This window comes from Chiloscyllium punctatum, chromosome 26 (genome assembly GCF_047496795.1).
Source record: "Chiloscyllium punctatum isolate Juve2018m chromosome 26, sChiPun1.3, whole genome shotgun sequence".
Classification (NCBI taxonomy): domain Eukaryota; kingdom Metazoa; phylum Chordata; class Chondrichthyes; order Orectolobiformes; family Hemiscylliidae; genus Chiloscyllium; species Chiloscyllium punctatum.
Window position 1 is genome coordinate 75,726,766 of NC_092764.1, and position 72,089 is coordinate 75,798,854.

The 72,089-nt window shown below is 42.0% G+C and overlaps 1 protein-coding gene across 1 annotated transcript; it reads left to right on the plus strand.

Annotated features, from left to right (window-relative positions):
• The first annotated feature begins 23,243 nt into the window (after positions 1 to 23,243).
• Positions 23,244 to 29,517, plus strand: LOC140453185 (glutathione S-transferase A-like). Its single transcript, XM_072547681.1, has 6 exons — positions 23,244 to 23,488; positions 23,616 to 23,681; positions 23,864 to 23,969; positions 25,226 to 25,344; positions 26,164 to 26,252; positions 29,197 to 29,517. The coding sequence occupies exons 1-6, from the start codon at positions 23,321 to 23,323 to the stop codon at positions 29,327 to 29,329; spliced, it is 681 nt and encodes a 226-aa protein (XP_072403782.1). The 5' UTR covers positions 23,244 to 23,320; the 3' UTR covers positions 29,330 to 29,517.
• The last annotated feature ends 42,572 nt before the right edge of the window (positions 29,518 to 72,089 follow it).

The following is a 72,089-nucleotide window of genomic DNA, read 5'->3' on the forward strand; positions in this document are numbered from 1 at the left end:
TAAATGGTCTCATGGTCATTTGAATGAAATACATCTTGCTGTGAGTCCTCTGATGAATCCTTTCTCTGACATACTGGTAGGATTGATCTCACTTAAACAACCTACTTACCCAATTGTCAGCAATGGTACCAGTGCAAACAGTAGTATAGAACAGGATGGAATTGCTTTGGGAGTCCTCAGCATTAATTCCAGACCTGATGGTCTGGCCAAACACAGGCAAGGAAACCTCCTGCTGCCCTCAGCTGATGAATGAGTGTTCCACCAGGTTGAACACCACTTCCAGGAAGCACTAAGGATGGTAACGACACATGAATGTACTCTAGTGTGATAGAAGGTGTGTGATTTATGTGTACTGGATTTAACCTGGTAACAAATGGGTGAAAGTTTATTTTGGTGAAATGTTCAGGAGTTAATTAGGCCAGTCTTTCCAGAATCATGAGCTTATAACCAGAGTATGTCAGAGAGCAGGTGACTGCAAGGACCCCTGGAGTTTGTTTATATTGTGGGAGTTTATCATAGAAGTGAGAAAACATTAATCCATTAGATTTAGCAAAGTCTAAGAGCTAAGGAAAGGTTGAGAGTTGATTTCCAGGAATTCACATTCATGAGGGGTCTGGACACAGCAGAAGGAGAGGAACTGTTCTCATTTGTGGAAGGATCAAAAATCAATGGGGCACAGATTCATGGCAATTGGTTTGTGGAAAGCTTCTCTCCACAGTGAGTGGTTAGAGTCTAGAATGCACTGTGGGTATGTGGGGTAGACAAGTTCAATCAAAGCTTTCAGAAGGAAATTGGGACATTATCTGAAAAATAAAGGGTGGTACAGTGGCTCAATGGTTAGCATTGCTGTTTCACTGTGCTAGAGACCTGGGTTCGATTCCAACCTTGGGTGACTGACTGTGTGAAATTTACACATTCTCCCATGTCTGTATGGGTTTGCTTCCACAGTTCAGAGTTGAGCAAGTTAAGTGGATTGGCCATGCTAAATTGCCCATAGTGTCCAGGGATGTTCAGGCTAGGTGGATTAGCCATGGGAAATGCAGGGTTATAGGGTAGGGATCTAGGTGGAATGCTGTTTGGAAGGTTGATGTGGACTCGATAGGCTGAATGGCCTACTTTCATGCTGTAGGGATTCTACAAAAAGAAAGTTTTGCAGGACTATATGGAAAAGTGAGGGAGGAGCATGAGGTGAGTTGTTTCCACAGAAGGCTAGTATGGACATGACGGACTGAACAGCATTCAGTCGTGTTGTTAATCAATCAGTGATTCTATCATTTTCTTTTGATTACTTTGGATGCTTTCGAATGAACATTCTTATAGAGCAGTGCTAGATCTAAATGTATTCCCCTGAGACTTTATAAGATTTTCAAGTATTACATCTGACAACATTGTGAAAAATGTTTATAGATCAAGGGTGTTTGCTCTGAAGTTTGGTTTCTATACGGTTACAATGCATGTCATACTATGTGCAACATCAAGAACTGTGGTATCATATCTTGATACAACTGGCAGAATTTTGATAAAATAATGTAACACTCTGCAGAGTAACTGGAATTCAAGGACGTGCTGTATCTGTGCCAAGTGGAAAATTTGGGTCACTCTTTGTTCGATCCACATGAAAATGTAATCTTTGTCACACTGGCAGCTTCCACGATAACATTTTCTTTGAAAGCAGTCCTTTGTCTGACAACACTTCTTGTGGGGCCTATTTTTGATGATTTTAGAAGATTTACACAATTTGCAACCATATCAATGGACCTTTGGCTGAACAAGACTGAAGAAAGACAAAGTAAAACCACTTCTGCAGTTGCCAAACGATGTAGAAGATCTTACTGGCAAGATCATTAGATTAATTCTCCAACTGGTCAATACAAAAATCCTCTTCACATGTACTTAGACTGTAATGTCCAGTATACCTTCATTTATCCTGGCCTCAACATAAATTCAACTACTGTGTATTGTATTCAATTGTAAGAATTTAGTGTAAACAAATCTAAGCAAACTCTCAAAGTATTTGAAATTACGTTCTACGAAATTTGATAGCCTGCAAATTTGTTGCATGATTAGTATTTTTGTTCAGGTGCTTTATATTGAATGATAGTATTTTGTTATTTCTATTCATTCCTGTAATCCTGTATCAAGATATGATACCACAGTTCTTGTTGTTGCACATAGTATGACATGCATTTCCACTGATGGCAGGAATGAAGTTTCAGAGCAGAAGCCCAGAGAGAGAAGGAACCCAGAAAGAGGAGGAATTGGGAGAGATGAGGAACTAGGAGAGATCAGGAATTCAGAAAAAGCAGTAACCTACAAGAACCAGTGAGAGCAGGAACCAAGACAGAGCATGAACTATGAGAGAGAAGGAACCAGGAGAGAGCAGGAATCTAGAGAGAGAAAGAAGTCTGAGAGAGCTGAACCTAGAGGAAGTTGGAACCTGGAAAATTTATGCGTAGTGTTATTGTCACTGGGCAAGTAATGGGGACAAGGAGTGGTGCTCTGTGGACATGGGTGTGAATACCACCATGGCAGATAGTGAGGCTGGCAGCCTTTCAGAACTGAAATGTATCCATTAACTCCTTGTGTTGGTTCAAAACATGCCTCTATAGTAATTTGCACTATGTCTCATGTGGCTGTCTCCGCCAATCCATTTTCCTATTTGCCTGGATTCGGAGATGCCGGTGTTGGACTGGAGTGTACAAAGTTAAAAATCACACAACACCGGGTTATAGTCCAACAGGTTTATTTGGAAGCACTAGCTTTTGGAGTGCTGCTCCTTCATCAGGTGGTTGTGGAGCATAAGATCATAAGACATAGAATTTATAGCAAAAGTTTCCAGTGTGGTGTAACTGAAATCATATATTGAAAAAAGACTTGGATTGATTGTTAAGTCTCTCATCAGTTCTTTCATATGTAAATCGCAGAGCTTTTTTAAAGTTACATTCTCAAGTGAACTTTTAATAATTGGTGTCATGCCGGCCCAGATAATGCATTGAAGGTGTGAGTTGCCCTGTATGAGACTGTCTGTGCAACAATGTTCATACTGATTCTAATCTAAAAAGCAGGTTTACAGAATCTGACATGGATTCATGCAGCTTTTAAACAAAATAAAATGTAATTCTTCAAGTATAAATTCACTCTTGTGTGTCTGTGCGTGTGTGGGTGGGAGGAGGATTATGACTGTCTGTGAGAAAGTGTGTGTGTGTGTTTCTGTAGGAGTGTGTCTGTGTGAGGGTGTTTCTGCGTGTGTGCATGTCTGTGTGAGTGGGTGTGGGTGTGTGTGTGTGTGTGTGTTGAGGGGAGGTGTGGGGTGCAATGGGGTCACTTGTAGTGTGACATAAACCCAAGGTCCTAGATGAGGCCATCCCCGTGGGTACCAAACTTGGCTATCAGCCTCTGCTCGGCAACTTTGCATTTTTTAGATTACTTTACTTTACAGTGTGGAAACAGGCCCTTCGGCCCAACAAGTCCACACCGACCCACCGAAGCGCAAACCACCCATACCCCTACATTTTACCCCTTACCTAACACTACGGACAATTTAGCATGGCCAATTCACCTGACCTGCACATCTTTGGACTGTGGGAGGAAATCGGAGCACCCGGAGGAAACCCATGCAGACACAGGGAGAATGTGCAAACTCCACACAGTCAGTCGCCTGAGGCGAGAATTGAACCCGGATCTCTGGCGCTGTGAGGCAGCAGTGCTAACCACTGTGCCACCATGCCGCATTGTTCCCTGTCCCAAAGTCCGCCTTGGAGGATGGTCACCTGAAGGTCCGAGATTGAATGTTCTAGACCGCTGAAGTGTTCTCTGATTGGGAGGGAACACTACTGTCTGTTGATTGTTTTGCGGTGTCCAGTCATCAGTCTCGCCAATGTGCCATGCCTAAGGGCATCCTTGCCTGCACCATATGAGATAGACAACGTTGGCCGAGTTGCATGAGTATCTGCCACACGTAATGATGGTATCCATGTCGACACTCTGACATGTCTTACAGTGTTTACCGTGAATGTTTGTATGGTGTTGTCCTGAAAGCTGGGCAGTTTGCTACGAACAATGACTTGTTTGCGGTTTGGTGCTTTTTTAAAGATGAGAAGTGGAAATGTAGGTAAGGTTTTGGAGAGGGTCCTAATCCTCATTGATAATGTATTGCAGGCTGCTAAGAACATGGTGTAGTTTTTTGGCTCCTGGGAAATAAAGGACAATGAAGAGTACCCTGTCGGTTGCAGCTCATGCTTGTCTCCTGAGGAGGTCATTACGGTTTCTTGCTGTGGCATGTCAGAACTGGCTGTCGATGAGTTGAGCATCATACCCCCTTCTTATGAGGGCATCCTTGAGTACTTCCAGGTGCCTGTAGCATTCCTCATCTGAACAGATCCTGTGTTTGCATTGGGCTTGTCCAAAGAGGATGGCTGTTTTAATGTGTTTCAGGTGGAAGCTGGAGAAGTGTAGCATCGTGATGTTATCTGTGGGTTTGTGGTGGAGTAAGGTGCTGAGGTGCCCATCCTTGATAGCGATACATGTGTTCAAGAATGAGACAGATAGCAGAGAGTAGTCCATGGTGAGTTTGATTGTGGGATGAAACTCCATGATATCACCATGGACTACTCTTTGCTATCTGTCTCATTCTTGGACACATGAATTTCCAACAAGGATGGGCGCCTCAGCACCTCACTCTACCGCCAATCCACAAATAACCTCACGATGCTACACTTCTCCAGCTTCCACCCGAAACACATTAAAACAGCCATCCCTTATGGACAAGCCCTACACATACACAGGATATGTTTAAATGAGGAGGAATGTGTTGGGCACCTGGAAGTACTCAGGGATGCCCTCATAAGAATGGGGCACGATGCTCAATTCATTGACTGCCAGTTCTGACATGCCACAGCAAGAAACTGTAATGACCTCCTCAGGAGACAGGCATGAGCTTTGACCGACAGGGGACCCTTCGTTGTCCAGTACTTCCCAGGAGCCGAAAAACTATGCCCTGTTCTTCACAGCCTGTGACACATTATCGATGAGGATGAGCACCTTGCCAAGACCTTCCCCACGTCTCCACTTCTCATCTTTAAACAACAACCAAACTGCAAACAGGTGATTGTTCGTAACAAACTGCCCAGCTTTCAGGACGACACCACACAACCTTGTCATGGTAGATACTGCAAGACATGTCAGAGTGTCGACACGGATACTACCGTTACGCTTGGGGACACCTCCCACCATGTACGTGGCAGGTGATCATGCGACTCAGCCAACGTTGTCTATCTCATACACTGCAGGCAAGGATGCCCTGAGGCATGGTACTTTGGTGAGACCAAGCAGAGGCTATGGCAACGGATGAATGGGCACCGCACAACAATCAACAGACAGTAGTGTTCCTTCCCAGTCAGAGAACACTTCAGCAGTCTGGGACATTCAACCTCGGACCTTCAACTGACCGTCCTCCCAAGACGGACTTCAGGACAGGCAACAACGCAAAGTAGCTAAGCAGAGGCTGGTACGGCCTCAACTGGGACCTTGGGTTCATGTCACACTACAGGTGACCCCACTACACTACATACAAACACAGACACACACACAGACAGGCAAAAGTAAGGACTGCAGATGCTGGAGATTAGAGACGAGAGATGAAGAGCCTTTGTCTGAAACATTGATTTTACTGCTTGTCGGATGCTGCCTGACCTGCTATGCTTTTCCAGCATCACACTCTCGCACACTGACAGACCTACCTACACACAGACACTCCTACACGCACAAACTCCTACACACACACACACACACTCCTATAGGCACACACACTCATTCAGACCCCCTCTTGGACACAGGCAGTCTGTCATACATTCATACACACACACACGCATCCTCTAACAGACTTATACCCTTTTACACACACACATACACACATACACACACACACACACACACACACACGTACATTTGTGGGGTGAATTTGTATTTGCAGATTTACATTTTATTTTGCTTGAAAACTGCACAAATCCATGTCAGATTCTGTAAATCCGTTTTTTAGATTAGAATCAGTCTGAGCATTGTGGTACAGACAGTCTCACACGGGGTACTTCACACCTTCAATGCATTATCTGGGCCAACATGACACCAATTGTTAAAAGTTCACTTGAGAATGTAACTTTAAAAAGTTAAAAATCACACAACACCAGGTTATAATCCAACAGGTTTAATTGGAAGCACTAGCTTTCGGAGCGACGCTCCTTCATTAGGTGGTTGTTGGACTATAACCCGGTGTTGTGTGATTTTTAACTTTGTACACCCCAGTCTAACACTGGCATCTCCAAATCATAACTTTAAAAAAGTTCTGCGATTTACATATGAATGAACTGAAACCAACATGTTCATTCTAAAAGATGAGACTTAACAATCAATCCAAGTCTTTTTCAATATAGGATTTCAGTTACATCACACTGTAAACTTTTGCTATAAATTCTGTGTCTTATGATCTTATACTCCACAACCACCTGATGAAGGAGCAGCACTCTGAAAGCTAGTGCTTCCAAATAAACCTGTTGGACTGTAACCTGGTATTGTGAGATTTTTAACCTATTTGCCTTGTTTTCTTATTCATTCGTGGGATGTGGGCATTGCTGACCAGCATTTATTGCTCTTTCCTGGTTGCCCTTGAGGAGGTAGTAGTGAGCTGCCTTCATGAACTACTGCAGTCATGTAACAATATTTGTAATTTGAGAGCTAAGGAACTGAATAGGTTGTTGTTTGGAGAAGTGGATGAATCATACCTGCCTACTTCGCCCCCTTAGAACATAGAACATAGAAAAATACAGCGCAGTACAGGCTCTTCGGCCCTCGATGTTGCGCCGACCGAAGCCTACCGAACCTACACTAGCCCAATAACCTCCATATGCTTATCCAATGCCCGCTTGAATGACCATAAAGAGGGAGAGTCCACCACTGATACTGGCAGGGCATTCCATGAACTCACAATCCGCTGAGTAAAGAATCTACCCCTAACATCTGTCCTATACCAACCTCCCCTTAATTTAAAGCTGTGTCCCCTAGTAACAGCTGACTCCATACGCGGAAAAAGGTTCTCACTGTCAACCCTATCTAAACCCCTAATCATCTTGTACACCTATATCAAATCTCCCCTAAACCTTCTTTTCTCCAATGAGAACAGCCCCAAGTGCCTCAGCCTTTCCTCATATGATCTTCCTACCATGCCAGGCAACATCCTGGTAAACATCCTCTGCACCCGTTCCAGTCCCTCCACATCCTTCCTATAGTATGGCGACCAAAACTGTACACAATACTCCAGATAAGACCGCACCAGAGTCTTATACAACTGCAACATGACCTCAGGACTCCAGAACTCAATTCCTCTACCAATAAAGCCCAGTATGCCATATGCCTTCTTCACAGCACTATTTACCTGGGTGGCAACTTTCAGAGATCTGTGTACATGGACACCAAGATCCCTCTGCTCATCCACACTACCAAGTAGCCTACCATCAGCCCAGTACTCCATGTTCTTGTTACTCCTACCAAAGTGAATGACTTCACACTTAGCTACATTGAACTCCATTTGCCACCTTACTGCCCAGCTCTGCAACTTATCTATATCCCGCTGTAACCTGCCACATCCTTCTTCGCTGTCCACCACTCCACCGACTTTCGTATCATCCGCAAACTTGCTCACCCAGCCTTCAAGCCCCTCCTCCAGGTCATTTATAAAAATGACAAACAGCAATGGTCCCAAAACAGATCCTTGTGGAACACCGCTAGTAACTGCAGTCCAAGATGAACCTTTACCATCAACTACTACCCTCTGTCTCCTTCCAGCCAGCCAATTCCTAATCCAAACCTCTAATGCACCCTCAATGCCATACCTCCGTAATTTTTGCAGTAGCCTACCATGGGATACCTTATCGAACACCTTGCTAAAATCCATATACACCACATCTACTGCTTTACCCTCGTCCATTTCCTTAGTCATCTTCTCAAAGAACTCAGTAAGGTTTGTGAGGCAGGACCTGCCCTTCACAAAACCATGCTGACTATCCTTGATCACATTATTCCTATCCAGATGTTCATAAATCCTATCCCTTACAATTCTCTCTAAGACTTTGCCCACAACAGAAGTGAGACTCACTGGCCTATAGTTACTAGGGCTGTCCCTACTCCCCTTCTTGAACAAGGGGACCACATTCGCTATCCTTGTCTTTGCTGTGGGGAATTCTGGCAGTATGTCCAGGGATCTGCTTGGAAGTTCACCTCTGGACAACAATGAATTCAATGAAACTCTCTTCCTTGGTCTCCTAATACACTGAAACCGAAAGGCCTAATATTAACAAGCTGAAGTCACTGAGGCCTTGAAACCATTCTCTGATAGAGCTGGTCCCGGAACTGTCACTTGTACTCATTCATGGCCATTGATGTAGTGTTGTAACACTGAAAAGACTATGCTGCTTAAGAGGCTTAAATATATAATAGAAACTGCATAGATCCAATTCCCAGTACTTCAACTGAGGGAGGATACCAGGAGGCTATTAACAATATTACAGAAGGAGAAGAAAGTTAAGTCTCCTTGAGGTTACGACACTGATTACTTAGGTTAAAACTGATCTGTACCTTTACTTCATTCTTCTGTCCTGGTGGTACGAATGTCCACTGCCATTTGGGAAAGAGAGTTCAATTTTTCCATTGTGTGAAAAAGAATGATGCTTCTTGATTTTGCTCCAAAGTGGCCTGGCTGTAATTTCAATTTATCTTTTATTCAGTCATGGACCACGGGTGTCATTGGCTGGGGCAGTATTTATTGCCTGTATGTCGTTGCCCTCGAGAAGGTGATGGCTGCCTTCTTGAACTACTACAGACCACTTGTTGCAGGAAGACCCAAAATGTCGTTAAGGGAGGTGTTCCAGGATTCTGATCCGGTGTCACTGGAGGGATGACGATATATTTCCAAATCAGGATGGTGAGTGGCTTGGAAGGGAATTTGCAGGTGATTGATGGAAGTGGTTGTGATTTTGGACGCTGCTGTCTAAGGAGTCTCTAAAGATTCTGACCTCAGATGTTAACCGGGAGCAAAATCAGGAGATCCAGTTCTTTAATTTAAAAATGCTATCAATTTTGCTTGAGGTGAATCTATTCTGCACGCATATGCATCAGTCACCTCTGAGGAAATAAACATCTTAAGGACTGTTTAATGAGTGCCTAGACCTAGTTTAGAGTTCTGCCTGCTCAAAGTATATATTAAGGATTTACACCACAGTGGCTCAGTGATTAGTACTGCTGTCTCACAATGCCAGTGTCCTGGCTTCAATTCCACTCTGTTTGTATGGAGTTTGCACTATCTTCCTGTATCTGCAAGGGTTCCCTCCAGATTCTCCGGTTTCGTCTCACATTCCAAAGATGTGCAGGTTAGGTGGATTGTCTATCCTAAATTGCCCATTGTATCAAGGGATATGCAGGTTGGGTGGATTGGCAATGGGAAATACAGGGAAAGGTTCAGTGTAGACTCAATGGGCTGAATAGCCTGCTTCTACACTGTAGGGATTCTATCTCTCAACCCTTGTCCATTAGCTCAGGAGATATGGTCAAATAACTGGCTCCTGTTTTCCAATTGTTAATTTTGTACACTACATTTTACAGGGAAAAATTAAGAAAATATTGAAAATTTATTACACATATCTATATTATATTTCTGCATCTATTTGCAGATTTAGAGGGAAACAGCAGGGGAGTGAAATGTTTTTTTCAACAGCTGCTATGAACATGATGGACTGAATCCTTTATGGGTCTATAATTCTACCTCTACCGCATTTTTTTAATTAACAAACTGTTATGTACATAGTTTACAAGCTTTGTTGGAAGTATTTTCCTTTCTTATGTCCATAATGCTCCCATCCCATTTCCATCTGTCATGCTGCCAATTTTAGAAAATCTCCAGATTGAAGTTTTTGAAAAAATGTATCTCTTTTAATTCATTTGTGCAGCAGCCTTCCAATACAATGACCTTGCCATAATTAAAAGATTGATTCTGTCAGAAGAGGATTGGTCAGGACAATTGGGTGGTGCAGTGTATTCCATCCCAGCTTTTGCCTCTGACGTTTCTGCTTGAATAAGGCCCATGCTGAGTAATTAGCTCTTGGCTGCAAGGATTTGGTGGGCTAGGGCAATAGTTACAGGTCTACACCTCTGATCTTCTGCCTACTCACAATTTGGTTCTGACTCTTGCGATTTTATTTTATGTTTTTCACAATTCATGTGTGAAGTTAAAAAGCAAGAGTTTTATATGTTTGTCTCTCCAAGAAAGCTTTTTTTAGTGGGTAACTGATGATGTCACAAGAGTAGAAACAAAGGTTGGCTTTAAGATGTCTAACAAATGGAACATAGTGATCTATCACCACATCTCTCCATTACAGAGAGACAACTGGTTATCTGTAACTTGAGGGTCACCATTACAGGGTGATTCGGAAGTAAGGCTTTTAGCACAGTCACTAACTGCACAGGGATTCATCTTATGCTGTTGGTTTTATCGTACACCCCACTTTAATCATCTGGCCAACTGAACAAGCCAAACTCCATGTCGGAGATAATTATAAGAATTTAAGTTTCAAGGCTATTGCAATCTGTAATTTTGTCAACATAAACTAATTTCAACATTATTGGGATCTCCACTGAAGATGCAGCTCCTCTCTGATCAATAAGGTTTGAATAATGAACAGTATAACATACTGATAATGAATATGTTAGATAAATGTGAGATGCTGCATTTTGGAAAGGCAAATCAGGGCAGGACTTATGCATTTAATGATAAGGTCCTGGGGACTGTTGCTGAACAAAGAGACCTTGGAATACAGGTTCATAGTTCCTTGAAAGTGAGGTTGCAGGTAGTTAGGATAGTGAAGAAGGCATTTGGTATGCTTTACTTTATTGGACAGAGCATTGAGTATAGGAGTTGGGAGGTCCTGTTGTGGCTGTACAGGACATTGGTTAGGCCACTTTTGGTTTATTGTGTGCAATTCTGGCTTCCCTTCTATCCGAAGGAAACTTGAAAGGGTTCTGAAAAGGCTTACAAGGATGTTGCCAGGGTTGGAGGGTTTGAGCCATAAGGAGAGGCTGAATAAGCTGGAGCTATTTTCCCTGGAGCATCGGAGGCTGAGGGGTGACCTTACAGAGGTTTATAAAATCATGAGGGGCAGGGTTAGGGTAAATAGCCAAGGTCTTTTCCCTGGGGTGAGGGAGTCCAAAACTAGAAAGGATAGGTTTAATGTGAGAGGGGAAAGATTTGAAAGGGACCTGAGGCGCAACCATACAGAGGGTGGTGCATGTATGGAATGAGCTGCCAGAGGGAGTGGTGGAGTCTGGTACAATTATAACATTTATAAGGCATCTGGATGGGTATATGAATTGTATGGGCGTAGAGGGGTATGGGCTAAATGCTGGCAAATGGTACTAGATTAAATATCTGGTTGGCATGAATGAATTGGACTTGTTAGCCAGGCTGCTGTGCAGAGGGAGACAGGGGTACCAGTCGGTGACATACTCCTGAAAATGATATGTTAGTCAGGAGGCTGCAGAGAGACAGAGGTACCAATCACTGATAGGGGCTAGGAATTTCCAGTGTTAAAAAAAACTGTTGACACACAGGGGAAAGCAGCTTGTGAATTGAGATGATCAGAGTCAAGGTAGCATTTGGCACCAACAATATTCTGCAGAAAAAAATAAGAAAGATGAGGTAATGCAGAAGTCTTAGTTGGATGAGGGGGCAATAATGTAATGCTACCCTAGGTCCCTGGTACAGAGCCAATAAGGTAAAGACAAGCAATGAGTGGATGTGCCGGAGCTAGCAGGAAAAAGACACCATGACTTGAGACAGATAAGGGAAAAGGATAAAAGATGACCCTTGGGGCTTGCAGGCAGTGCAATCTCCAGAGACCAACATGGCAGAAGCAGACTCTATATCCAGGACATGGTGACATCGAGAGAGAGAGAGAGAGAGCAGCAGCATCTGGCTAACGTCAACCTTCCTCAGCAGCAGCAAAACAGTTATCCAGATCGGGTATTACCTATTATATTCTGTGACTACTCGGGAGTGTCAGAGGACACGAGTGGGTGTATAAATAGATTTTAGTTCAGTTTGTGGGAAAATATATAAACTCTAGTATGTGATAAAACATATAAGAAAATGTGCATTGTTTAATACATTAATAGAGTAACTTGTGAAGTTACAAGAATTGACTCTTCTCCTCTCTGTACACACCAGCAGCTTCAACCAGCGAATGCCAGAGTCAGACAGGTGTCACCAGACCAAAGGGTCTGTTTATGTGCTGTAAATTTCTATGGCTCTATGTTGTGTCTCTGGTTCCCACAAATATGACAAAAAGTTTGCAATCAGAGTTCATAGCAAAATACTTGCTGCATTTAATGTAATTGGACTTGCCATATAAGTACTGTGACCATAAGAGCAGGTCAGAGGCCCAGGAATCCTGCATCACTCCCAAAAGCCTGCCCACTATCTCCAGGTCAGGAGTGTGATGGAATACTCTCCACTTGCCCAAATGAGTGCAATTTCAAAGACATTCAAAAAGCTTCATACATCCAGGACAAAGTAGCCCACTTGATTGGCACCACATCCAGAAACATTCATTCCCTCCTATTGACCCTCAGTAGGAGCAGGAACAGTGTGTCTCATCAACAAAATGCATTACAGAAATTCACCAAGGCTCCTTATACAGTACCTTCCAAACCTACCAATACAGTGGCAGTAGTGTTCACCATCCACAATAGAATAGAATCCCTACAGTGTGGAAACAGACCCTTCAGCCCAACAAGCCCACACCGACCCTCTGAACAGTAACCCTCCCAGATCCATTTCCTTACCCTATTACTCTACATTTACCCCTGACTAATGAACCTAACCTAAACATCTCTGAACACTATGGGCAATTTGGCATGGCCAATTCACCTAACCTGTGGGAGGAAAGTGGACCACCCAGAGGAAACCCATGCAGGCATGGGGAGAATGTGCAAACTCCACACAGACATTCGCCCGAGGCAGAAATTGAACCTGAGTCCCTGGTGCTGTGAGGCAGCAGTGCTAAGCACTGAGCCACCATGCTGCCATGCTGCAACTCAGTAAATATTCTTTGTTTGCACCTTCCAATCACACAACATCTTCCATCTAGAAGGACAAGGGCAGCAGATACATTGGAACACCATCACCTGCACGTTCCCCTCCAAACCACTTACCATCCTGACTTGGAAATAGATAGCACCGTTCCTTCATTATCGTTGGGTCAACATCATGGAATTCTCTCCCTAGCAGCTCTGTATCTCCAGCATAAGAACTGCAGTGAAACTGCAATTTCTTTCTCAAAGTCAGTTGGGTGTGGGTAATAAGAGCTGGTTGAGCCAATGACACTGACATCTCCTGAATGAATTTTAAAACACAGTGTCACCCACCTTCGCATGAGAACAGCAAAGTGTTGCCTCAGGGCCAACTCATGGTAATGTGAAGTCATTCAATTTGCAGCATTTCAGTATGCAGTTGGCAAAGTTAAACTGTCAATTTTGTATCATGGGGTAGCAGGTGGCAATCATGTGTTTATAGCCCTAAGGATTATATTTGTTGCTGTAACTCTTTTGATATCAAAGTGTGTTGATAGTTTACTTGCTGAGTCATTGAGTTTAACTGGTAGAGAAAGAACTTGCTTTTAGACAGTTACCTTTCCATTTCCAAGATATCCTGGAGCACTTCACAATGAAATATTCTGGAAATGTAGTCACTGTAATAAGGAGGCAAATGTGGCAGCTAATTTCCACATAGCTGGGTCCAACAAATACCAATGACCAGAAAACCTCTTCTGATGGGTTTTGGTTGAGTGAAAAATGTTGATCAGGCTATGTGGGTCTCTGCTGCTCTTTTTGAATTTAGTCAAGGGATTTTTTTTAAACAAACGTCTTAACAAACAATCAAGTTGATTGAATGCCTCATCGAAAACTCAGCAGGCTGGTCCTTATTCCTGCAGGGCGGGACCCTCTCATTGCACCCCCTGGTTGGAGACTCACTGGGAACCCTGCGTCACTTCTGTGGGGAAAGACCAACGTTGCCAAACACTTAACTGGTTGGAAATTAAGTTCTGTATGTGGCAGAAGTTCAGTCAGAGCCTGGAAACTCATCAGTATTTACATCATCTTCAGGAGTGATGTTTAATGTCAGTAATCCAATAAGGCCCAGCCTCAGCATCAATGCTGAATCCCAGGACTCGGGCAACTGAGGGAGGGAAGAGCTTCACTGGTCACCCTGGTGAGGGGAAATGAAACAGAGGTTAGGGAGGCACAGGCAAGGATGGGTTGGTTTTCATTGAACCCCCTCTTCCCAATAGACCAGAAATACTAGGACTTTTTTCATTGGAGTGTAGGAGGCTGAGGGCTGACCTTAGTGAGATTTATAAAATCATGAGGGGCAATGATAAAGTGACTAGCAAGGGTCTTTTCTCTAGGGTGGTGCAGTTCAAAATGAGGGGGCATTTTTTAATGTGAGAGAAGAAAGATTTAAAAAGGACAACATTTTTATACAGAATGGTTCATGGGTGCAATGAACTGCCAAAGAAAGTGGTGAATGCAGTTACAGTTACAATGTTTAAAAGACATTTGGATAAGTTAATGAATGGGAAAGGTTTGGAGGTACATGGACCAAAAAAGGCAGGAGGGACTAGTTTAGTTTGGGAACATGCTTGGTGTGGATATATTGGACCAAAAGGTATGTTTCTGTGCTGTATCACTCTGTGACTCTTATCACTTAATTGAGAACTGAATGCCTGTCAACAGGAACATCCCTATTAAAGTCAAAGGTGAACCCAGCTGAATTGGATGGGCAACGTCGAGGAGCCCCTAGAGAGCTGTGCAAAGCCCACTAAACTGCTGAGACACTACTACACTCCAGTGCATTCAGGGATCATTGGATTTAAATGCTGTGTTAATCAGCCTAATTGCCCACCAGCCACCAGCAGATGGGGGTTTGACAAGGGGCCTATTCTGCCCCTAATTTAACTGGGGATAGCTTTCCTGACATCAGGAAGCCAATGCAGGTACTCACCAGATTCCCCAGCCATCCCTTCCATTGTGCTCACTCCAGTGGGCTCTGATAAGCCCAACCCAGCCTGTCTGAGAGCCTTGAGTCTTGTTTGAAGGCAGAATCCTCTGCTCTCAGAGGTAACGAGAATAGAGGCGGGACAGGCTCTAGGCATCTGCTGCTTGATTGGCATGTGGTCCACTGGGCCTTGGAAAGTCAATATAGTCAGACTTAGAATGTACAAATTACTGACTCAGATGTTGGTGAGTACAACTGAGCCTAGGCTGACACCGAGATCTGACATTTGCTTCTCAGCACTGAGGGCTCACGTGCTTTAAAATGTATTTTGAGCTTAGTGGGGGCACGTCTCAACCACACAAACCATTCCTGGCTATTTTCTGTTAATCCTCATCATGCAGTGAGTAGAAGGTCTGTACAAGGGAATCCTGAGTCTGAAGTCTGTACATGGGAATTAGATGAGACAATAGACAATAGACAATAGACAATAGATGCAGGAGTAGGCCATTCAGCCCTTCGAGCCTGCACCGCCATTCAATATGATCATGGCTGATCATTCCTAATCAGTATCCTGTTCCAACCTTATCTCCATAACCCTTGACTCCACTATCTTTAAGAGCTCTATCCAATTCTTTCTTAAATGAATCCAGAGACTGGGCCTCCACTGCCCTCTGGGGCAGAGCATTCCACACAGCCACCACTCTCTGGGTGAAGTAGTTTCTCCTCATCTCTGTCCTAAATGGTCTACCCCGTATTTTTAAGTTGTGTCCTCTGGTTCGGCACTCCCCCATCAGCGGAAATATGTTTCCTCCTGCCAGAGTGTCCAGTCCTTTCATAATCCTATACGTTTCAATCAGATCCCCTCTCAGTCTTCTAAACTCAAGGGTATACAAGCCCAGTCGCTTCAGTCTTTCCGTGTAAGGCAATCCTGCCATTCCAGGAATTGACCTCGTGAACCTACGCTGCACTCCCTCAATAGCCAGAATGTCTTTCCTCAAATTTGGAGACCAGAACTGTACACAGTACTCCAGGTGTGGTCTCACCAGGGCCCTGTACAGCTGCAGAAGCACCTCTTTACTTCTATACTCCATTCCTCTTGTTATGAAGGCCAGCATGCTATTAGCCTTCTTCACGACCTGCTGTACCTGCATGCTTGCCTTCATTGACTGGTGGACAAGAACACCCAGATCTCTCTGAACAGCCCCTTTACCTAATTTGATACCATTGAGGTAGTAATCTGCCTTCCTGTTCTTGCCACCAAAGTGGATAACCAGACATTTATCCACATTAAACTGCATCTGCCATGCATCTGCCCACTCACCTAACTTGTCCAGGTCACCCTGTAATCTCCTAACATCCTCATCACATTTCACCCTACCACCCAGCTTTGTATCATCAGCAAATTTGCTAATGTTATTGCTGATACCATCTTCTATATCATTTACATATATTGTAAAAAGCTGCGGTCCCAGCACGGATCCCTGCGGTACCCCACTGGTCACTGCCTGCCATTCCGAAATGGAGCCATTAATCACTACCCTTTGTTTCCTATTAGCCAACCAATTCTCTATCCAATCTAGTACTTTGCCCCCAATACCATGCGCCCTAATTTTACTCACTAACCTCTTGTGTGGGACTTTATCAAAAGCTTTCTGAAAGTCCAGGTACACTACATCCACTGGATCTCCCTCGTCCATCTTCCGCGTTACATCCTCAAAAAATTCAAGAAGATTAGTCAAGCATGATTTCCCCTTCATAAATCCATGCTGACTCTGTCCTATCCTGTTACTATTATCCAGATGTGCCGTAATTTCATCCTTTATAATAGACTCCCTCATCTTTCCCACCACTGAGGTCAGACTAACTGGTCTATAATTTCCTGCTTTCTCCCGCCCACCCTTCTTAAAAAGTGGCACAACATTAGCCGCCCTCCAATCCTCAGGAACCGACCCCGATTCTATTGAACTCTGGAAAATAATCACCAGCGCATCCACGATTTCCCGAGCCACCTCTTTCAGTACTCTGGGATGCAGGCCATCAGGTCCCGGAGACTTATCAACCTTCAGACCTAACAGTCTCTCCAACACCAAATCCTGGCAAATATAAATTCCCTTAAGTTCAGGTCCTTCAGCCACTGTTACCTCAGGGAGATTGCTTGTGTCTTCCCCAGTGATCTGAAGTACCCATTTAATTCCTTTGCCATTTCTTTGTTCCCAGTAATATATTCCCCTGTTTCTGTCTTCAAGGGCCCAATTTTTGTCCTAACCATTTTTTTGCCTTGGACATACCTAAAAAAGCTTTTACTATCCTCCTTTATATTCTTGGCCAGTTTATCTTCGTACCTCATTTTTTCTCTGCGTATTTCCTTCTTACTAATCCTCTGTTGTTCTTTAAAAGCTTCCCAGTCCTCAGTTTTCCCACTTATCTTCGCTAAGTTATACTTTTTCTCTTTTAACCTTATATGTTTCTTTACTTCCCTCGTCAGCCACGGCCGCCCATGTCTCCTCCTGGGATCTTTCTTCCTTTTAGGAATGAACTGATCCTGCAACTTCTGCATTATACACAGAAATATCCACCATTGTTCCTCCACAGTCTTCCCTGTTAAGGTATTGCACCATTGAACTTTGGCCAGTTGCTCCCTCATAGCTCCATATTTCCCTTTATTCAACTGAAATATTGTCACTTCCGATTGTACCCACTCCCTCTCAAATTGCAGATTGAGGACAAGGTTGGAATTAAAATGGAGCGTGGGGGAACTCAGCAAGTCTGGCAGTGGCTGTGGAGAGGGAATTAGAGTTCATGTTTCAAAGTCCAACGGCTCTTCTGGGGAATAGGCTTTTGCCTCGGAGGGTTGTTTCAAATGGGGTTCTGAGCCAGCAGTACATTCATTAAACAGGTCATCGTGAGATGGAGTTTGGTTATGGATGGTTGCAACCAGCTAGTGGGTTTCTGTAAGTCGGCAGATGTATTAGTGACTGATGTTAGTGGGGAATAGGAAGCCAGGAGAGAGGTGTTGAGTGGAGGGTTCCAGTTATGATGCTTATTGTGGTATTCACTTGAATACGAATCAGAGATTATAATCCCCACATTGTGGAAAGAGCTATTCAGCTCGAGTCATCCCACCCAGACCCAACCCCTACCCTAATCTCGTAACCCCCCATTTATCATGATTAACCCACCTAGTCTGCACTTCAGTGGACACAATGGACAGTTGAGGATGGCCAATCTCTCTAATCAGCACATCTTTGGACTGTGGGAGGAAACCTGAGCACCTGAAGAAAACCCTTATAGACCCAGGGAGAATGTGCCAACTCCACACAGACAGTCTCCTTATGTTGGAATTGAACCTGGGTCACTGATGCTTTGAGGCAGCAGTGCTAACCACTGAGCATGTAGATTCTACTCCATATCTCAGCACTTGCCCTACTGTCACATACTACAGTAGAGTGTTGTGCATCCATCTGGTAAAGATTATCACCGACATATCTTGCTGATATGGGCTAGCAGATCCAAAATGATTTATAATGCAATAGTTGCATCTTAAACATTTGATTACTTAATTTAAAAAACACTGTCAAAATATTCACTGGCACTGCCAATGGTGACTGTTTTATAATGACAGAGTCCTGATTAGGGCGACACAGTGGCTCAGTGGTTAGCACTGATGCCTCACAGTGCCAGGGACCTGGGTTTGAATCCAGCCTTGGGTGACTGTCTGTGTGGAGTTTGCACATTCTCCCCGTGACTGTGTGGGTTTCCTTCAGGTGTGCCTGTTTCTTCCCACAATCCAAAGATGTGCAAGTTAGTTGAATTGACCATGCTAAATTGCCCATAATGTTCAGGGATGTGTGGTCATCAGGGGACATGTTGGGTAATAGGGTAGGGGACTGAGTCTGGATGGGTTACTCTTTGGAGGGTCGGTGTGGACTTGTTGGGCCAAGTGGACAAGGTCCGGTTTCCTCCCACAATCCAAAGATGTGCAGGTTAAATGAATTGGCCATGCTAAATTGCCCATGGTGTTTGGGGATTTGTGGGTTAGGTGCATCAGTCAGGGGTAAATATTGGGTAGGGGCAAAGATATTGGGGGGGGGTTACTCTTCAAAGAGTTGGTGTGGACTTGTTGGGCTGAAGGGCCTGTTTCCACACTAGGGATTCTATAAAAAAATTAAACTCCTTTGGAGCAACTGGGACTTGATTTCAGGACTCCTGACTCCCAAGGTAGGGCACTATCATTGAGCCCTAAACTATTGTGGCAGATATTTCTGCGTTATGTTAGTGAAATTGTAACCAAGTTTTTGATCCAAGGATCTCTGGGTTATGTGTGTAGAACTCTGCCAGCGCTGTCTATATATATACTCATGTATATCTAATCTAACACAAGAAATACATAACTTCTGCTGGAATTCAGCTGGCAATTGCAGTACTTTACTCTCCTGATGTTAGGATAAGCAAATTCCAGTTTCAGAACAGTTGGATGTTCAGCCATAATAATATTCAATGACCGAGCAGCCCCCAAGGGCTGAATGGCTTATTTTCAATGTTTCTTTGTTTTGCTGAGATGGTGAGATAGCTATCTCAGTTGTGATTTGTTAAAAGAATTTTGAGTTATAAAGAAAATCTGGATAGACTGGAACTTTTTTCACTGGAGCATGGGGTTTGAGAGGTGACCTTACAGAAGTTTATAAAATAATGAGAGGTATAGATAGAGGTAGTTGACTTTTCCCTAGGATGGGGGATTTCAAGCCTTGGGGACACATTTGTAAGGTGAGAGGAGAGAGATTTAAAAAAGACATGAGAGGCAAATTTTTTTACACAGAGGATGGTTCGTGTGTAGAATGAACTTCCAGAAGAAGTGGTGGATGTAAATACAATTACAACATTTAAAAGACATTTGGATAGATACATGAATAAGAAAGGTTTGGAGCAGGCAGCTGAGACTAATTTAGTTTGGAATTATTTTCAGCATGGATTGGTTGAATCGACGGGTCAGTTTATGTGTAGTATGACTATGGTGCTAAGATATTTTTAATGTCTTGCAGCATTTTGCATGTACTGTTCAGATAACAAAGTAGATTCTAAATACTAGTTGTAGGTTTTAAGCTGCTGTCCTCGGTTGAACTTTGTCTCTTAGGATTATTCACATGTCAGTGATTTTAATAACTTTAAATCAAACTGTTTGGACTTGCTACTGCAGGCAAAAAAAAACAAAGAACTGTGGGTGCTGGAAATCAGAAACAAAATCAAAAGTTGTTGGAAAACCTCAGCAGGTCTGGCAGCATCTATGGGGAGAAAATTCACATGGTAGCAGTTGGAACTTGAACTCAGTATGAACCCTACCTCAACACCATTAGATCACCTTGGGTCAGCGATTAGTGTTGAAAAGTGTGGCGCTGGAAAAGCACAGCAGGTCAGACAGCATCGGAGAAGCAGGACAGTCGACGTTTCAGGCATGTAAGCCCTCATCAGGCATTCCTGATGAAGGGCTAATGCCCGAAATGTCGACTCTCCTGCTCTTCAGATGCTGCCTGACCTACTGTGCTTTTCCAGCACCACACTTTTTGACTCTGACCTCCAGCATCTGCAGTTCTCACTTTCTCTATTGACAAGTAGGCCACTGACAATTGGTGGTGGATCTGGGTTTGGGAAACTGTGGCATTGAGGGAGTAAGCTGGAAATGTGGCTGCCGTGTTGGGGGAAGGGATGGGATTGGGGAGTGGTGAGTTACCCAGTGTGGGGGACAAGCCAGAATTGGCAAAGCTGGTTCAAGCATGAGGCTTGAAATGGGTGATGGGAGAAGCAATCCTCCCCAGCCATTTGGCCAAAATGACTGGAAAGAAACAGGCTGGTAAGGAAGTTGGGAGTGTGATGCTACATTCTCCTGTACCTTTAAAATCTCTGCCACTAGTTAGCCAAGAAGCATCTCATTCAACAACCCTAGTTCCAAAATGAAGAAATGGAAGTGAGGAACAGCTTTGAAAGTCAATCCACAATTTCTCAACAATAATGATAGTTAAAGTATTTCTAGGGGAATCAGAATCTCATGTCAGAAGTTTTTAGGCATGATGTGGAGATGCTGGTGTTGGACTGGGGTGGACAAAGTCTTAAATTTTATGACACCAAGTTATAGTCCAACAGGTCTACTTAAAAATATTAGCTTTTGAAGCGCTGCTCCTTTGTCAGGTGAAGTTAATTTTGGAGTATTATATTGTGGGGGACAGGGTGGAATTATATTACAGCTTGTACAACGAACCTGTTATAATTGAAGAAAACTTCTGGGGAACTGGGCAGGTCTGGCTGTATCTGGAGAGAAAACAGAGTTAACATTTTGATTAATTTCTGTTTTTCTTTGTCCCAGACCTCCAGCATTCACAGTTCTTTGTTTTATTAAAACCAAAAAAAAACTTGTTTATGCAGTCTGAAGTCCTTCATAAGAATCTTATTCTACACAATACCCTGTCATTAAACTACTAAAGTGTATTAGCTTACTCAAATGAATGGTTTCAATCTTCCCTGCAACTTCTCATATAGTTTTATCATTTAGCACAGCAAAGCTTGGTGCAACAAAAACAGAAATTGTGGAGAAACTCAGCAGATTTGGCCGCATATGTGTTAACATTTTGAATCCAATGATACTTTTTCAAAACAGTTCCATGCAAAATCTCTTTATAACATCAAACCCTCCACCTCCCTGCTGTTATCTTTGAGAAACAAGTTTGCACGCAACTGCCACAAAATCCGAGCTTTCTGGTCCAGCAGGTTCCAGTGTGAATTAGGAAACCTGTGTCAAAACAAAGTTCTGTGGTTGCTGGAGATCTGAAATATTACTATTACTACTATTATAGGACAAGCCAAACAGAGAACAGCCAGGGAATTCCTAGAGGCATGGCATTCATCCACAGATTCAATCAATAAGCACATCGATCTGGACCCAATATACCGACCACTGCAACGGACAGCTGGAACTGACAACCAGAAGTGGCAGGTACAAATCACTATAAATGCCGTAGGAAACATCAAAGAAGCACTTCACAGGAGGCTCCCAAGCACTGAGGATGTCACCTAGACAGGGGACGAAATGTCTGCAACACAAATTCCCAGCAACCACAACAATGAACAATAATCCTTGAAAACATTATGGTTTTCACTTAACATTTATTGTGTTGCAGACTTCCTGAAGTGATTGCCTTAGAAGTGTAGTGAAAGGATGCAGTAACATGTAACTCCATTGCTGTGGTGACCTACAAGCCTATGAAATGAGATGACAGTCTTTAGTTGCCTCAGTTGGAAGAAGGGTGTGGGATCAGGGCGCACTTCAAAGACTGGAATGCATAGTCTAGGCAGACATTTCAGTACAATGGGAGTGTTGCAATGTTGGAACAATTTTATATTGTGTCCATGTTCTTTCTGCCAAGTGCATTAACTCACACTTCTCTGCATTGAACTTCATCTGCCACCAGTCCACACACCCCATCAACTTGATTATATCTTTTTGATTTTCTATACTGTCCTCTTCACTGTTTCAATCATCTGCAAATTTTGAAACTGCCCTGTACAGCGAGATTGAGATTATTGTATATATCAGGAAAAGCAAGGTCATAATAGTGACACTTGGGGAACTCCACTACAAACCTTCCTCCAGCCAGAAAAGTATTCATTGATTACTACCCTCTATTTACTTTTACTCAACAAATGTATCTGCTGTCCCTTTATTCTATGAGAAATGGCTTTCTCACAAGACTGCTGTGTGAAATTATATTGATTGCTTTTTGAAAGTCCTTGAACACCACACCAATAGCACTTCCCCCATCCATCCTTTCTATTACATCTTCAAAACTGCCAAGCTAGTTATGACAATTTCCCTTTTAGCTATCTGCTGTCTGCTGTCAGATGTATGTAAGATCCCACGCTGCAATTTGATATAGAATTAATATTTATTCTTTGGTTAAAATCCTGAAATGCCCTTCCTAACAACAACGAGAGGTATTCCTACACCCCAACTCCAGCAGTGGTTTAAGAAGGCACCGTTAGGGATGGGATGGAAAATAAATGCTGGACTTTGCACCACATCCCATGTATGCTTGCTAGCCTTTAGATGGTGCTGCACTGGGAGTAGTGTGGTAGTTAGTGAGCTGCGTCAGCTCTGGCAATTGTGAACGGAGTGTTCAGACAGTGTGAATATATAAAGAGCTGTGAGGGAGCGGCTGGGTAGGTAGAGTCAGGTGGAGAATGGCTGAGACGATGTTCTTATTCTGGGGCTCCGGTTCCCCACCCTGCTGGAGGATCATGATCGCCTTGGAAGAGAAGAAATTACAGGGATACGAACAGAAGCTGTTGTCCTTTGAAAGGATGGAGCATAAATCGTCCGAAGTTTTGGCAATTAACCCAAGGGGCCAGGTGACCGATTGAGGAACTGTGTTTCTTGGCGCGGAAAGGTTACGGGCTTTAGCGCAGCGTGTTTTCTTTTTTGTTTGTAATAAAAATATCTTATGCGAAAATTAACAGTTTGTTAATTGTATTACAGTTGCCCAGTTTCCGCCATGGGGATACAATTTTGAACGAATCTTTTGGAGCCTGTCTGTATTTGGAGGTAAGAATGAGGGCTACAGGAGGAAATCTTCGAAGCGCGCAAAGATTTCGAAAGAATTTATTTTCCAAATGTCCAACTATTTTTGCAGCTGGAGCCTACTGTCCTATTTGGGGGCAGGCTCCTTTAACCTTGAGGTTCTCAATGCAGCTGGTGTCTTAATTTGTTTTTTTTTTCTCTCGCAGAACCAGTTCAAGTCCCAAGGTACCCAGCTGATTCCGGACGCTGGGGACGAACAGGCTGCTGTTTACCAGAGAATGCATGAGGTCTTGACCTTGCAGGATAAACTAGGTACGATTCTCTGAGCTAGTGGTTGTTGCCACTGTTTTTGGTTTACCCTGGCCTTAAATATGCAGGCTAATGTTCCAGAGTCACCAACTGTAAATTTGATTGCTACTCTTGTTAATGGCTGCACCTGAGGGGGGAAGCTTTCTTATTTTAATTTCCTGGGGTTGGTGCTGCAGCAGGAATGACTGAATGTATCCTCCTCACTGGCATGGAAGCTAGACAGTGAGATAAACAGAATATAAGAACTGTGGTGTAAAACAGGATTGCTGGAAAAGCTCAGTAGGCCTGGTAGCATCTGCAGCTGGTAATCACAATGTTTCAGGTCAAGTTACCCTTCATCTAAAATTCTTATTTTTCTCCACAGATGCTACCACACTGCCTGAACTTTTCCTTTTAGTGAGCTAAAACAATCTATTCAGTACTAACCAACTACATTTGAGTAGAGAGAACCTGCTAGACTTGCCTGTTAAGCTGAGAAGTTTTTTTGTTGTTTTGTTCATGGGATATGGATATTGCCTAACTGCGCTCCTTAACTAAGACAACTATTGGAGCTGTTGTGGCAATGTCTCCTTCAGGACTGGGAGGTGGAACTGAGACTATTCTAGCATGAGATCTTAATCTGTCAGAAGTTGTCCTCCTTCAGGTACATTGTCTATGGTGGTTAGAGTAGGAGGAAGAGAAAGTGATCATTTCTTCTGTTCAGTTGGTAGCTGATTTTTTTTTCCCCCTGTGCAATAAAAACATTCTCAAAGAACACCATATGGACTAACCTACTTCAGTCTCCTCTCAATGCTATTTTCTCCATAAAAGTAAACAAGACCTTTTCTGAAGTCTGGCCAATTGCATTTTTAATGCACCTTGTGGAACTGGATTCATTGCACTCTTATTTTAACACATTTTTGTTTCCCACCCTATCTGGTATTGTGCAATCTCCATTTTTAAATTGATTCAGTGAAAAATATATATCAAGCTAGGTGTCATTCTGGGATCATGGGGAACAGATGTCCTACTGAAATATTCCAATCAATGCACTCTCCATTTCTACACTACCTCCTGCTAATTGGTCTTGATCCATTTTGTTGCCTCTGTAATGACACCACCTTGAGCATTATCCTTACTATGTTAAGAACTGCAGTAGTTGTATTAACCTAGCTGCCCAGCTCTATTCTAGTATTCCTAGCAGTGTTTACTTTGTATTGTCAAAATTCCAACTTTTAGTGATTATTGATCACCAGTCCATGCCAATATGCATTTTACAGGTGCTGTGATCTATTATAACTGGAGAGTTCCAGAAAATGAGCGTCATGACTCTGCTGTGGAGAGGAACAAAAAGGCACTGAATGAAGAGTTGATGCTGTGGGAAGGATATCTTGAAAAGGTAAAGAGGAATCAATACACTCCTATTTTGAGTAGAAGGTAAAGTAGCTCAGTAAACTGGAGCACTCTGGTACTGCTTGTTTGTGTTCAACCATGACAGCTGTCTTATGAATCCATTGTAGTTGACTTGCTTGAGTGAACATGCCACAAGTGGTCTAGCAAAACTTTCATTTGTACATATGGGGTTGTGAAGGTGTATGCAAAAATGAAATTCACAATAATGGTTTATAGAAATTTGGCCTCTTTGCTGTTGCATGAGTGATTTGAGGGCAGTTCATGATTGTGCCTTCTTCCTCTTTTTTAGGAAGTTGGCCTCGTTGATTTGTGATGACTAAAGTATTGCCTTTCTATAAACTGTTGCTAGAAATCCTTCTATAATCAAACTAAGTCTAGAGTCACTAAACAAATGTGTGCTGACCAGGTTTTAAGAAAATCAGGTGATTAAAATTTGGTTATCCAGGATTTCGAAGCAGAAGACTGAAGTTTTTATCTTGCCAGTTTCAAATGTTTGGGGGGTGGGGGGAGAAAGAGAAGAAAAGAAGGGTAATCCCCAGCAAATCTCCCCGAGATTTGATTTTACTGCAGTTGAAGCAATGAGATGACCAACTTGTTTTATCCTCTGAATCTTGGAGTAATTGCTGGAGTTTATTGTGGGTTTGTTTTATTGCTACAGTAATAAAATGCTAATGCAGGTTCTAAAGTGTAGTCAGGTGGTGCAAGTATATTTTTCAAAAAAGTTTCAGCTTTTACAATGTGGCCAGTTTCCTAACTGTCCACGTGATTTTAAACTTTTTCTCTTTTTCTCTTTTCTTTTGTCTAGCTGGGTCCTGACTCCTTTGTTACTGGGAAGAACTTCACAATGGCAGATGTAATGTTCTTCCCACAAGTGGCCTATGCTGTTCGCTTTGGGTATGTTGATACCAATAGCTGTTGTTTAATTGCATGCCAATTGACTGACAATTAGTCGTCTTTTCTAAAAATGAGAATGATCAGCAAACAGGTCTTTCAGACACTTGTGTTCTTCCATTTGTACAGTTAAAATCCTGTACTTGTCTTCGGGTATCTAGTTTTCTCCTTCCAAATGCATCTGTAGCACTACCTCAATTATTGTGGGAGTGAGGACTATCGTGGGGAAGATGTTTAATTCTGAATTTCCTTTTCTTTTTGCTGTTGTAACAATCTTGGGTTGATGCCTGCATTACAAAGTGAAGTGTCTGGTATCCCTTAAAGGGGATCACTTTTTTATATCAGATCTGAGCCTGCCTCTTCTTGACAAATGTAGTTAAGGTTGTTAATCCTTGATAGGTAAACCTTGTATTTCTGGTGTTCTGGCAAATCTCTAATCCACATAACCATGTTCTTGAGGTCTAACAAAGATTTGTTATTTTCATCCCTCTAGAAATAAAGCTGACTTTTCACTTTTTTAAAAAAAAGAATTGAAATACTTTTTTTTTGGTCTATGCATTATCCTTTAATTCCTTTCTCTCCTACCTTGTGCCAATTTTCTAAGTGATCTGAACACCTTAGACTTGTCAAATGTAACTTTTATAGTTAGCTAATGCTTTCACTTATAGCTGTAATGCAGGCTTCATTTTGTTTTGATTTGAGAACTTGCTATCTACTGACCATCTGTTTTGTAAATGGCTTTTCTATATATTGTTTGTCCACTGACTTTATGTGCACTAGCTTTTATTAGTATGCAGTACCATTTTGGTTAAATGTAATGGCCAAAACTTTGAAACTGCATGTTCTTGCTAACTTCACTGACAGCAGCAGGTCTTCCCACCTTCTTTTCCCCCCCCCCCTCCTGTTTTTTTAAAATACTACTTCCAGTGAATTTTTAATTGGTGCAATAGTACTATATTGCCCCCTAGATAGTTTCAGAAAATACAAGTGCAATTAATCCAGTCAAAATTTAGATTTTTATTTAATTTCCTTCGTGATTAAATGTGGCTGACATCAAACTTTGATCTTTCTCCGCTAACTATATTGAAGCAGTATAATTTCTCTAATTGACTGTTCACTTTGTCTGTAGAGTACTTTGTTACTTTTTTTTAAAGTAGGTGATAGTTAATAGGCTTTCTAGTCCAGTCTCCCTTCTCTCCTGTCTAAAACTTGCTGCATATGTCTGTTCTTGCTACCTATGATGTCACAACAATTAAATCTGCTTCCTTAAGTATTGAAAATCTTTCCCACAGGGAAAGTGTTGATTCTCTCAACCCTAGTCTTGCCCAACTGTTTTTTACCTTGTTTTATTTCCTTCTCCATGTAATGTCCTTTTTGATTTTAATTTTAAAGTAAAATCAATCATGGTTACTATTGCCCTCTAGGAGGGGTTGGCCTAGTGGTATTGTCACAAGATGGTTACTCCAGAGGTACAAGTAATGTTCTGGGGATCTTGGTTCAAAACCCACTATGGCAGATGAACTTTAGATTCAATTTCAGATCTTTATTGAATTCAGTGACCATGAAACAACCCAGTTGTCAGAAAAACCCATTTGATTTGCAAATGTCCTTTTTCAGGTAAAGAAACTACTGTCTTTACTCAGCCTGGAGTCAGGTGTAGGCCAGACTCAATGAGGCTGATTCCATTAACTGCCCTCCATCCAATTGGGAAGGGCAATAAATGTTGGCCAATAAATGTTCCCGCCTTGGGCAACTGTCTGTGTAGAGTTTGCACATTCTGCGTGGGTTTCCTCCGGGTGCTCTGGTTTCTTCCCACAGTCCAAAAATGTGCAGGTTAGGTGAATTGGCCAAGCTAAATTGCCCATAGTGTTAGGTGAAGGGGTGGGTCGCTCTTCAGAGGGTCAGTGTGGATTTGTTGGGCTGAGGGGCCTGTTTCCACACTAAATCTAATCTAATGTAAGTTATCTAATTTTTAAAGTGATAAAACCACATTCTATGAATGAAATGTCTGAAATTTGCCTGTTCTACTTTTTGAAAAGAAAAATAATAAATGCACTGGCTCTAAGGTGTTAGAAAATCCCATATTCCCCCTTTAACCTACTTCCTTCAGACTGACTCTCTGGTCTCCTTGAATGTTCCATTCTACCTTATTTAGTTTGAACTGTTTCAAATCACTTCAAGATTTGAATTTGGAATACATTTAAAGTACAGATGTTTCACTGGAGGTAGTGAAGCTCATTGAGCACTACTTTCCACCACACCAAAAGGTAGTGGATTAAACTGATCTATAGTCCAAATGTTCAGACTTGTATTCCCTGCGAGTGCATGTTCACACCCCTCAGCAGTTGTTGAATTTGTATTTAGTTTTTTTCAAATGTGACCTATTTTCTAATGTCAAGCAGGTTTCCTAAGCTGAACTAGTTTCATTTTATCTGTTGTGCAAATCCCTCTAAACCTTCCCTAGCCATGTACCTGTCCAAATAACCCATTCAATGTTTCTGCACACTTCTGGAGCAGGTGGGATGGGAACTCCAGCCTCCAGCCCAGGGGTAGTAGCACTACCACTGCACCATAAGAATGCCCTTTTGAATTCCCTTGGTCAAGCTTGCATCCAGCAATGGTGGCCATGAAACTGTCAATTCTAAAGACCCATCTGGTTCTTTTTTTTTGGTCTGTTCTGCATGAATCCCAATGCAGTTGTGCTGTTAACCTTGATTGTACTACGTTGGTTGCAAGCCAACTGCATTCCCAGTCATAAGAATTTAGTATTTTAACATTGGCATCTTTCTTTTATGGAAGTTGTTTTAATCTAAACTTGTCTTTTCCCATCAAAAATAGCTGCCTACAAGACAGTATTGTAATGTTTTGCTCCAGTTGAGGGTTGGGAGAGATTGGTGGAAAAAATAAGGCTGTGCCATGAATGCTAATGACTTAATTTTGGTTTTAGAATATCAACAGACAAATATCCCAAGCTGATGGAATACTACACTAAAGTGAAAGAGCGGCCAAGCATTCAGGCTTCCTGGCCTCCCCACTGGAAGGACAGTCCTCCAACCATGGATATTTTGAAAGATGTTTGAGTTTTGTAGAGTTCTTGAATTCTGCATTCATGAATCCCATATGTTGTTGGCCTAAACAATTTATTAACTGTTGGAGTACTACTTAAAGATTAGCTTGTCACTTTTGTTATTGTTGCATTAAAACTTAATGGCATGTTTTTGAGTGCATCCATGCACATTAAACAATCTATAGCATTTGGCCACATTAATGATTTTGAATATTTGTTTGGCATTGGTCCCTATGGGGGAAAAAAGAGGTATTTCATTCCACCTCAAGATTTTGTCAAACCTCCTGTATGAACCATCATTCCTGTCGATGTGCTACTGGATATGCTATGACTTTGGGAAGTGCAGCAAGTGGTGGTGGTGTTCATATGCATAACATTTTGCAAGCATACTGGCAGGCAGAATATTTTAGATGGGGATGGTTCCAAAGTAGGAATTGGGATTATTTGTGCTTGAATCACTTCTGGCATATGTTCAGGCAAAAGGGACTTAGTATTTAAAAATAGTCTGAATGAAGCTATTGGAGGCATAGATTAAACCGCACACAGAATACTGTGAACAGTTTTGGTTTCCTAAGGAAAACTATTCTGCTATTGGAGGTAGTCAACAGCAAGTGCACGAGGTTGGATCCTAGGTATGAACAGAAGTAGGGGCTATACTTAGTACTGTTTTAGAATGAGGGGTGACCTTACTGAACCATAAGACTATGAATGTGACAGGGTAAGGTAACTGGTTGGTAGATACTCAACTCTAGAAGAAATAACATTTGTAAAGTTCTCAGTTAAATTATTGTCTTGTAGCAGTTTCAAACCTCTCTACATTCTTAATAAGAATCACCTCAAAGACCAGGGGGTTACAGCTGCACAATAGGCAACTTTAATGATTTGATTTATTTGTCACCAAACACAATGAAAAGCATTGTAGTATTGCAACTCTCTGGTGTTGGCTCAAAGCACAGGAAAATAAACTGAAACACTATAAAGGCAGAAAAATAAAAACAGTCCTTTATTAAGTACTCTGCCATGGTCCTGGTGAGGCTAACTGAGACTTCAGCATGAGTAAAACAAAGCCAACAGCTGTATTATGGGAGCATAGCAAAGTGGTGCTGTAGTTGAGAAGATGACAAGCAGGCCTGTTGCCACCAACACAGGGAGAGGGTAGCCAGGTGCATGAATTGAAAGGAGGTGCATTGTACCCTCTTCCTTTTTAAAAAAAAATCTGTATTGAAAGACCAAGTATAGGCCTCTCATTGATGAGTAAATGTGTAGCTCAAGGAGCAAGCTTAACAAGGTTTCTTAGTGCATTTAAGGGTTTGCAGTGGCAGACAAGGCTGTGCTCAAAATAATTGGGTGTGGGAGAGGCACTTTCATAGACCATTAACCCTAGAGTCTGGGCTCAGAAAAGCTGGCCCACAGATAGGAGGAATTCAATGACCTGCTAGACAACCAACTAATAGAGCCTAGTAGCTGTACCTGCAGTTCCCTGGCTTTGCTTGCACTCAGGCTGGAGGCCTCCCCTAGGTTCTGCATTGACCACTGAAAATTTAATGTGGCAACAAGATTTAATTCAGTTGTAAGTTTGAATGGATGGGGTAGGTGAAGGAACATACATTACTGAGAGGTACTGCCAGTTATCCTTGACTGCCCACGTGTAAGAAAATTCTGCTTTTGTAACTCTTGATGGGTTATGCCAGTATCAAATCTGAACTCTGAAATGGCCCAGACCTGTTGCACATATAAGAAAAAAGTGTATCAGATAACAAAAAGTTTCTCATTGTGGTGTTTACATAAGTTACCTCCTAATGCACACTGACACCTGGGAGACAGTCAGCTGACTTAATAGGCAATCTCATAAACACTGAGCCCTGAGCTCAGCTCAGATTGGCTCGGTGGTTAGCATTGCTGCCTCTCAGTAGCAGGGACCTGGGTTCGATTCCAGCCTTGGGTAACTACCTGTGTGGAGTTTGCACATTCTCCCCATGTCTGTGTGGGTTTCCTCCCACCTTCCAAAGATATGTAGTTTAGGTGAATTGGCCATGCTAAATTGTCCGTAAAGTTCAGGAATGTGTAGGTTAGTTGCATTAGTCAGGAGTAACTGCAGATAAATGGATTATGGGAGTTGGTATGGTTGGTTTACCCTTCAGAGGGTTGGTGTGAACTTGTTGGGCCAAAAGCCCTGTTTCCACTCTGTGGGAATTTTATGATTTTATGACTCTAGCTCTGAGTAACTTGTCAAGAGCATGTAGTGGGACAGGGATAAATATTGCCCAGGGCTGCAAAGGTAGAAGCAGCAGCAGCACAGTTCCCCATCCCCATAACAAAATAGGAAATCAAAATCTGCTTGGGAGTGATTAAGCGTTTTAATAACCATTCATCACAAACTTCAGCATTGACAGACCTGCTGTAGAAAAAGAAGGTAAAGTTAGAATGAGCTGAGGGTTATCAAACTGCTTTTGGAAATCTGAAGGCAGTTTAAACAAGTGAAACTTTGTTTGAAACTGCAAACTTTAAGTAAGAATTTAAAGTAGGCATTGATTCGAGTGCCATAGGAGTAGGGGCAGTTCTCTTTCAGGAAGATGAATACAGAATAGAGTGACTATTCCAGTAATTCTAAACAAGTGATAGAGATAACACTCCACAATAGAGGGAAGTCCTTGGTTCATTACTGACTCTCAAATATTTTGAGATATATGTCCAAAATGGGTACAGAGAGATTACAGTCTGTACTGACTTCAGTATACAGTATTACTTTTTATGAAGAAGTCTAAGACTCCAGACTACTTGATTATCCAACGGAAGGGAAACCTATCCCCGAATTCCTGACGAGAGTGTGGAAATTGATGGAGTCCTGTGAGTCTGGGTCAGCACTTTGGGAAATGTTAAGGGATTGCTTAGTTTATGGAATCATATGTAATACTGCAACCCAACGGAAGCTGACTGAACCTGATCTGAACCTCAAGAAAGCAATAAAACTGTCCCTTTCCCATGAAAACATGGGAAAAAAGGGGCTCGACAGCTTCAGATGCCCATAGACAGTACCATCTTCAGCCTTGGGCAACACCCCCATACCACAGAACCTAGGCTCGATAATACTCATGGCTCCCTTTGTTTCCAAGGAAAGACAATTGGAGTCGGAGGCCACAAGGTTTCAGAACTGGATGGGAAGTTTCTCCACAATACAGTGAGAAGCAAGAACATCATGTCATCGTAATAGTCATAGGGTCTGCTACAGACAAGATTATTGAAACCGGAGAAATGTGTACCCCTCACCCTGGGCTGAAGGGTGAAGCCATCTCAAGGCAAGGCTTTGCAAATAAGTCAGCCTGAGAATGAGGAACTGGTACAGCTAAATTGTCTCACTACTCCCAAAGTGGCCCCAATTACGATAAAAGCCATGGAGATAAACATAGAGATGCTGTATCTATTACTGAGGAGGAAACCTTTGGGCATCTTGCTTTTAAGCCTGTAAGATAACAAGGCTAGATTGGCCACTCACACTAGGGAGCCCTCATGTATTATTGGGACCATTGTAACCCCCGATTACGCTTGGAGAGCAGACAGTCCGATTCCCTTAATAGTGGTGCAAGGGCCAGGACCCAAGCTTTTGAGAAAGGATTGGTTACAGAAAAACCGCATAGATTGGCAACAGACCTTTAAAATCGGTACTGGCAATCTATTGGAAGTCATTGGGAAATATCTCGAAGTGTCCCAAGAAGGACCTTGGGAAGATAAAAGGTCCCAGAAGCCAAGGTCTACAGAGACCCAGAAGCCCAACCTAAATGTCAATATGCCAAAGTAGAGATCGAATTGGAGCACCTAGAGAAATCACACCTAGTACAATTTACTGAATAGGCTGAGCCAGAAGTTCTAGTTGTAAAACCTGAAAACTCTTTGTGGCTTTGTGCTTGGTGGGTATTATATACTGGCGATCAAAGTTTCCCACTTAGATACCGCCCACCCAGGTCTTCTGTGCATGGCGTCACGGTGGCTCAGTAGTTAGATGCCTCACAGCCAGGGACCTGTCTTCGATTCCACCCTTGGGCGATTGTCTGTGTGGAGTTTGCACATTCTCCCCATGTCTGTGTGGGTTTCTTCCACATGCTCCAGTTTCCTGTAACAGTCCAAAGATGTGCAGTTTAGGTCGAGGGGCAATGGGAAATGCAGAGTAATAGGGATAGGTTATGGGGGTGGGTTTTGGTGGGATGCTCTTCAGAGGGTCGGTGTGGACTTGATAGGCTGAATGACATGCTTCCACACTGTAGGGTTTCTATGAAAGCTGGTTGGAGGGCACATATTTTCAAAATTGATAATCAGCCATGCTTACCTCCAGTTGGAACTTTTAAGGGGTCATCCAGGAAGTATGTTACTATAAATACTAACGAAAGTCTGTATGAGGACACTCACCTGCTCTTTGGTGTATCTTATACCACCTTTCAATGGGTAATGGAGAATATCTACCAAATTGCCCAGAGTAATAGACTATCTGGATGATGTTTTAATCTCAGGTGCTACTGCAGGGAATGTATGGAGAACTTGAAGGAGGTCTTATGGCATTTCCTGAGGTTAGCAGCTGGCTAAAAATTAGTGTTACAGGTAAACAAGGAAACATACAGAATTGTCTTGGATGGATTATACCCAGTCAAAGAGAAGGTGAAAGCCGTAAAAGGAGGGTCTGACTCAAAAAAACACAGCGGAGTTGAAATGTTTCCTAGGTTTCAAAAATTATTAGGGGGGGGGGGAAACAGTTTATGTAAGGAACTTCAGTGATAGCTCTCCAGGGATCCCAGAGGTTATCCTCAAACCGAAACGCACTGGTGTCATGCATGGTCAAAATCAGGGTGAAGATTGCAAAAAAAAACACAATCCACCCCTCCATTGGGAACCCTCCACAGAGGTGATTGTTCTGATAGATATGCCACAGAGGATGAGTGCCCTAACATGGCTTTTTGACGGTTTTTACCGAAAAGACTTTTGTCCACTTATTATGCACCTCTCAACCAGAGCTGGAAAGCAACTGGAATAGGGCCATGGGCAAAACAATGGAAGAGGCCCCAACCTCAGAGGCATGAAGGGGAACCCTTGACTCGAATGGGGAGGGATGTGATAGTCTCTACAAGGACAATGGTATATCATAATTAACCTTCCCATGCAACTTGTTCTCTATGAGTTCCCTTGGTATCAGGGAATGGCTTGCTCCATTGGAACTCATCACCTGAGCCCTTTCTATAGCAGATCCAAGGATTAGTTTGCAGAACTGTCTGTCCCAGGCTGGGACCAGCCTATGTACACCGTGAGTTTTTTGGTATTCAATAATAAATAATGCTGCTTTCCAGTCATGCTTCGCAATTTGGTGAAGTCAGGATCAGTTGTGTTCCATTACAAATACTCAAGATTATTTAGAAAACCAGGAAGAGAGAACACAGCCTGAAAGGGTGGAAAATAAAGACTATAAGCTACAAATCCTAGAATGCTACATTGTATGCAGCAAACTGGAGGAGCAATTCCATTGAATTGGAAATGGGACATCTCACAAAATTGTATAAAATGTTCTTTTTCAGTCTGATACTTTATATTTTCTGAATTGAATATGAGCCATGCCTACCTCCAATTGGAACTTGAGGGGCGATCCCCTCAAGAACCAAAGGGTTGTCTTAGACCTGTGTTAGTATTATACAGTGATTTCCAGGTACCTTGTGTTGATGCTTGTGAACAAGGAAATTTGGAAATATGAACTTGAAAAGGAGAGGTTCATGTCCAGGTATACAATAAGCCACAAAACTCTTAAAACGTTCACATCTGCACATGATACTACTCAAATTACTTGGTTTCCCCACAATTTGTCCCTTAACATTTGAATTAAGTGGCTGTGATGTTGCCCTGAAAGCATGAACAAACATTATTCTTCAAATGTTAACATTTTGGAGCATTTAATCTAATATACCGAGAGATGTGGTTTGAGGGCTGTCTGTTGAGTACAAGCTTATATTCTATTTTAATATCACCAGTGCGGTTTCATCTGAGGATCATGCATCAATTCTCAAGTTATTATCTGCAAGGTAGCACAGAGCTTGCATTGTTCAGACTATTCAGTGTTACAGCCATAGAATATTGACTTCATTTACTGTATTAGCTGGAAAGAAAACAAAGACTTGAACTCATATCATATTTTGTTCTGTGTCTCAAGTATACTTGAAGCTAAATGCTTAATGCTCTTTGAATTAATTAGCAAGTAGTTAATAATTATTTTATTTTAGGGAAGCTGGAAGATAAGATTTGGTTGGGAGAGAAAAATAAAGTCCTGGTTTAAGTACAGCTTACAGTTTCCCATATTCCAAAATATGTATGTGTGGACAAAAAAATGAGCATTAATTTGAACTCTTATTGTGACGCAGTCATATCACAGTCATCATGTCAAGATATAAGAACATAAGAACTGGGAGCAGGAGTAGGCCATCTGGCCCTTTGAGCCCATTCCACCATTCTTTCACATCATGGCTAAACTTTTCGTGGCTTCAGCTCCACTTACTCACCCTCTCGCCATAACCCTTAATTCCTTTACTGTTCAAAACATTATCTATCTTAGCTTTACAAACATTTAATGAGGAAGCCTCAACTCCTTCACTGAGCAGAGAATTCCACAGATTCACAACCCATTGGGTGAAGAAGTTCCTCCTCGATTCAGTCCTATAAATGCTCCCCCTAATTTTGAGGCATGCCTTCTAGTTCTAGTTTCACCTGCCAGTGACAATGTCATTCATGCTTCTATCTTATCTATTCCCTTCATAATTTTATATGTTTCTATAAGATCTCCCCTCATCCTTGCAAATTCCAATGAATATAATCTGATTGAGATTTACAAAATCATGAAGAGTATAAACAAGATGGATATAGACAAGCTTTTTTCCCAGGGTGAAGGATTCAATAACAAGAGGTCACACTTTCAAGGTGAGAGGTGGAAAGTTTAAGGGGGATACATGCGGCAAGTAGTTCACACAGAGGGTGGTGGGCATTAGGAACGTGTTGGTGGTAGGTGGCAGAGGTGGTAGAGGTAGGCATGGTAGATTCATTTAAGATGCATCTGGACAAATGCATGAGTAGGTGGGGAGCAGAGGGATACAGATGCTTAGGAATTGACTGACAGGTTTAGACAGTACATTTGGCTCGGCTCAGGCTTAGAGGGCCGAAGGGCCTGTTCCTGGGCTTTAAATTTTCTTTGTTCTTTGTTGCTTTAATTCTTGCCTCTCATCATAAGCCAACCCTCTCAACACTTTATGCAGTTATAACATAACCTTCCTGCTTTTAAACTGAATCCCTCTGGCAATGAAGGACAAAATTCCATTTGCCTTCTTAATTACCTGTTGCACATACAAACCAACCTTCTGCGATTCATGCACAAGGATACAATGGGCCTCTATAGTTACAAAAGGATCAAATGAATTGTTGTCCTTCACTAATCAACCTGCTGAAAATCACAAAGTCAGACCATTAAATCATAAAAAATAGGAACAGGAGTAATCTATTCAGCCCTTTGAGGCTGCTCTATCATTCAATGCATCACGTCCACTTTCCTGCCATTTCCCCCTAATCCTTGATTCCTTGAATGATCAAGAATCTATCTCGTCCTTAAATATACACAAGCACTCTGCCCACACAGCTCCATGTGGCAAGACTCACAACCCTCAGAGAGAAGAAATTCCTCTTCCTCTCAGTCTTAAATTGGTACTACTTTATTCTGACTGTGCCCTCTGGTCCGAGACTCTATCATGAGGGGAAACATCTCAACATTTACCCTGTCAAGCCCTTTAAGAATCCTCGATGTTTCAGTGAAATCACCTCTCATTCATCTAAACTCCTGTGAGTAGAGACCCAACTTGGCTAGGCTTTACTCATAAGACAATCCCTTCATACTAGGATCATTCTTATTAACATTCTTGAAACCGCCTCCAATGAAATCAATGAAGTGATTTGTTTCCTTAAATAAGGAGACCAAAACTGCTCACACTAGTCCAGATGTGGTATCAGCAGCTCCCTGCATAGTTGTAGTAAAACTTACTTACTTTTATACCCCAACCCTTTGAAATAAGAGCCAATATTCCTTTCACCTTCCTGATTACCTGCTGCACCCCGTGTGCTAGCTTTCTGTGTTTTATGTACAAGGATCACCAGGTCCCTTTGTGTTGCAGTTTTTTTGTGTCCCCCCCCCCCATTTAAGTAATTTTTAAATATTCCTTCCAAAATAAAAGAAACTTCACATTTTCCCACATTATACACCATTTGCCAACCTTTTGCCCATTAACTTAAGCTATTAATATCTCTCTTTAATCTGTTTGTAAGCCTCTTGAAATCTGCATTTCTACCTATGTTTATGTTGTCTTCAAATTTAGCATTGACCCCTGTGGAACCCTACTGGTCTCAGAAACTTGTTGTTTTCTGCCCATGAGCCAACTCTCTATCCATGCCAATATACTACCTCCAACACGAGAGCAATTGCTCTTATCTCGTGACTTAACCTTTTTGAGGTAGCAGGTCAAACGTTTTCTGAAATAGAATACATCCGCCGGTTCCCCTCCATCCAGTCTAGTTGAGACCTCCTCAAAAACCTCCAACAAATTAATCAGATATAACTTCCCTTTTGTGAAGCCAGGCTGTCTCTACTTGATTATACAATGATTTTCCAAATATTCTGCTATTAAATCCTTACTAATTTTTTTTCCCAACAATGCATTTTAGGGCAGTCCGGCTAACCTATGGTTCCCTACTTTTTGCTTCCCTCCCCTTTTGAATGGGACTATTTCATCTGTAAAAATTGTAAAAAAAAATTTAACCGTGTCTTGCGCTTTGGAGGTCCATGCCACTCCCCTGGATTTTCTTTTTATCTTCTCCACTGCCAAATGGGGCCCTCCTACACCTATTTTCTGTGTCCCCAGTAATTGGGCAGATCCCCACTCATTACTCTAATCACTGACCACCTTCACCCCACGCTTGCCTTGATCTTGCACGGGTTGAGCAATTCATCCCCGTATACACCTGAGTAATCCCAGCTCTGCAGGAGGCCAGGAGCAATTGCCTCTTTGCTGTCACCTGCTGCTGGACTCCAGTTGGAGTTAGGACAGAGTCCAGTGCAAGTTGACAAAAATCCAACAGTGCCTGTGAAAAAAAGGAGAGATAATATGGGAATGGCTAGTTCTCTTGGTGCTGTTGTCTGATCAGAACTGGTGGCCCTGGGAAGGGAGTGCTGGAGCAATTTTTGACCATGATTTTAGTTTGTTTTTTTGATTTCCAAAACCAGTTGAAGGGCTTGGATTTATTTGATTTAAAAGAGACTGCTCATACCCCACCAACTAGCTTCTATTCTCTTTTAACCTCTCTTAGCCCACAGTTTTCCCTTCCTTAAGTAGAGTCGTTGCCATGCCTTTGGTTCTGGATTTATTCACGCAAAACGATCAATCCAGCCAATGCAGCTTAAATAACAGATTTGGAGCATTAATGCATTCGCACACAAAATTATGTTCTCTGCTTAAACCACTGTCCTGCACTCACCCAAAATCCCATTATATTTGTCATATGTCATGAGAAGAACTTTGAATTGTCGAACATCACACATTAACACGACGGCACAGTTGCTCAGTGGTTAGCACCGGGGACCTCGGTTTGATTCCCCACTCCGGTGACTGGTGATTGTATGTTCTCCCTGCGTCTGCGTGGGTTTCCTCTGCATGCTCTGGTTTCCACTCACAATCCAAAGATGTGCAGGTTATGTAAATTGGCCATGCTAAATTGCCCCATAGCATTCGGGGGGTGCATTAGTCAGGGGTAAATGTGGAATGGTGTGATAAGATGAATGGGTCTGGGTGGGTTGCTCTTCAGAAGGTTGGTGTGGACTTGTTGGCATGTTTCCACACTGTCGGGATTCCGTTCAATGACATCTGCAAAAGTGCAGGGAAAAAGAAAGGAATGTTGTTTGGTTTCAATGCCATATTACTTTGATTAAATTGTTTCTGAGAAGGTAGATAGTCTAGAACCTTATGAACTATCAATCTACTTTATTTACCTGCCCCACATCATCTCCTCCCACTCCTTTTCAACAGTTGCAAAAAGAAAACTGTATCTGAATAATACATTGAATTGCAGGATGTTTTACAGTGCAGAAGGAAGCTAAATATCCAAGTGCTCTTTTCTCCTTCCAGTTTCTCCTATACTTTGATAAGTGTATTTGCAATCCTTTCAGATTTTGTATTTACCAGTTAGTTGCCTGCGCCATGTATCAATCTTTACCACTGGAGGGCACTGTGCTCAGGGACGACACAAGATGTACAGTATTTGCTGTAATGGTGAGGAGGAGGAATTCCTCAAGTACAGCACAGAAATAGATCCTTCAGTCCAGCTGATCCATGCTGACCAGATATCCTAAACTAATCTCGTCTCATTTGCCAGCATTTGGCCCATATTCATCTAAACTCTTCCCATTTGTGTACCCATTCAGATGCCTTTTAAATGTTGTAATTGAACCAGACACCAAAGGGTCTATTTCCTTTGGCAGCTCACTCTATCCATGCACCACCCTCTATGTGAAAAAGTTGCCCTTTAGGTCCATTTAAGTCTTTCCTCTCTTTGAGCTTAAACCTATGCCCTCTAGTTTAGACTACCTTACACTGGGAAAAAGACCTTGGCTCTTCACCCTATCCATGCCCCTCATGGTTTTATAAACATCTATAAGGTCACCCATCAGCTTCCGACCCTCCAAGGGAAATTGTCGCAGGCTATTCAGCCTTTTTTATAGCTTAAGCCCTCCAACCCTGGGCAACATCCTTGTAAATCTTTCTGCATCCTTTCAAATTTAACAATATCTTTCCTATAGCAGGGAGACCAGAATTGAATGTCGTATTCTAAAACTGGCTTCACCAATGTCCAATACTGCTGCAACATGACATCTGAATTCCTGTACTCAATGCACTGATCAAGAAAGGCAAGCGCACTAAACGCCTTCTTCACTATCTGCCTACCTATGACTCCATCTTTAAGGAACCATGAACCTGCACCCCAAGGTCTCTTTGTTTGGCAATACTCCCCAGAATCCTATTATTAAGTGTTTAAGTCCTGCCTTGATTTGGTTCACGAGGTAAAAACAATGACTGCAGATGCTGGAAACCAGATTCTGGATTAGTGGTGCTGGAAGAGCACCACCACAATGCAGCACCTTATATATGTCTAGGTTAGACTCCAATTGCCTATCAGTCCTCGACCTATTGCCCGATCTGATTAAGGTTCTATTCAGGAGATAATCTTCTTCACTGCCCACTATACCATTAATTTCGGTGTCATCTGCAAACTTACTGGTCATTACTTTATATTCACATACAAATCATTTATATAAATGATAAAAAGCAGTGGAGCCAACACCGATCCTTGCAGCACACAGCTTCTCACGGGCCTCCAGTCTGAAAAACAATTCTCCACCATGACTCTTTGTCTTCTATCTTCAAGGCAATTGTGTATTCACATGGCTCGCTCTCTCTGGATTCCATGTGATCTAATCTTGCTAACTAGTCTACCATGAGGAACCATGTCAAATGCCTTGCTGAAGTCCCTATACACAACCACCATCACTCTGCCTTCTTCAATCTTCTTTGTCACTTCTTCCAAAAGGTAAATCTAGTTAGTGAGAGATGATTTCCCATGCACAAAACTGTGTTGACAAGATGTTTTTTATACTCTTCTCCCTTAAAGACCTAATGAGGAATTGGGCTATTTTGGATTTAGTATTATGTAATGAAGAAGCACTTAATTAATCACCTGACCTTTAAGAAGTAGTGGCCATAATATGAAAGAATTTCACATTAAGTTGAATGTAATATAAAGAAATCACTGTATTCTTATCAGACCATAGGCCTTCTCCTTCCTTATAGAGAGATGTTCAGTGCTGATTTTACCTGAGAATCATCACACTGGGCCAGGGGTAAGGTTGTGGAGGAGAATCCTTCCTGGTAACCTCAACCAGTGCAGGGATTGAATCCAGACTATTGGCATCACTCTGCGTTGCAAACCACCCACCTGAGCTGAATTGACCCCTTAATGTGATGCACAGTTACAATTAATAAAAGAGGCAAAATCAGGAACAAATCTACAAAATTCAACAAGCGCCAAGCTTGAATGGTGCACCATCAGTTGGGATGGAAACAGGTTTATTGATTTGAATGATTTTCTCAAGCTTGTACTTTCTGAATTTGTTATCAATATTCTCATTCCTTATTCTCTCTCCATTGGGGAAAAAATGAGAATATCATCTTTACTTGTTATGTTTTTAAAAACTATGTGCAAAAAAGTGATGAGTTGCTAGAAGTCCGTCATAATGATGAATTCATGGAATTGTAATGTGAAGCATTTACAGACCTTCAGGTCCTTCTGTAGTTGCCGATTGATGTCTTTGGACAAAGATTCCACTTGTCTTGCTACTGTGGAAACACCAAGTGACATGCTGTATATTGCCATTATTATTATTTATTCTAAAACTCTTTGACTAAAGAGTCAGTGAAAACAGGCATTAATTTTAAAATTACTTCACTATTTCTTCTGTTTTTCCAGAAGATGGTAAACTCAAAATGATGCTTTAGTACTGGCTTAACCTTTTTTGCAGCTTGTCTCAAAAATAAATGATAGTTAAACATTACAAGCAGCCTTCAGCTTGGAAACTTCCTTTGTCTGAAGTATGGAAAAGTGCGCTCGAATTTACTGTGTGTCATTATGCAGCATTGTTCCAATTCCCTTTTTCACACATCAAGATACTTTGGTGACATATAAGGCCAATGATCATCTTCTACAGTTGTGAACAGAAATTCTTGGCCATCAGGAAGAGTCAGAATGGTTATGTCAAAGAGAACTCATGAGTAATTAGTTTGCCAGAATTCTTTGAAGGAGTAATGCGTGCTGTAGATAGAGGAGACCCTGTAGACATCATTTGGTGGATAGTTCACACATTTTCTTGAGAAGTTGAATATGAAGAGAATGTTTCCTCCTGTGAGAGAATCCAAAACGAGGGGATAGTGTTTTAAAATTAGGGGTTGTCTTTCAGGCCAGAGATGAGGGAATTTCTTTGTCTCAAAAGTTTGTGGAACTTTGTATCCATCAGAAGGTTATTTCACATCAGATTAGATTACTTACAATGTGGAAACAGGCCCTTCAGCCCAACAAGTCCACACCAACTCGCCAAAGCACAACCCACCCAGGCCCATTCCCCTACATTTACCCCTTCACCTGACACTACGGACAATTTAGCATGGCCAATTCACCTGACCTGCACATCTTTGGACTGTGGGAGGAAACTGGAGCACCCGGCGGAAACCCGTGCAGACAAGGGGAGAATGGGCAAACTCCACGCAGTCAGTCACCTCAGGCAGGAATTGAACCCGGGTCTCTGACGCTGTGTGGCAGCAGTGCTAATCACAGTGCCACTGTGCTGCCCACCAAGGTAGTGGAGTTGAGATCAGTGAATATTCTTAACACTGAAATAGATTGATTCTTTTTAGGCAGAAGAATTAAAGGGAAATGGGAATAGTAGGGAATTTGAAATTTGAATTTGAATTTGAAATGCAAACTGAATATTTAATGATTCAAAAGAACTGAATGATCTATTTTTCTCCTGTTTAATATATTTGTTTGTCATCTCTGGATACTTGGAAAATAATGGTAAAATAGAACATTGTCACAATGGAATGATGATAGGGATAAACCTGTTGGAGTGTTTTGAGGATTTTATAGTGGCAAGCATGAAGTACAAGTGGATATGGTGTTTTTGGAGTTTCAGAAGGCCTTTGATAAGGTGCCAGACAGGAAATTAGTAAATCAAATTGGAGTGCATGGATTAAGGTTTTACAGGTCTTATTAACATGGCTCAGGTATGGGCAGGACTGGTAGCTTAATGTTCCAGGTTACAAATGCTACAGGTAGGATAGAAAGGTGGGGGGGAGGGGGGGAGGGTTCGAGGGGAGGTTGGCGTTTTGGGTAAGGGATAGCATTACAGCTGTGTTGAGGGAGGATATTCCTGGAAATACATCCAGGGAAGTTATTTGGGTGGAACTGAGAAATAAGAAAGGGTTGATCACCTTATTGGGATTGTATTATAGATCACCTAATAGTCAGAGGGAAATTGAGAAACAAACTTGTAAGGAGATCTCAGCTATCTGTAAGAACAATAGAGTGGTTATGGTAGGGGATTTTAACTTTCCAAACATAGATTGGGACTACCATAATGTTAGGAGTTTAGATGGAGAGGAATTTGTTAAGTGATTCAGTATGTCGGTGTACCTACTAGAGAATGTGCAAAACTTGACCTACTCTGAGGAAATAAGGCAGGGCAGGTGACTGAGGTGTCAGTGGGGGAGCACTTTGGATCCAGCAACCATAATTCTATTAGATTTAAAATAGTTATGGAAAAGGATAGACCAGATATAAAAGTTGAAGTTCTAAATTGGAGAAAGGCCAATTTTGACGGTATGAGGCAAGAACTTTCAAAAGCTGATTGGGGGCAGATGTTTGAAGGTAAAGGGATGGCTGGAAAATGGGAAGCCTTCAAAAATGAGATAACGAGAGTCCAAAGAAAGTATATTCCTGTTAGGGTGAAAGGAAAGGCTGGTAGATATAGGGAATGCTGGATGACAAAAGAAATTGAGGGTTTGGTTAAGAAAAAGAAGGAAGCATATGTAAGGTATTAGACAGGATAGATCGAGTGAATCCTTAGAAGACTATAAAGGCAGTAGGAGTATACTTAAGAGGAAAATCAGGAGGGTAAAAAGGGGACATGAGATAGCTTTGGCAAATAGAATTAAGGAGATTCCAAAGGGTTTTTACAAATACATTAAGGACAAAAGGGTAACTAGGGAGAGAAAAGGGCCCCTCAAAGATCAACAAGGCAGCCTTTGTGTGGAGCCACAGAAAATGGGGGAGATACTAAACGAGTATTGTACATCAGTGTTTACTGTGGAAAAGGATATGGAAGATATAGAATGTAGGGAAATAGATGGTGACACCTTGAAGAATGTCCATATTACAGAGGAGGAAGTGCTGGATGACTTGAAATGCATCAAGGTGGATAAATCCCCAAGACCTGATCAGGTGTACCCAAGAACTTTGTGGGAAGCTAGAGAAGTGATTGCTGGGCCTCTTGCTGAGATATTTGTGTCATCGATAGTCACAGGTGAGGTGCCGGAAGACTGGAGGTTGGCTAATGTGGTGCCACTGTTTAAGAAGGGTGGTAAGGAGAAGCCAGGGAACTATAGACCAGTGAGCCTGACGTCGGTGGTGGGCAAGTTGTTGGAGGGAATCATGAGGGACAGGATCTACATGTATTTGGAAAGGCAAGGACTGATTACGGCTAGTCAACATGGCATTGTGCGTGGGAAATCATGACTCACAAACTTGATTGAGGTTTTTGAGAAGTAACAAAGAGGATTGATGAGGACAGAGTGGGAGATGTGATCTGTATGGACTTCAGTAAGGCATTCGACAAGGTTCCCCATGGGAGACTGGTTAGCAAGGTTAGATGTCATGGAATACAGAGAGAACTCACCATTTGGATACAGAACTGGCTCAAAGGTAGAAGACAGAGGGCGGTGGTGGAGGGTTGTTTTTCAGACTGGAGGCCTGTGACCAGTGGAGTGTCACAAGGATTGGTGCTGGGTTCTCTACCTTTTGTCATTTACATGAATGATTTGGATGCGAGCATAAGAGGTATAGTTTGTAAGTTTGCAGGTGACACCAAAATTGGAGGTGTAGTGGACAGTGAAGAAGGTTACCTCAGATTACAACAGGATCTTGATCAGATGGGCCAATGGGCTGAGAAGTGGCAGGTGGAGTTTAATTTAGATAAATGCGAGGTGCTGCATTTTGGGAAAGCAAATCTTAGCAGGAATTATAAACTTAATGGTAAGGTTCAGGTTGCCGAACAAAGAGACCTTGGAGTGCAGGTTCATAGCTCCTTGAAAGTGGAGTCGCAGGTAGATAGGATAGTGAAGAAGGTGTTTGGTATGCTTTCTTTTATTGGTCAGAGTATTGAGTGCAGGAGTTGAGAGGTCATGTTGCGGCTGTACGGGACATTTGTTAGGAATATTCTGTGTAATTCTGTTCTCCTTCCTATTGGAAAGATGTTGTGAAACTTGAACGGGTTCAGAAAAGATTTACAAGTATGTTGCCAGGGTTGGAGGATTTGTGCTATAGGGAGAGGCTGAACAGGCTGGGGCTATTTTCTCTGGAGCGTCGGAAGCTGAGGGGTGACCTTATAGAGGTTTTCAAAATTATAAGGGGCATGGATAGGTTAAATAGACAAAGTCTTTTCCCTGGGGTTGGGGAGTCCAGACCTAGAGGGCATAGGTTTAGGGTGAGGGGGAAAGATATAAATGAAACCTAAGGGACAGCTTTTTCACAGAGAGGCTGGCGCGTGTATGGAATAAACTGCCAGAGGAAGTGGTGGAGGCTGGTACAATTGCAACATTTAAAAGGCACTTGGATGGGTACATGAAGGGTTTGGAGGGATATGGGCTGGGTGCTGGCAGGAGGGACTAGATTGGGTTGGGATATCTGGTCGACACGGACAGGTTGGAATAAAGGGTGTGTTTCCATGCTGTACACTTTGATGACTGTATTCTCAAATTCCAATATTGTTCATTTGAGACTGTAATCAATGAAGCAAAAAAGAGATACTACAGTGCAAGAACACTGGAAACTAGACTCGGGTTATAAATAATACCTTTTAAAGCAAGTTCGCAATGTTACAAGCACTCTTAGCTCTTGTTTTTTGGTTTGAAATCTCAAGCACGATACAAAAGCATATGAGACAATATTTAATAACCAAGCAAGAAAAGAAATATACAAGACCAGACCACAGAGGATTAACATTTATTCAGTGACTTGCAGACATTCATGTAGTTCATATTCAAACAGATGATGCATCACTGTAATGAAATTCAATAATAAGCTTCGCATTCTACTAAATGTTAATGACTTTCCCCCCATTACACAACAAAGCTGATTGCTTTCTAAACACTTCCCTATAATCTCAGGTTTTAACTATCATATCTTAGTATTTCTTATAGTTGGAGTGAGAGGTACAGAAATAATTATATTTGTAATCAGAAACTCCAATTAAAAATACGCCTATTGTGATATGGGGACCTTTCCTCCATTCATCTTGGCTGTGACAAATTCCAGTTGACTGCAAAATTTCCCTTTAATTCAACATTCCAAATTCAAACGGAAATAATACATTTCTCTGTGAGTTTATGTTTCTGTGATACCATTTAGCTCCTGTGGGAGACTCTCATCTGTCTTGTTTTGCACAGCAAGTTCCTGTTTAAGTTGCTGCATCTCAACCAAAACAGTTTCAGCATGCAAGTTGCTATTGCATTACAGTAACTGATTGTTTTGCTCATAATTATAAAGTATGGATCAGCCTCTTTAAACCATTTATCTCTCATTCTTTCTGCAATTGCTGCAATTGTTTTTCAAATTCTCCATCTCTTCCTGATTCTTTTTTCCAAACTCATAAGCTTTCTGAGCATGATGGTATGCTCCATAAGCCAAAAGACTCAATCACTTATCAGCTTTTAACTTTATCGAATCCTAACATCTATGGATAAACACAACATTTTTCTTTAAACAGAACTCAGTACCCTGCATCCAAATTTTCTGTAAGCATGTATATACTCTTTTGCAATACCCCTTGTCTATGCTCACTTCATATATATTGTCTGAGTCACTGGCTGGTTCTCAAAAAGCCCAAAAAGTTTAGCCTTCCCCACCTTGATACCGCTGTTGGCCTGGCAATATGATTCGTTGCACAAACCAGATGTTCCCATTCTGTCTTTATAATATCAGGATGTACAATTTTATACATTTTAGGGGTCTTATACTCAATATTTATACGTTCATTTGAGATTGCAACCAATTAGGCAACAGAGTCTTGTTCAGTAAACAGGAAATGTAATTTATATTATAAATAATACATATCAAATCAAGGCAGTGAATTTAAAGGTATTATTCTGCAATTGTGTTCCTGTCCAGCTTAAGTTACAGGATAACCCTTGGTTTCTCAGTCTCTTTCCAATGCCTTGAGGGCCTTCCATTCCCAGTGGAATCAGGATAATTTCAAACAATTTCTCATTCCTGCCTCCATGGCCAAAATCTGATGTTTATCAACTCTTTCAGGCCATAACTCATAGCATGATCAATTCCATTCTGATTGACTTAGGCTAGGCAGGACTCATTGCTAATTGTATAAAGGACATATGATTTGGGAGCCAATGTCTATTGACTCGCAAAAGTGATGAATATTTGTTGATGTTACCCCAATGATCTCCTGGTTGGTTCCTTGAGATGTCATAGAGTCATAGAAATGTACAGTATGGAAACAGACACTTTGGTCCAACTCGCCCATGCCAACCAGATATGTAGTCCCATTTGTCAGCATTTGAACCATATCTCTCTGAACCCATCCTATTCATGCATTACATTGACGTTTTATAATACAATTTGGACGGTGAGAGAAAGCTGTACAAATATACCAATGGTATAGAGAGTTCTATTGCATTGAGGACTTGCTGTATTCAATATGCTCTGAATGTTTTAAATAGCAACGCATTCTGCTTTTCAAAACGCAAGAATACTTCAGACTCAAATGAGAATTCGTTCGGCTTTCTGTGTAACAGCATCTGAAAAATTGTACTTTGCAGCAAGTCCTGAACAGCAGTTCAAACACATTCACTTTCCAAACCAGTCTGTTGTCAATTCACATTGCTTTTAAGAATGGACCATGGCTCTGAGGTGATATGGCAACAGTTATTTCTTGTTGCAGGAGCTGGGGTTCCTAACATTGTCAGAAAAACAACAAAATAATAAGGGATAGTGTTATTGACAGGTGTCTTTTCTCTAAGATGGGGGATTTCAAAACTAGGAGGCACGTTTTTAAGGTGAGAGGAGGGAGATTTAAAAAGTACATGGGGGGCAATTTTTTGTTTACACAGAGGATGGTTGAGTGTGTGGAATGAACTTCTTGAGGAAGTGGTGGATTGTGGGTACAGTTACAACGCTTAAAAAAATTGGATAAATACATGATTAGGAAAGATTTAGAGAGGTATGGACGAGGAGTAAGCAGGTGGGACTAGTTCAATTTACAGTTATGTTCGGCATGGACTGATTGGACTGAAGTGTCTGTTTCCGAGCTGTATGACTCTAATGACTTTATGATTTTTCCAGACATGTGTCTAGTAATAATATTACTGAACCCGAATTACTATTTCAATCATTCATTGACACTAAGACTCAAACATTCTGCTAAAACAAGGAAAAAGCACCTCAGCAGCTTTTGCTGACCTCGGAAATACAGATTGAAGTAGGAAGAAATATTGTTCCCAGGAAGACTTCATCATAATCACAACCAAACAATTTGACAATTCTTTAAAACTATTTCCCCCGAATGTTGGGTGATTGAAACGGAATTTCGAAATGTGTTTAACACTTGATTCTGGATTTACTTTTTCCTGAAGACATTTCAGACGCGGTATGACACTGGCTGGAATTTGCTGTTATCTGTTTGGCGCTACTAACGAATACAATTACTCTACCATATCTGGACCGTCGCGGTCAAACAGCTAAAAACCGAAGGTGCGAGGGCCCGTTTTGTTGTACATCTATGTAGTTGAGTAGTATTTATAGAATCGATATCAAGCTGGTGAACCTGTTTTCCAGAACTAGCTTATATGTAAATATGTCTTTACCCATGCTGTCGACAGATCATTGAAATTTTAATTCTTCGTGATTCAGCAATGCTCAGCCTTCATTTATCACATTTCCTCGTATATTAGCACACTCTGTACTATTGCAACAATTATTACATTGATTACATTAAAAAACTTCTATAGATACTTTAATTATGCTTTCTGTTTTTTATTCATATCCATTCTGTTCCAAATTACACCTGTACTATGCAGGCATGATATCTCCACATTAAATCATTTCGATGGAATGAATTGCCAGAGGAAATGGTGGGAGCTGGTACAATTCCAATATTTAAAAGGCATCTGGATGGGTATATGAATACGTAGGGCTGGCAAATAGGACTGGATTAATTTAGGATGACTGGTCGGCATAGACGAGTTGGACTAAAGGGCTTGTTTCCGTGCTGTACATCTCTGTGACTCTATCTCTCTTTGAACCACTTGGATGCCCAGTTTGATAATTCTGACAGGCTGCAGAAGATTGGAGCAGAATTTGCAAACGTCAGGAATTCAATTTGACCAGAAGATGCCGCTGTAACCTAAACTGAAGTCGAGAAACAGATGAAGCTGCTCCCAGCCTGTAGAAAATGCCTGGCTTTCCAATTCAAACATGTTTAAGAGTTCCGGCCGCTCGTTTCCAAGAAAATAAATCTAACGAATACCACAAACAAGAGCGAACAAATTGGTTAAGCGACGGGTTAATGATTATGACGAACGTCAATGACAGACAAAAGACAGTAACTGCCCGAGTAAACGCGGAAATAGCTGAAGAAACTCAGCAGGTCTGGCAGCATCTTTGGAAAGAAAGCAGAGTTAATGTTTCGGATTCACTGATCGTTCTTCAGAAGTGACAGGAACTGGGAAAGTACATATTGCCGAAGTTAGGGCGTGGTCATCGACAGGTGGATCCCAGAGTCAAAAGGTGTGATGCTGGAAAACACAGTCGATCAAGAGAATCGACGTTTCGAGTATAAGCTCTTCATCAGGAATGATTCCTATGCTGCCTGACCGACTGTGCTTTTCCAGCATCAGACTTTCTGACACTGATCTCCAGTACCTGCAGTCCTCACTTTCTCCCAGGTGGATGCCAATGGGAGCTGTATGACAGTTAGACATGCAAAGAGACAAAGAACAAAGAACAAAGAAAATTACAGCACAGGAACAGGCCCTTCAGCCCTCCAAGCCTGATCCAGATCCTCTGACCAAACCTGTTGCCTATTTTCTAAGGATCTGTTTCCCCCCCACCCCCCTCCCCCCGCTCTCTGCACATTCATTTATCTAGACACATTTTAAATGATAGTACAATGCCTACCCCTATCATTTCTGCTGGCAACGTGTTCCAGGCACTCATCACCCTCTCCGTAAATAACATTCCATGGATATCTCCCTAAATATTTCCCCTCGCATTTTGAACTCATGACCCCTAGTAATTGAGTCCACCACTCTGGGAAAAAGCTTCTTGCTATCTACTCTGTCTATACATCTCATGATTTTGTAGACCTCAATCAGGTCCACTCGACCTCCGTCTTTCTATTAAAAATAATACTATCTACTCAACCACTCTTCATAGCTAGTGTTCTCCATACCAGGTAACATGGCGGCATGGTGGCACAGTGGTTAGCACTGCTGCCTTACAGTACTAGAGACCGAGGTTCAATTCCCACCTCAGGCGTCTGACTGTGTGGAGTTTGCACGTTCTCACCGTGTCTGCTTGGATTTCCTCCGGGTGCTCCGGTTTCCTCCCACAGTCCAAAGATGCGCAGGTTAGGTGAATTGGCCATGCTAAAATTGCCCGTAGTGTTAGGTGTAGGGAAATGGGTCTGGGTGGGTTTCTCTTCGGAGGGTCAGTGTGGACTTGTTGGGCTGAAGGGCCTGTTTCCACACTGTAAGTAATCTAGTCATAGTGAACCTCCTGTGCATCCCCTCCAAAGCATCTATATCCTTTTGGACCAGAACTGTACGCAGTACTCCAAATGTGGCCAAACCAAAGTCTTATACAACTGTAATATGATCTGCCAACTGTTGTACTCAATACCCGTCCAATGAAGGAAAGCATACTGTATGCCTTCTTAACCACTCTATTGAACTGTAATGCCACCTTCAGGATACAGAGGACCTGAACATATAGATCTCTCTGTACATCAATTTTTACCAGCACTTTTCCATTTCCTGTATAGTTTGCTTTTGAATTGGATCTTCAAAAATGCATCACCTCACATTTTCCCAGATTGAACTCCAACTGCCATTTCTCCACCCAACTCTCCAATCTATATATTCTGCTGCATTCTCAGACAATGCTTTTAACTATCTGCTCCTCCACCAATCTAATTGTCATCTGCAAACTTGCGAACCAGAACACCTGTATCTTCCTCCAGATCATTTTGTGTATATCACAAACAACAGAGGTCCCAACATGAATCCCTATGAAACACCACTGGTCACAGTTCTCCATTTTGAGAAACTCCCCTCCACTACTACTCTCTTTCTACTGTATCCCATCCAGTCCTTCATCCTTCTAGCTAGTACACCCTGAACCATATGTGATTTCACTTTCTCCATCAGCCTACCATGGGGAACCTTATCAAATGCCTTACTGAAATCCATGTACATAATATCTACAGCCGTTCCTTCATCAATCAACTTTGTTCTTTCCTCAAAGAATTCTATAAAGTAAGTAAGACATGATGTTCCAAACACAAAACCAATTTTCCTATCACTGACAAGCCCATTTTCTTCCAAATGGGAATAGATCCTATCCCTTAGTATCTTATCCAGCAGCTTTCCTATCACTAATGTCAGGCTCTCCGGTCTATAATTATCTGGATTATCCCTGTTATGCTTCTTACACAAGGGGACAACATTAGCAATTCTCCAGTCGTCCAAGACCTCACCCATGTTCAAGGATGCTGCAAAGATATCTGTTAAGGCCCAGCTATTTCCATTTCACTTCCCTCAAAAACCTGAGATAGATCCCATCTGGACCTGGGGACTTGTCCACCTTAATGCATTTTAGAATAGGATTTCTCAGATTTCTCCAGTTTCCTCATTTCCCAACCCACAGACCTTGTCTCAGTCCCAACCCTCGAACTCAGCACCACCTTCTTAACCTATAATCTTCTTCCTGACCTCTTCACCCCCACCCCCACTCTGGCCTATCACCCTCACCTTGACTTCCTTCCACCTATCGCATTTCCACCACCCCTCCCCCAAGTCCCTCCTCCCTACCTTTTATCTTAGCCTGCTGGACACACTTTCCTCATTCCTGAAGAAGGTCTCATGCCCAAAACGTCGATTCTCCTGCTCCTTGGATGCTGCCTGACCTGCTGCACTTTTCCAGCAACACATTTTCAGCTGCATTTTAGAATACCCAACATTTCCTCCCACCTTATGCTGACTTGACCTGGAGTAATCAAACACCTATGTCTAACCTCAACATCTGTCATGTTCCTCTCCTCGGTGAATGCTGATGCAAATTGCTCATTAAGAATCTCACCAATTTTCCCTGACTCCACACATAACTTTCCTCCTTTGTCCTTGAGAGGACCAACCCTTTCTCTAGTTACCCTCTTGCTCCTTATATATGAATAAAAGGCTTTGGGATTTTCCTTAACATTTGCCAAAGATATCTCATGCCCCCATTTAGCCCTCTTAATACCTCATTTCAGATTGATCCTACATTCCCAATATTCTTTCAAAGCTTCGTCCATCTTTAGTCATCTAGACCTTATGTATTCTTTCTGTTTTGTCTTAGCTAGTCTCACAATTTCACCTGTCATCCATGGTTCCCTAATTTTGCCATTTCTATCCCTCATTTTCAAGGGAAGTGTGTCTCCTGTACTCTAAACAACCTTTCTTTAAAAGTCTGCCACATAACACTTACCTTCAAACAGCTGCTTCCAATCTACATTTCCCAGCTCCTGCTGAATTATGGGATAGTTGGCCTTACCCCAATTTAGCACTCTTCCTTTGGGACCACTCTCGTCTTTGTCCATGAGTATTCTAAACCTTATCGAATTGTGATCACTGTTCCCAAAGTAAACCCTTAATGAAATTTCCTGGTCAGGCTCATTCCCCAACTTATAGGTCTAGTGTGCCCCTTCCCAAGTTGGATTATTTACATACTGCTTTAGAAAACCCTCCTGGATGAACAAAGAACAAAGAACAAAGAAAATGTACAGCTCATGAACTGGTCCTTCGGCCCTCCAAGCCTGAGCCGATCCAAATGACGATACAAAGATAGGTGGAGTTGTGGACAGTGAGGAGGGCTGTTGTTGGCTGCAGAGGGACTTAGATATGATGCAGAGCTGGGCTGAGGAGTGGCAGATGGAGTTCAACCCTGCCAAGTGTGAGGTTGTCCATTTTGGAAGAACAAATAAGAATGCGGAATACAGGGTTAATGGTAGGGTTCTTGGTCAGGTGGAGGAACAGAGGGATCTTGGGGTCTATGTACATAGATCTTTGAAGGTTGCCACTCAGGTGGATAGAGTTTGTAAGAAGGCCTATGGAGTATTATCGTTCATTAGCAGAGGGATTGAATTCAAGAGTCGTGAGGTGATGTTGCAGCTGTACAGGACTTTGGTTAGGCCACATTTGGAGTACTGTGTGCAGTTCTGGTCGCCTCACTTTAGGAAAGATGTGGAAGCTTTGGAGAGGGTGCAGAGAAGATTTACCAGGATGTTGCCTGGAATGGAGAGTAGGTCATACAAGGATAGGTTGAGAGTTCTCGGCCTTTTCTCGTTGGAACGGCGAAGGATGAGGGGTGACTTGATAGAGGTTTATAAGATGATCAGAGGAATAGATAGAGTAGACAGTCAGAAACTTTTTCCCCGGGTACAACAGAGTGTTACAAGGGGACATAAATTTAAGGTGAAGGGTGGAAGGTATAGGGGAGATGTCAGGGGTGGGTTCTTTACCCAGAGAGTGGTGGGGGCATGGAATGCGCTGCCCGAGGGAGTGGTAGAGTCAGATTCATTGGCGACCTTTAAGCGGCATTTGGATAGGTACATGGATGGATGCTTAATCTAGGATAGAAGTTCGGCACAACATCGTGGGCCGAAGGGCCTGTTCTGTGCTGTATTGTTCTATGTTCTATATGTTCTATGTTCTATGTTCTAAATGTTCTGTCTAAACCTGACCGTCAATTCCTAAGCATTTGTATCCCTATGCTCCTCACATACTCATGCATCTGTCCAGACCATGTGACTTCACTTTCTCCATTAGTCTACAATGGGAACCTTATCAAACGCCTTACTGAAGTCTATGTATATGACATCCACAGCCCTTCCTTCATCTAAAAACTTGGTCACTTCCTTGAAGAACTCTATCAAGTTAGATGCTCCTTAAAAATTCTGCTCAATCTATACCTGTAACACTAAGTGGACCACAGTCAATGTTGGGAAAATTAAAATCTCCTATCACCTCCACCCTGTTGCTCCTCCATCTTTCCATAATCTGTTTACATATTTGTACCTCTATCTCACCCTCACTGTTGGGAGGCCTGTAGTACAACCCCAAAATTGTTACTGCACTCTTCCAATTTCTGAACTCTGTTCATATTACCTCACTGCTCGAGTCCTCCATAGTGCCCTCCTTCAGCACAGCTATGACATCCTCTCTGACCAGTAATGCAACTCTTCCACTCTTTTTAACTCCCTCTGGATTCCTCCCGAAGCACTGATATCCTGAATTAGATTGGATTAGATTATTTACACTGTGGAAACAGGCCCTTCGGCCCAACAAGTCCACACCGCCCCGCTGAAGCGCAACCCACCCATACCCCCAACCTAACACTACGGGCAATTTAGCATGGCCAATTCACCTGACCTGCACATCTTTGGACTGTGGGAGGAAACCGGAGCACCCGGGGGAAACCCACGCAGACACGGGGAGGACGTGCAAACTCCACACAGTTAGTCACCTGAGGCGGGAATTGAACCCGGGTCTCTGGCGCTGTGAGGTAGCAGTGCTAACCACTGTGCCACCGTGCCACCATGCCGCCCGCAATATCCTGGGATATTTAGTTGTCAATCATGTCCTTCCCACAACCAAGTCTCAATAATATCAATAATATCGTACTCCCAGGTACGAATCGAAACCTTGGATCATCTGCCTTACCCACTACACTTCTCACACTAAAACAGATGCACCTCGGACCACCGTCCCTTTGCATTCATCATCTGCTCCCTGTCTACTCTTAACCTTAATCACGCTGACTTCATTATCTAGTTCCTTCCTGGCTTTGGTTCATACCTCCTTATTTTCCACTAACCTCCACATTTGGTTCCCATCCAGTTGCCACATTAGTTTAAATTCACCCCAACAGCATTAGCAAAAACAACCCCAAGAATGTTGGTTCCAGTCCAGCACGGGTGCTGACCGTTCAATTTCTAATAGTCCCACCTCCCCCACAACTGGTCCCAATGGTATGCCAGGAAAGGAGAAAGCTGATAATGAGGAACTTAAATCGGTGAAAATAGGTTTGCCAGGGGGTCCCCTTGTGGAAAAATGATAATGTCTCAACCCCTGGACCTGGAAACCCAGATTCAAGTCCACCTGCTCCTGAGGTGTGCAATAACACCTATGAATAGGTTGATTAGAAACATTTGTTCAATTAACAAAAAAGAAAATAAATTGGTTGTGCTGTAAGCAAGCATGTCATGAAATGGCTTTGTGTCTGAGCATAGGCAACGGACATGGAAGTAACTCATGAAAATTATTGAACTCGATGTTGAGTCCCCAGTAGTTCTTCTGGCTTGCGAAGAGCCTCAGTGGAGCACTGCAAAAAGCCCAAGACATAGATGTTGCCCAGGAAACATGGTCATGTGTTGAATTGCCGACAGCTCAGGAAATTGTTCGCCGACACAACATAGGTGTTACACAGAGTAACTGCCCAATCTATATTTTGTCTCTCCAATCTAGAGGAGACCACATTGTGACCAGTGAATTTATTAGACTAAATTGAGTGAAGTGCAGGTAAATCACTGTCTCACCTAGAAGGTGAGTCTGGGGCCTTGGAAAGTGAGGAGGAAGATGTAAATAGGCAGGTGTTATACCTTCTATTACTGCATGGGGAGGTGCCATGCGGTAGTGGAGAGCATTTGGAGTGGAGGAGGAGTGGACCAAAGGTGTCCTGGTGGAAGCAGTCCCTGCATTTAACTTTTTGCATTCTCTGTTTTCTCCTACTGCTCCAATTTGACTCTGTATGTCTCCTTATGTATTTTCTGCCTATTGTTCTCCCTTCGACCTTTCGCGAATGTTGCTACTTTCCTGGGAATACAAATCCTGCTGCCCACTTTGCTGCCTCATCTGCAATGAATTTCTACTTTTCATGGCAAACTGAACTTTCTGACGTGGTTCACTTTTAGTGTCGTCCGCTTGAGCCTGATAACCTTCAAATGAAACTCACCAATAGTATTCAGTCTTTGATGAGGGAGAAATCTGCTGTAAAGGACACTGGTTAGGCCACTTATAGAATACTGTGTTCAATTCTGATCTCCCTGCTATAGGAAAGACGTTGTTAAAGCGTGCAGAAAGGATTCATAAGCATGTTGCCAGGATTGGAGGGATCGTGCAACAAGGAGAGGCTGAATAGGCAGGCGCTTTTCGGAGGCTGAGGGGTGACCTTATAGAGATTTATAAAATTATGAGGGGCTTGGATAGGATGAATAGCCAAGGTATTTTTCCCATGTCAGGGAAGGCCAAAACCAGGGGCCGTTGGTTTGAGGTGAAAGGGGAAAGGTTTAAAAGGGGACTCAGGGGAAAAGTTTTAACACAGAGGATGGTGTGCGTATGGAACAAGCTGCCAGAGGAAGTAATGGAGACTACTATAATTACAACACATAAAATGCATCTGGATGGATACAGGAATAGGACGAGTTCAGAGGGACATGGGCCAAATGCTGGCATTTAGGACTAGATTAGTTTAGGATAATGAGTCAGCATGGCCGAGTTGGACCAAAGGGTCTGTTTCTGTGCTGTATAATTGTATGACCATGACTCTGACTTCTTTTACTTTTTACTACAGCTGATCTTTAATGTAGATTTTTGTTTTTATCCACGCGTGGGTCCTCAGTATTGCTGGCTGGGACTCCATTGCTTAACTTTATCTCAACTGCTGAAAATGTGTTGCTGGAAAAGCACAGCAGGTCAGGCAGCATCCAAGGAACAGGAGAATCGACGTTTCGGGCATGAGCCCTTCTTCAGGAAGAAGCCCTTCCTGAAGAAGGGCTCATGCCCAAAACGTCGATTCTCCTGTTCCTTGGATGCTGCCTGACCTGCTGTGCTTTTCCAGCAACACATTTTCAGCTCTGATCTCCAGCATCTGCACTCCTCACTTTCTCCTCCTAACTTAACTCAAACCAACCACGTTGGTGGCATATCATGGTAGAGAAAACAATTACGTGGCTCGGATGAGCCTTGATGGGGTCAGTATGCTTATCATCACTTTCCAGTGATTAAATCAAACTTCTGATTCAATCTCAAGGCAACAGCAGTAATTGGAAATTTCATAATGTGTGATGCAGTGGTAGTGTTCCTTCTTCTGAGCATACAATGGGGAAGGTTTCATGTTCCACGTGCACTACAAGTGTGTTATAATATCCCTGAGCAGTTTGATTAAAATAACAAAAGTAATAGAAAATTGTTCCCAGTTGTCAGGGTGCGTAGCTGGGAAGAGGGTGGTGGAATGGTAATGTGACTGAAGTAGCAATGTTGAGGGGTCTGGCGACTTGGTTCAAATCCCAAGAGAGCAGCTGGTGTGCATGTTCAAAACTAAAAAGGCCTTCAGTAGCTCTTTGGGTTCAAGTCCTCCCTGCTCGAGTGGTGTTAAAAAGCATTCTTTATTAAGGTGGATAGAAAACATTGATGGCTCTGCCCAGGAGCTGTTTGTAACAGCCAACCTCAAATAAAACTGTACTTTGTGAGACCTGTTTCCCGAGGGCAAGCGAACCCTTGAACTGTTGAACCATTTACTGAATCCGACCAAGCGAGTCCCAGGTGAAAATGAAGCAGAGACTCCCCGTCCAACAATTATCCAAGTGGCTGGAGACAGGCTTAAATGAAGGATTGAATGCGACGTGATGGTGGCTATTTGGTGTTTTGTTGAATGTTCACCCATGGATTGGAATTGTTTCCAATGTGGTTCAACTACTCTTTACCGTTTTTTTATAGGTAGATTATTGCCTGCACTGCAGGAGAGGTGCTATGGAAGTTGATGTGGTGACCACAGCTACTTAGGTTCAGAAAGTAATCCTGATATGCGAACCTACTGTCTAGCTAGGATGCCCACACCTCCAATTCAGGAAAAAAAGGGGAGTACGAAGTCCGTCACACAGCTCTTTGAGAGAAGCCACATTTAGCACTGACCATCCAGTTGGGGCGGGATGTTTCTGTGTATAACTTTATGGCGGCACTGGAAGCACATTGTACTCTTGCTCGAAAGGGAGAAAACTGAAGAGGTTAATGCTTGAAGTTTCATGTTTACATGATATTTAAACTTTACTCAGTCTCGCTGGGGTTGCAAAACGTTTTAGGACCAACAACTTTTTAGGGTATATGCCATCAACAATGCTGGGAGGGGAAAATGCTGATCTGAGGAGGGAGTAGTTTTCCTGATAATAACAGGTAACAGGTAATCGAAAAGGACAAATAACGAAGATGGGAAATGGATTTCGGCAGAGAAGGCAAGGGACCAGATATTTTGATGTGGAAGAGATTTTTTAAATTTTTAGATTACTTACGGTGTGGAAACAGGCCCTTCGACCAACAAGGCCACACCGACCCTCCGAAGAGCAACCCACCCAGACCCATTCCACTACATTTACCCCTTTACCTAACACTACGGGCAATTTAGCGTGGCCAATTCACCTAACCTGCACACATTTGGACTGTGGGGCGAAACCGGAGCACCCGGAGGAAACCCACACAGACACGGGGAGAACGTGCAAACTCCACACAGACAATTGCCTGAGGCGGGAATTGAACCCGGCTCTCTGACGCTGTGAGGCAGCAGTGCTAACCACTGTGCCACCCATAAACGAAGGCGAGGTTTAGCTTATTTTTTTCAGAAGAGTATAAGGAAGAAAAAGTGTAGATGCACTGACGCAACTGTGGGCATTTTTGATTTTTTTCAGAACCGGTATGTATATCTATAGATCAGTCAAATTTTTGAGATGTTTCTTGAAACTTTCTGAGGCAGTTCTCCATTCTATCAATTCCTCCATCAATTTGCTACTAATTTGTATCGAGTCCCTTCAGTTATCTCACAACAGCCAGTGAGTAACCAATTGCCACTCTTTGCCCTGGTAACATCTCACCTAGTCCCGATTGCTTATCAACGTAACATAAAAAAGTCTTTCCAGTGCTTCGTTGTTATCACTTTAAAACACATTCAACGCAGGAAATATCCACCCATTCGCCATGAGCAGGGCAGCACTCGCTTCAATGCGACATTTGCAAATTGGCATTCAGTCGTTCAGCCATGCCAACCGTTCAATTGTTACGTCCGCTTTTTGGACCCTGCTCGGCCACAATCCGTTTCTTACCAGCCTTTAGTCATTGATTGCCAGGAAAACCTTTTTGGTGTGCCTTTTCACCACTCATAATCTTTCTTTCGGCTTCTCTAATCTGCCTTTTCAGTTCCCATTCGAATCTGTATCGACCTGGTTCTTCGTTCAGTTATTCACCTGCCGTCTGTCGCATGTATAGTCTCCTACTTTCTCTTAGTTTATCTTAAAGAATTAAGAGCAGCATCTAATTGCTTCGCGTTCTGAATTCCCCTGCATCATTTGACACGCTCAACAAAACATTCAATTGGTTGCATTAATGTGGTGCACCATGTTTAGTTACTGAACTCATAAGTGTTGGGAAATTTGACATTTGAAAAGGTCGCATCTTCCCCGTTCTGTCAACAACGCATGTCTTTCAGTGTCAATGCAAAGATTAGGCCTAACAAATGAAGCCAATTTGTCGAAGCCGCAGTTTACAGGAAGACAGACGTCATAAGCCTCACAAATGATGGAACTCTAACCGGAAGTTATCTTTCAATATTGCAGTCTCGCAGCTAGTGTTGACAGGTATCAATTACATTTAGTGCTCAGAATGAAAAGCGAGTATGGTTTTCCGATGCTTGATTCTCAGGGATATTATTTGCACAGGTAAATACCTCTTTGATCATCACCCGACCTAAATCAATTTATCGCATATTTATTTACCGAAACATAATTCCGCAAGAGAACATATTTTCTCCCTCTTCGATCTGCATGTTTTGCCCAGTACAATTAAATTATCTATGACCCTATTTTCTGGCAGCTGAGGAACACGCTGTTTTCGGTGTTATTCAAAAACCTAAAGAAGTATTTGCACCCAGAAGGAAGAATATCGCCTTGATCAGCTTCTTCCCCACCTCTGGGGAGGATTCCTCGATAAATGAGCACTGGTGGAAACAGGGCGAGAATGAATTCCTAATCCCCGGCAATACCAGAAAGCAATTTGGTGTTAGACATGAAGGGAGTGCTCTCCTATGCTTGCTGCAAGTGACTATCCAAGAATTTGGACTTTATTACTGTACAGTATTCCAACAAGGATCGGATCACATCAAGGATGCGGGGATGGTAGGTGACAAACACCGGGAAGACGAACAGTTGTAAATACATCAAAGGCAATTAGTGTTGTTTTGTGAGTTAAATGGTGGATCAGGTCACTTGTGCCGTGAGAAGCAGAATTGAGCACTGACGAAGAGTCATATCTGTTTATTTCCACAGATGCACCCAGACCTGCTGAATTTCTCCAGCCATATCCATGCTGGTTTCAGATTTCCAGCAACCGCAGTACTATGTTTTGCTTTTGTGATTATTGTGTTGCGTTATTTTTTTTCAGTAAAGTGACAAAAGCATAACTATCAGTACATTTTCAGATAAATTGTACTTTCATCTTTCGTGGTGTATCGGTAGACAACTAAAGCCGGGCTCAGAGCCCTACAAACAAATGAAAACGAGGCTTCCAGCTCAGCAAACAAACCTACATCCAGAAACTCAACCTGAGCTACAATCTTCTCAAAACTCGAAAACAAATGAGGTTTAATCAGATTGATTAGAACTCCAAACATGACATACTTATTGTGTACATAATGTAATATGTGCCCGATTGAAAAAAATTCTGGACAAATTGCCAACATATGGTAATTGAAAATCATCCAGAATAATGTGCTTCTCCCAGTACATAGCCCAGTACTGTTGGCCCATTTTGATGTTATCAATATTTAAAACAAAGAATTATGCATGCTGGAAATCTGAAGCAAAATCAGAAGTTGCTGGAGAAACTCAGAAATTGTGGCAGTGTCGATGTCGAGAAAGCAATTAAATTATCGACTCCAGTGATCCCTGTTCCGAATTGACAGCTAGGAAAGTGCATCTGTCATGAAATCCATCGCATGCTGGCGTGTCCATTGAATTCATATGCATAGATGATGTGAGAAACATTAAAATGACAGAAGTATCCCTTTCGAATGGTGTTCTAATCATAAAACTACCGAATATAAACCCGAATTATATTCAATTTTCCATATCAAAATCCGGTAACAACTTTGTTTGTTTTCTACATCTCAGCGACCCCAAGCTCACTGTGGATTGCCTGCAGGCCACTTGAAATGAATTCCACTGTTGTCTCTGATTCTCGCGTGTGAAACAGCTGCATTTCATCCGTCGAAACTCACAATCACCTGATATAAAAACGATGTTGAGGACGCAGTAGTTACACGTCTAACTAATGAGAAGAACCTCGATAGGCTGTATGGAGTTTCCAACGTTTTGGTTGAGATTCAACTTATCCCAAGTAACACCAGATATATCTGTTCACCTTTCCTAGCTCACTGCAGACTTCAGGTACTGCTTCACATACGATCCCTGAAGGAGGAAGCTAACAGTGCAAAAAGGAGAGCCATCTTCTTGTACAATTCATACAGATTTCAGCGTAAACGTTGTGACTCTAACTATTCAGGAAGAGTGTTCACGGAAATCCTTTCTGATACATCAAGGCAAACATTAAAATTGAAGACAATTTCTTGTCAATACTTTAAATCCCCAACTATTAGTCATTCTCCGCAAACATTCTTTCCTTTTATACACGAAGTCAATAAGTCATACAGCACGGAAACAGACTCGAGCTAGCCTATACAAGCCATAATCCCAAATTATAATAGTCGCACCCGCCCGCTCTTGGTTCATATCGCTCCAAACATTTCTGATTCATGTCTTTCAATTGTTGTTACTGGACCCCAGTTCACCAGTTCCTCTTGAGGCTCATTTCACACATGAAATCTTCTCTGTGTAAGACTGTTGCCCCGCATTGTATTTAAAATTTTCGCCTCACACCTTAGAAAATGCCCTTTAGTCTTGAAAACTCCCACCATAGGGAAAGGTCACCTACCATTTCCCGTATGTCTACCCCTCATGATTAAAAAAAAATCTGTTACGTCATCCCTCAACCTCCTATATTCCTGTGAAAAACGTCCCAGTCTACCCAGCCTCTTCCTGTAACTCAAACCTTCCATTCCTGGCAACATCCTCGTAAATCCTTTCTGAATCCTCTCCCGTTTGATGATATCCTCCATCCAACAAGGTGACCAGAACTGGACACAAAACTCCAGAAGAGGCCTCGCCAACGTCTATACAACCTCAACATGACCTCACAATTCTCATACTCAAAGGTCCGAGCAATGAAGGTAAGCGTGTTAGTAAACGCCTTATATTCTACTTAAATATATTTCCGCATCTGTTTATCGTTCATACTTTTCTGTTTTGTTTTCGTTCCCATTGCCTTCTATCTTTACACCGGGGCAGTTTTAAAGAGTTGCTATCCCGATGCTTGCACTCGAACATCTGCCAGTATAGAACACGCAATCAGTGAATCGATGCTTCAAGAAATAATATCTCTCATTACCGGAAAAGCATTTAAACACGTTTATTTATAAAAAGCGAAGAAACTGATTAAGTCATCTGATTACATAGAATCTGTCCCTCTCTCATTGAATTCACTCTGCTAATATTATGAGATTGCTTAACCAACAATCTCTTTCATAGATTAATCCCGAATGTCTAGTTTATTTTATGAAGGCGTTACTTCAAATATTGCCTGTGTTTTTCTGTCTGGTCTTAATGCAATTTGAACAGATATACTGAAAGCATCAGCTTTGCTAATCAATGTTGAGGCATTTTCAGCCAACATTCGCCATAATGTAATCATTGTTTCAACCTTGTAGCTCGTGTCGGAATACCATTTCACTTTGCAGTTATTGGGTGTGTGGCTACTGAATTGATGTTCCTGGCGTTCGGGATCTTTGCTGGAACGTGGTACCAGTGGGATATAACAATGGTAAGATCAACTATACGCTAACTATTTAATTGCAAACCTCTGTGTTACTGACAACTTCCTGACGCGACGGGGAGGGAGAGTCGAGAGTGTGGTATTGGCAAAGTACAGCGTGTCAGGCAGCATCCGAGGAGCAGGAGAATCGACGTATCGGGCGAAAAACAAAAATTCATCAGGAGAGCTCGACTAACATTGTTATTTGTCATGAGCGAATGTCGATTATTTTGAAATGCAGTTGATGAAGGCAGCATGATTACAAAATGTTAAACAAGGTCATATTGAGATGTATAATTGTTTGGATATAAATGTTCCTGTTCAAAGATGTTAAATGAAGTGCTCACTCCTGAAGAATCACTAACGAACTCATTCTGTTGTGGTTCGATCAGGAAAGTGAGCGGGGGTGAGTCTCTGGCCGAAATAGACTGTAAGGACAAACAGCAGCAGGAAACAATACAACATCTCAACCTGATGCAGTTTACAAAACCAATATGGCTGTGTTTCTATACCAGCTCCTCCTATCCCTTGTATCAAAAGACATTTGATTCATTCTCTTGTCCTGGTCTTTGCGAAAAAGTTCAATATTTATTCTTTATTTCTATTTGCCTCTGAGAAATTGGCGATGCGCTGACTGGGCACGATGGGGTACGCACTAGGACATTGTTTATGGTGGCCGGGGGAATCCTGAATGGAAAGGTAGTGGTCTCAGCAGAGTGTCAGTCGATCACCAACAACTACGTTAAGCAGAAATTTGAGCACCTTTGAACTTACCTGCCCCAGCGAGCTGTGAGTATGTTGAATGGCAAAATTGATATATTTTCGTCTCTCAAGAATGAAGGAGTATGTACTGCATGGAAGAATGTGCAGCTGAGGCGGAAAATTAGAGAGGCTTGTACCGAGTGGTCGAACTGTGTTCGGGACCTGTTATACAATCCAGTTCTAACCACTTCTGTTGCTATGTTTGCTGTGCGCAAAGCCATTGCACACAAGTAAGAGAGAACTAGGCGAATCTTTCTCCTGAGTCATATAAAGATCAGGCAGGATTCCAATGTCAGAAGTCTATGCAGTAAAGAAGATGAAAGAATGAGATGGTTTCCCTTAGTCTCCAAAAATATTCCGTGATATTTCAAGAAAATTGCAAAAAACGTTGCTGCTAGTTTGTATAAGGTGCGGCATTTCAAATACCTTGGTTCAATCCAAACTCGTAAACTATTCTTCGCATTATCTTTACATTTGATGTATATTTGCAATCATGAATATGGTAACTAAATAAACATTTAAAATATTATTACATTTTGTTTGTTGCAGATAAACAAATGTACAAATGGGCCAAAATACACAGAAGAGCTAATATGTTCATTCATTCCTTTAGGTAGATGTTGAAATGGTAAAGGAAAAACATGCTTTAACGGAAATAGTATAACAAAATCATTCCAGAACAGTTCAAGTCTATTCTCTAAGCATTGACCAGCTGTCAGTGACTCTTTCAAACCATGGTGAGGAATGTACCTGATAACTGATGATCCTTTAACCATTCAAGGAATATTGCCAGGTTCCTGAAAGATATGTTTAGGTGACAACTGATTGTAGATACATTCATGCTTCAGTTGTGAGGAAAGAAAAATTCTTAATATTGTAAATCTACTGCTCATATCAGTAATATCACCCTGTGGCATGAGCATTGACAGAATTATGTTTTAACTGCAGGAATCACAATGCTCCAATAAGACCAATTGTGCAAACATATATGGTTTGTGCACCTCATCTTGAACCCTGGTCAACTGTTGTTTACTCGTCGCAATTTGCTGGAAACCAAATATTTGGATTCTGTCACATGCAGGGAGAAGTAACTGAAATCGTGCATTGTGCTGCGTTGGATTTGAGCAGAGGCAAGAAGTCGTTAGGACACAAATGTGAAAAGGAAAATATATATCCGCCAAGGTAGGCCTTACTGACTTATATCACCAAAGTACCATTAACATTCATGTAATAACGAAGGAAATGCGTTTTTCTGAACTTTAACACTGTTCAGAAAATCGGCATTTGGTAGCTTTTCTGGTAATTATTTTGAAATACCGCCTAAAGTAATAAATTAGTGATATTGTCAAACATTGGATTTGCAGACTGAACGAGTACTAGCCTTTGATGAGATGATATGCATAGAGAAAACGTGGATGTAGAAAAATGAAGAATGAATTACAGAATACGTCCATTTATAGAAAGAAACGCACGGTCTACATAGAAACAATACGTATCGGGAACAAACATTTCGATACAAGCGTCATGAGATTGGTGTTGTCTGACTTTGGCTCAATCTACGAACTTACTTTCTTCTAATTGTGAGCCAAGTCCTGCGTGTTCTTTATATGAAGCAATAGGAGAAGATATTCGGTCTCACACTTTTAAGTTTATTTTAGCATTAAGTGGATAAAGTATACAGAGCTCTGGGTCTAGACCTTCCCGTCCCTGACAAACAGCAGAGTGTGTCAGTTCACGAAGTCTGACCCCTATCCTGCCCCTGACCCAGTCTTTTATACAGTACAAAACGTCATGTAATCACAGAACATTGTGCAAACATGTAGGTGTGGTTGTCTTCTTGATTGGCAGTTGACCTGACTCCATTCTCCGCCTTCTCGCGTTCCCGGATATCTGACCCCATGTAACCTCCTTCTGCAGGAGGTGGTGCGAAATAGTTCTTGTTTTTTTTATCACAGCTTACAACATGTCCTGCATCTGCACTCACAGGGCGGCAACACCCCCGCTGTCTGCCTCGGTCTCCCAGCCGCTACTAAGGCCGCCAGTACACACTGCTCTTTATTAAAAGTCATTCCTATTGTGTGTTTACATCAGCATATCTTTACAAGTCAGATGTACTCAGTACTTTTCCATTGTCTGTTCGGACATACAAGGGTTACACTACACACTGTGTTAGTTAATGGTCAAGTGTAACATTGTATTGTAAGTACTGAAACAAATATATTATTAAAGGCTTCTGAATGCCTCAAACTAATCCATATATTTACAGTGTCCATATTTCATAATCAAGCTTTTCCGAAATGGACATCTACTGAAGAAGTTGGGACCCGACTCCAACCTCCTTGCACAGCGGTAGGAAAACTACCACCCATCCACAAGAAATTTTGCTTTCATTTATCTGTTATGTGAACTCAGGCTTCTGCATACCGTGTGATGCTACCCACCAGAGATGTAACAATACAGTGATATCGTAACACAGAATGTTATCTACAGTAAAAACAACATCAAGTATTTGGTTAAAATTCTTTCAACTGTTTTTCTGAACAAAACCTCACCTAGTCTGTTATAATTTATAATCAGACGATACGTTTCTCTAATTGTGACTTTGTAATGCTACAACATTAGCTCTATTGGGCATAGGTCTAAGTTCAAGAAACACAGAGTGCATACTATCTACTAGAAATCAACATTGACTGTTTTCTCTTGGTGAGTGATGTTCCCACGTGAGTGTTTTGAGTTCTGTGGTGCTTTGCTGTATTGGGATTGCCAATCTCATTCATGTTATTGAATATGAAATTGTTGAAGGTTAAGTTGTTGGAATAATCCATGCATTTCCTTTTTGCTAATGTTAACAGCCACCGAGCTCACAACTATCCATGTGGTATCACAAAATATTAAATATTTTATGGGTTCTGACATTTTAAAAGAACTGCTCAAATAGTCTCAGCTGTGCTGTTCCTCACTTTTTCTTATTTTCAACTCATAAATAATTCTTCATGTATTCTGCTTGCAACAGCCAGTAAATTTGAGGTCACTTGTCATTATAAAGAATTGGTGGAATCGACCTATATTATGTATATATTTAAACTGTTGTTAATTTAAAGATATTACCAGAGAGTATAAACTACAATCCATTTTGAGTCCACGAGGCTTTGAACAGAATTTGCACAGCTCTCTACCAATGGTATTTTGTTTTGCCACAATAGATTTTGCAATAGCAGTTTACTGTTGCTATATCGAAAAGGTGATAATGCATTAACTGAAGTGGTGGTGCATCTTTAAAATAACAACAAAGCAAATAAAAGGTCAGTGTGTGGCTGAACTATTAGTTTTGCAGAAGGCTGCATCATTTTAACCTTACTGCCTTAACCACCCACAGAATTAATATTGAAATTTGTGAGTTGCTAATCAAGCAAAATAACGGATGTAGCTCAGTCATTCAGCTCAAGAGCACCAACACATAGTTCTAAAAATAATTTCGTGCATTGCAAAATTAATTTTGAGTATTGCAGTATACTGAAAATGTGTCTCGTGATGAATAGTAGCAATCTTGTCTCATCTACATTTCGGTGTTATTAGCAACACACTTACAATTCACATCCGACAGACATTCCATTTTGCATTTGTCTTTGTGAAATTTTCGAAATGCTTTCCTGATATAGATGAGAATGTGTGAACGCTTCAACTTATATCACCAATTTCCATTTTTAGTTGAAGCATTTTCTTGTTCAAATCGTCCTGACTGATAGTGGAGAGGTGAGCTATTTTATTTTATTAATCCTAATCTTCCAATTGTGCATACCATTTTTAAATGCACCCATGTTTGGATTTCATCAATTATATAATTGACAGACTGTAAAATGTTCAGCATTGAGAACGAGTCAGCAAAGCTCCTTTACTCAACAACAAATTGATATTTTACACCCAGGACAAATTACTTTAATAAAGAAGCAGGCATTGACAAGTATCAGATTGTATGCAAATATACAACCTTAATAAACCTATTAAAGAAACAGCAAACACAATGAGGTGAAAAAGAACAATGAAAATTCTGCAGTGTATTAATTTTAACACATTTTGTCCAAGTGACAGTTCAAGGAAAAAAAATACTAAATTACAACTTGTCCCATTTAGTATTCTGATTCAGAAAGCACTCAACACACACACACGCGCACGCACACACACACACACAGACGTTTCTGGAACTGAGTGTTGTCTCCGAACAACTGCAGTTTGTTGATTTGTAATGACGTAGATTCCAATAAAATCCTATTCAAAACACTTTTGCGTGGCGAGCATGATATTTGATGAGTTTATCAACTCATTCATTATGCGAAAGAGTTGTAAAGGAAGAGTGATGGAACAATTAGCTGTTATCTCCCTGTCCAGATGATAATTCTCTCTCCTTGAATTCAAAAATGTAATATTCTTTTCCCACTTACAAACTGCTCATATTTTTGACAGTGAAAGTTCTCCAGACTGTACCATTCCAGCTAAGCTTCCCTTCTTCTTGCATTTGGACACCTTGTTGCAGTTGTATGCCTTTACCTTATTAATGTGCTATTTGCTGTAGGTTAAAGATATACATGTGGCCTGCACAGCCTGCGAGTAATATTTGGATCACATCACTTCATCGCACACTTGGCATAAAAAAACTGTCGCTTAGACAAACGTAATTACAAGGCTTTGAAGCATGGAAGAAGACAAGCAATAAAAGCAAAGATTCACATTCAGTCCATCGCAGTTGTACTGTTGCTCATGTTGATACTTAGTTAATCACGTTGATTTTGCCTTGCGATGTACATCAGCTGAAAGTGACAGGGCTGCAATAATAAACAATATCAAAATACACTTACATTCTGATTTTTGAACTGTCTATAAAGGTTGGGGGTTGTGATTAGCAAACATTACCATCTCCGTGTCACTGTTTGTGGGCCTATACTTCAAAGCAATTCCAGTCTTCCCTTCGCCAAAGCAAAAAGAAATCACATGTCACTGGGTTGTAGTCCAACAGGTTATTTTTTGAAACCACACGCTTTCAGGGCCCCAGCTCTTTCCTCAGGCAGCTAGGAAGAGAGAATACATCGAAAACAGAACTTATTAGTAAAAGGTCAAAGGTCACACAGTTTATGTGAATATGTTGAACAAACCTAGATGGCTATGCAGTTTTTAATCAGTTAGAATGGAGCTGCAGTTTTCGATTGATTAGTATGGAAATCCTAGAATTTCTTTTAAGTCACTACCCCAAGATAACTTCAGGCTTTGTCAGAAAAAAGGTCATACCTCAAGTCAGGCAATACATTTTAGGTGTGAGGCAATGTTTCAAGTCTGTTTGTATTTCAACTTGGAGCCAGATTGGTTTTATTTCCAAAGTGGGAATTTATAAAATGCCACACTGACTGACTGTCTATAAATATTCATAGCATCCTTCAACATGGGGATAGGTCCTTTGGTCCAACCTGGTCCATGTCACAAAAAATGTCCATCTACACTAACTTCTGTTCCCTGCACTTGACCCCTATCCTTATAGAACATAGAACAGTACAACACAGTCCAGGCTGTTTGGCCCTCAATGTTGTGCTGTCCATTTATCCTACTCTAATATATGCCTTTCATTGTACTAGCTTCCATGTACCAATGCAAGAGTTGTCTCTCTAAAGATCATGAATCAGTGGAATTCACTTTCCCAGAGTACAGTGGATCCTTCTACACCTTTCCTCTCCATGTGTTCATCCAACTGCCTTTTAAATGTTGTTATTGTATGTTGTGGTTCTGTTCGCCGAGCTGGAAATTTGTCTTGCAAACGTTTCGTCCCCTGTCTAGGTGACATCCTCACTGCTTGGGAGCCTCTGGTGAAGCGCTTCTGTGCTGTTTCCTCCGGCATTCACAGTGGCCTGTCTCTGCCGCTTCCGGTTGTCGGTTCCAGCTGTCCTCTCTCGTGGCCGGTATATTGGGTCCAGGTCGATGTGTTTGTTAATAGAGTCTGTGGATGAGTGCCATGCCTCTAGGAATTCCCTGTCTGTTCTCTGTTTGGCTTGCCCTATAATGGTAGTGTTGTCCCAGTCGAATTCATGTTGCTTGTCATCTGTGTGTGTGGCTGCAAAGGATAGCTGTTCGTGTCGAGGCATGAAACGACATCGTTAGCTGTCGTCCTGTTTGTCCTGTTCAAAAGGGCCACAACACACTACAGTACACCAGAACTGCAAAAAGAGGAAGAAGAACACCTCTACAATGTATTCGCCAAAAACGGATACCCCCTCAATTTCATCAACAGATGCCTAAGGGAAAGACAACCGAACGAGGACATGCCACAACCCAAAGGACTAATCAGGTTACCATACATCTAGAGCATTTGGGAACTTACAGCCAGACTACTGCGACCACTAGGACTCATAACAGCACACAAACCAACAGCCAATCTCAGACAACAACTCACCAGGACAAAGGACCCGATACACAGCATGAGCAAAACCAATGTAGTGTACAAAGTCCCATGCAAGGACCGCACAAAACACTACATAGGACAAACAGGAAGACAGCTAACGATCCGCATCCATGAACACCAACTCGCCACGAAACGACACGACGAGCTATCCTTAGTAGCCAACACGCAGATGACAAGCAACATGAATTCGACTGGGACAACACTACTAGTATAGGACAAGACAAACAGAGAACAGCCAGGGAATTCCTTGAGTCATAGCACTCATCCACAGATTCAATCAATAAGCACATTGACCTGGACCCAATATTCCGACCACTGCAGCAGACAGCTGGAACTGACAACCGGAAGCGACAGATTCAAACCACTACAAATGCTGGAGGAAAGATCACAGAAGCGCTTCACAGGAGGCTCCCCAGCACTGAGGATGCCACCTAGACAGGGGACGAAACATCTGCAACACAAATTCCCATCCTGTACTCCATACTCTGACCAGTAAAGGAAAGCATACCAAACGCCTTCTTCACAGTCTTACTTACCTGTGACTCCACTTTCAAGGAGCTATGAACCTGCACTTCAAGGTCTCTTTGTTCAGCAACATTCCCTAAGACCTTACCATTAATTGTATAAGTCCTGCTAAGAGTTGCTTTCCCAAAACGCATTTATCTAAATTAAACTCCATCTGCCACTTCTCAGCCCATTGGCCCATCTGATCATTATCCCGTTATAATCTGAGGTAACCTTCTTCGCTGTCAATTACACCTCCAATTTTCGTGTGATCTGCAAACTTGCTAACTATACCTCGTATACTCACATCCAAATCACAAAAAGTAGTGAACCCAGCACCGATCCTTGTGGCACTCCACTGGTCACAGGCTCCCAGTATGAAAAACAACCCTCCAGCCCACCCTCTGTCTTCCACCTTTGAGACAGTTCTGTATCCAATTGGTTAGTTCTCCCTCTATTTCGTCAGATCTGCGCATTTCAAGACATCCAACACTTCCTACTCTGTAATATGGATATTTTCCAAGCTGTCACTATCTATTTCCTTACACTCTATACCTTCCAAGACATTTTCCACAGTAAATACTGATGCAGAATACTCGTTTGGTATCTCCCCCATTTTCTGCAGCTCCACACAAAGGCGGCCTTGCTGATCTTTGAGGGGCCTTATTCTCTCCCAAGTTACACCTTTGTCCTTAATGTATTTGTAAAAACGCTTTGGATTCTCTTTAACTTTATTTGCCAAAGCGATCTCATGTTCCCTTTTTTGCACTCCTGATTACCCTCTTAAGTTTCCTCCTATTGTCTTCTAAGGGTTCACCCGATCGAACCTGACATATGCTTCCTTCTCTTTTTTAACCAAACCTTCAATTTCTTTAGTCATCCAGCATTCCCTATACCAACCAGTCTATCCTTTCACCCTAACAGGAATGTACTTTCTCTGGACTCTC

Bases quoted from the DNA above. Each gene is read 5' to 3' on its own strand.
- LOC140453185 (XM_072547681.1), top strand. From the start codon at position 23,321: ATGGCTGAGACGATGTTCTTATTCTGGGGCTCCGGTTCCCCACCCTGC. The intron at 23,489-23,615 runs GTGACCGATTGA...ATTGTATTACAG, and splicing joins CAATTAACCCAAGGGGCCAG to TTGCCCAGTTTCCGCCATGG. The intron at 25,345-26,163 runs GTAAAGAGGAAT...TCTTTTGTCTAG, and splicing joins GGGAAGGATATCTTGAAAAG to CTGGGTCCTGACTCCTTTGT.